The sequence below is a fragment of the Xenopus laevis genome, chromosome 3S (assembly GCF_017654675.1).
Source record: "Xenopus laevis strain J_2021 chromosome 3S, Xenopus_laevis_v10.1, whole genome shotgun sequence".
NCBI classification, from domain to species: domain Eukaryota; kingdom Metazoa; phylum Chordata; class Amphibia; order Anura; family Pipidae; genus Xenopus; species Xenopus laevis.
The window spans coordinates 3,885,043-3,957,131 of record NC_054376.1 but is presented as its reverse complement, the minus strand read 5'-3'; the positions used below and the strand labels follow the sequence as shown (position 1 = coordinate 3,957,131).

General features: G+C 42.6%; 2 protein-coding genes across 3 annotated transcripts in view; both read left to right on the top strand.

Moving 5' to 3' along the window:
• The window catches only part of LOC121402297 (intestine-specific homeobox-like), a 12,531-nt gene extending 11,091 nt beyond the window's left edge, over positions 1 to 1,440 (top strand). Inside the window, exon 5 of the mRNA XM_041589018.1 lies at positions 1,231 to 1,440. Within this exon, the coding sequence (XP_041444952.1) occupies positions 1,231 to 1,440 (210 nt within the window). The remainder of the gene's footprint in view (positions 1 to 1,230) is intronic.
• A 30,756-nt stretch (positions 1,441 to 32,196) lies between these two features.
• Positions 32,197 to 67,355, top strand: agbl3.S (AGBL carboxypeptidase 3 S homeolog). Of its 2 annotated transcripts, XM_041587892.1 has the most exons (22): positions 32,198 to 32,353; positions 36,374 to 36,474; positions 39,594 to 39,651; positions 45,480 to 45,665; positions 46,332 to 46,439; positions 48,842 to 48,992; positions 51,160 to 51,942; positions 54,892 to 55,063; positions 56,408 to 56,534; positions 56,700 to 56,800; positions 56,962 to 57,077; positions 58,081 to 58,147; positions 58,378 to 58,464; positions 58,895 to 58,945; positions 61,989 to 62,105; positions 62,334 to 62,387; positions 62,603 to 62,657; positions 62,880 to 63,053; positions 63,679 to 63,727; positions 64,789 to 64,958; positions 65,123 to 65,342; positions 66,921 to 67,355. In XM_041587892.1, exons 2-22 carry the CDS (start codon positions 36,409 to 36,411, stop codon positions 67,195 to 67,197), a joined length of 3,189 nt encoding a protein of 1,062 aa, XP_041443826.1. In that variant the 5' UTR covers positions 32,198 to 32,353; positions 36,374 to 36,408; the 3' UTR covers positions 67,198 to 67,355. The 2 variants fall into 2 exon arrangements, with proteins under 2 accessions (XP_041443827.1, XP_041443826.1); XM_041587893.1 differs by lacking the exon at positions 62,880 to 63,053 and having other exon boundaries at positions 32,197 to 32,353.
• The last annotated feature ends 4,734 nt before the right edge of the window (positions 67,356 to 72,089 follow it).

The window sequence follows — 72,089 nt, the reverse complement described above, 5'->3', positions numbered from 1 at the left end:
TATTCTTCTCTTTATATAAGATCCAAGTCCTTCATTGAAAACCCAGGCCAAACATAGATACCCAAGGACAAGGGAGGCTCATCGATAATAACCATACGTTGACTTGTTTAGTCATAGGTTGGGCTAATTGGCCTTTATCTGGCATACAATTCTATGTTTTTATGATTGATAAGACAGGGCAAGGGGTGCTTAGATAAAGTTATACAGATATCACCATATGACTCCGCAGCATTAACTCCTTCGCCAGACTTTTTTCAGCAAGCTGGCAGCTCTATTAAGTTTATAAACTGCCACCTTAGGTTCTAATTTCCTAATTGGCTCCTGGCTGGACTAACCCTGTGCTTCAATACAGGTTGGTGTAGTCATGTAAATATACTCCATCTCATTGGCTACAGGCTATTCTATCTCTGTGAATATTCCAGCTCTGATTGGGTATAATTTGGTTCTGCTCCTTCCAAATTTAAAATATGGACTGGCAGCACAAAACAAAATTACTTTAAGTGCAAACACCCTATAAAAAAAAGTCTAAAGGAAATGGACTTGGTTTCTAAGTTCCTACAGATCAACGGTTCCCAAACCGGGTGGCTCAGAGCAATGTCATGAGGGGCTTAGCCTAAAGGCCAGTTTAGGGTAAGATGAGGTTATTCTCCTAGGAACACCTACAAGCCTAGCTTAAAGGCCAATTAGGGTGGAAATTGGGGAGAAGGGTCACTTGCTCTTCTAAATACACCAGAACACCCAGCTTGAAGGTCAGTTTGGGTGTGTTTTGGAGGGGGTGGGCAATTGCTCTCCTAGATACACCAGAACACCAGCATGAAGATCAGTTAGGGTGAGATTTTGGGGGATTGATAAATTGCTCTCCTAGATACCAGAGAAAACAAAGCTTGAAGGTCAATTAGGATGAGATTTGGGGAGAACGGTCTACTGCTCTCCTAGATACACCTGAAAGCCCAACTTGAAGGTCAGATAAGGTGAGATTTGAGCTGAGCTAAATATTCTTGGCTGAATGACTGATTATACCCATTTCGCAACCAAAAGTTGGACCTCTGGGTGTGAGGAGGCGGACTGGTCCAAAGTCTTCAACAGAAATGGTTTGGCAACCACTGCCTTTATAGACATTGATAAAAAAAACTTAATCGATCCATTTATTCTGCCCCGTCAGGTTCTGAAGAGTTTCCTCCTATCTTTTATTCCGTGATTTCTCAATGGTGTTTTCTTCTGAATTCACAGGACTTTAGTCTACAGCCAAGCAAGTTACAGGACGTGGACCTGCCCCATTTATATTACTCTTTCCAAGGGCATCTCCCGTTAGCATATGGACCAAGTATGACACCTCTAAATACAACAGCTCCAATGCCTTTTCCTGTATGGATGTCCCCATATTACATTCCACTCCCACAAAGAAGCCTCCCCAGCAGCGCCCTCACCTCCCCGACTTAATATCTGATCGGTGTCCAAGTCCACAAGTCTACCTTGTGCCCCCAGGGTCTGCTTTGCACTTCCCATATTAATAGAGTAGAGTTTTCTACCACTGGTGAAGAAAAATATGTTGGAAAGCCATCGAGATTCTCCTTTCCACCAAAGTGATGATAGAACCAAAGTTGGCAGAGAACCATAAAACAATTTTGCCAAAATGAATGGTAACATTTCCTGATCACTTCTTTATAACCCACTGCACAAAACAACGTTGAAGTAAATGAAGTGAAAAATATAAAAAGAGATAGGCCAACCTTCCACTGGCATTTAGAGGGCAATATAGAAGATAAGTGGTGCCACAGACCATATTTATTTCCCTCAAAAGACTCACAGCAAAGGGTTCGTTCTACGGTGAGAGAAATAATGGAGAACGCGCAAGGAGCTCCCGAAGGAAAAGAAATTCAAGATGTAATGAAGACAAGCAGGATCCCATCTGTTGCCGGATTTATTTGGTTCCGTTTCACAGCTGGAAGACTTTCCACTAGATCTATTTATTTCAGATCTGCTGTAGGAATGTATAATCCTTATACTTTAAATAAAAGCAATAACAATGATGAATCTATTCTACATCTACTGATGGGGGAACATCAAAGTAAACTGTATAATTCATTTTTCCTTTTAAAGGGGCATGATACCTTTATGTTCTAGGTTCCCTTTGTATGGATCTATTGACAGTATTAGGACATGAAAGTATATTGTCCTTTGTTTTCCCTGTAGCTTCTATGAAGTTGATACTAATCCAGCTTCAGTTTCCCCACAAATTTCCTAATTTATATATTCCTTTTACAAAAAGCCATGTGGGCACTTGAGAGGTTCCCAACCAAATGGAACATTCCATAGCAAGGGCAGCTCATTAGATTTTATCAGGAAGAGCCTGAGCTATTTCCTCTTTAACTAAACATGAGAAATTGACCCTGAAGAGGGAATCACCTGTAAGGGGAGTGGTCATTTTACAAAGACAGCTATTGGCTGCTGACCAAACTGGCACCAGGTCAATCCAATCGTTAAATTATTTGACTAGGACTAGACAACAGCCCAACACCAATGTCAGGATCAGACCAATGCAGACCATGGTAGGTGATCACTACCTAACATCACTCTCTGTAGAACCTTACTCACAGGTATCCTTTCCACTCTCAATGTTTACTACAGGGATTCTTAACCTATAGGCTGGGAGGAAAAAATGGATCTCCATGCCATGTTTAACCGGATGGATCCCCTTTAATAATGTGAAGTTTCTTCCTACTTTAGAACATTATAATAAAGGACATGTCTGGTTCTTAAACACATTTTTGGGTAACCAAACTCATTCGTTGACTTGATTTAGGTTCCCCAAGAGTACAATTAAGAAACATTGGGCTAATATCTGATCCCAGACTCTTCACATATTGAGTTTGAGCGTGTACTGCCCAGGTTTTTATATTTTGGGGTCACCTGCTGAGGTTAATCTAAATCCACTCACCCAAAGTATTCCTCTAGTAGAAGTCTACATTGTAGTGAAAATGTGTTTCATTGCCTGGTCCTATCCCTCTTGGCTCTTGCCTTCTCTTCCACCCCTGACCCCGCGCATGAAATTTCTAGATAAACACAATAGCTCTGGTGCTATTTGGGATAGTTCCTCTCCGAATGTAGACCTTGCTGAGCGGCAGAGAGCAGAAGGTGCAAACACCAGCGCTCTCGTTAATCTCACAGAGCCACCTGGAGAAGGTATAGTGCAATCGACAGTAACTTCCCCCGGGGAGTTGGGGATTTCATTCCTTTGCCCTTGTGCTGCTTACAAGGTAGGATTTCTCCTTTACTTACCAGAGTATAAAGAACCCGCATAATATTTCTTTGTATTTTTCAACCACAAAAATGTAGAATTCATTGAAATGCTCTCTCTGGGGACTTGTGTGGTTTATGTACATGGTGCATTAACACTAAATATATATCCAATGCATAGAAACAAAGTTATTAATTGCTCCTTGAACACACAGCCAGCCATTTGGTACAGATTACTGAGGGCAGGGTCCATCTGTGGTTGCTCATTCTGTATTTATCACTCACCTTCCCCTCTGTCTGGGCAGGCTCCATCTGTGGTTGCTCATTCTGTATGTACCACTCAACTTCCCCTCTGTCTGGGCAGGGTCCATCTGTGGTTGCTCATTCTGTATGTGCCCCTCACCTCCCCTCTGTCAGGGGCAGGATCCATCTGTGGTTCCTCATTCTGTATGTGCCCTTTACCTTCCCCTCTGTCTAGGCAGGGTCCATCTGTGGTTCCTGATTTTGTATGTACCCCTTACCTCCCCTCTGTTTGGCCAGGATCCATCTGTGGTTGCTCATTCTGTATATGCCACTCGACTTCCCCTCTGTCTGGGAAGGGTCCATCTGTTTTTTATTCAGTATGTACCACTCACTTTTCTTTCTTCATAGGGTCCATCTGTGGTTCCTCATTCTGTATGTACCCTTCACGTCCCCCCTCTGTCAGGTCAGGGTCCATCTGTGGTTCCTCATTCTGTATGTACCCCTCACCTTCCTATCTGTCTGGGCAGGGTCCATCTGTGGTCCCTCATTCTGTATTTACCCCTCACCTTCTACTCTATCTGGGCAGGCTTCATCTTTAGTTCCTCATTCTGTATGTACCCCTCACCTTCTACTCTGTTTGGCCAGGATCCATCTGTGGTTGCTCATTCTGTATATGCCACTCGACTTCCCCTCTGTCTGGGAAGGGTCCATCTGTTTTTTATTCAGTATGTACCACTCACTTTTCTTTCTTCATAGGGTCCATCTGTGGTTCCTCATTCTGTATGTACCCTTCACGTCCCCCCTCTGTCAGGTCAGGGTCCATCTGTGGTTCCTCATTCTGTATGTACCCCTCACCTTCCTATCTGTCTGGGCAGGGTCCATCTGTGGTCCCTCATTCTGTATTTACCCCTCACCTTCTACTCTATCTGGGCAGGCTTCATCTTTAGTTCCTCATTCTGTATGTACCCCTCACCTTCTACTCTGTTTGGGCAGGGTCCATCTGTGGTTCCTCATTCTGTATGTAACACTCACCTTCCCCTCTGTCTGGGCAGGGTCCATCTGTGGTTCTTCATTCTGTATTTACCCCTCACCTTCTACTCTATCTGGGCAGGCTTCATCTTTAGTTCCTCATTCTGTATGTACCCCTCACCTTCTACTCTGTTTGGGCAGGGTCCATCTGTGGTTCCTCATTCTGTATGTAACACTCACCTTCCCCTCTGTCTGGGCAGGGTCCATCTGTGGTTCTTCATTCTGTATGTAACACTCACCTTCCCCTCTGTCTGGGCAGGGTCCATCTGTGGTTCTTCATTCTGTATGTACCCCTCACCTCCCCTCTGTCTGGCCAGGATCCATCTGTGGTTGCTCATTCTGTATATGCCACTTGACTTCCCCTCTGTCTGGGAAGGGTCCATCTGTTGTTTATTCAGTATGTACCACTCACTTTTCCTTTTTCATGAGCAGGGTCCATCTGTGGTTCCTCACTCTGTATGTACCCTTCACGTTCCCCTCTGTCAGGGCAGGGTCCATCTGTGGTTCCTCGTTCTGTATTTACCCCTCACCTTCCCCTCTGTCTGGGCAGGGTCCATCTTAATTCCTCATTCTGTATGTACCCCTCCCCTTCTACTCTGTTTGGGCAGGCTTCATCTTAATTCCTCATTCTGTATGTACCCCTCACCTTCTACTCTGTTTGGGCAGGGTCCATCTGTGGTTCCTCATTCTGTATGTACCCCTCACCTTCCCCTCTGTCTGGGCAGAGTCCATTTGTGGTTCCTCATTCTTTATGTACCCCTCACCTTCTACTCTGTCTGGGAAGGGTCCATCTGTGGTTCTTCATTCTGTATGTGCCCCTCACCTTTCCCTCTGTCTGGACAGGATCCATCTGTGATTACTGGGCTTCCTTGTACAGTATTTGGGTTATTGCTTGTGTATCGCTTATGACAGGATCTTGCATTTATCCACGTGTTTCAATCCTCCCCTCCTACGCTCCCCATCACTGGCAAGATAAAATTAGGTGATAGAAAGCGCCTTTGTACCACTGCTGTCAGGAAAAACTCAACTAAAAATCAAATTAGCAGTGAGTGGCCGCACAAATGCAATCTGCAGCAATGAAAGGAGATGGGATAAAAGCTCCCAGACAAACAAGTATTGGCCTCCTCAGCTTCTATCTTTTAATTAAACAATTATTTGAGGTTGGGAGACCGGCAGCTTCTGTGTCTGCAACAAACCCGCGGGGGCAATGTCATTCTGCTAATGTGACCCGGCTCTGGCAAACTTTTATTTTCTAAAAATTAGAGCAGGGTTCAAAGATTCTAACCCCCAGGCTCACCTCGCTGAATTTCCTTGTGTCCGTCAATAGATATGCCCTATGTTTCACAGTAAATTTCATTCAATGGATGAAATTCTTCTGATTATTTAGGTGCAAGGTTAATGTTTTGCGGGGACCCTGGAACATGGAAAAAAAATGTCCAAGTTCAAATGTTCAATTGCTGAACCAGAGGAAAGTCGAAAATCCCTTGTTGCTCATGCCAGTTACACCATGGGGTAATAAAATGTTTCCTTCCCGATGAACGACAATCAACTTGCTTTTAAAGGAACATTATCATAAACACTAGCTCTGTGCCAGAAACAATGGTGAAATATATTATTCTGTCCCAGTGGCACAAATTCAATCTGATCCCCATTGTAAGCAGCAGTCCTGTCCTGCTTTATGGCAGCTGAGATTCTAGCTATCTGTATAACAGAGCATTCTGTCCCAGTGGCTGCACAGATCCTATCTGATCCCCATTGTAAGCAGCAGTCCTGTCCTGCTTTATGGCAGCTAAGATTCTAGCTATCTGTATAACAGAACATTCTGTCCCAGTGGCTGCACAGATCCTATCTGATCCCCATTGTAAGCAGCAGTCCTGTCCTGCTTTATGGCAGCTGAGATTCTAGCTATCTGTATAACAGAACATTCTGTCCCAGTGGCTGCACAGATCCTATCTGATCCCCATTGTAAGCAGCAGTCCTGTCCTGCTTTATGGCAGCTGAGATTCTAGCTATCTGTATAACAGAACATTCTGTCCCAGTGGCTGCACAGATCCTATCTGATCCCCATTGTAAGCAGCAGTCCTGTCCTGCTTTATGGCAGCTGAGATTCTAGCTATCTGTATAACAGAGCATTCTGTCCCAGTGACTGCACAGATCCTATCTGATCCCCATTGGAAGCAGCAGTCCTGTCCTGCTTTATGGCAGCTGAGATTCTAGCTATCTGTATAACAGAACATTCTGTCCCAGTGGCTGCACAGATCCTATCTGATCCCCATTGGAAGCAGCAGCCCTGCCCTGCTTTATGGCTGAGCATCTAAAAGCATTATAAAGCTCAGATTGTTATGACACATTACTTGACACGATACAACAATGTTTGTGGAAATCCCGGCTCTTTAACAACTTGATGGGCTCAAAACGTTGCTGTGAATGTTGCCCTGCTATTGAAAACAAAGGCCTTTTATTTAACTCTGGCGTGCTGCCCATTTTCGGATTTCCACAAGTATTCCTAAGTGTGGAGGGACACCAGGGAGGTGCATCCAAATAACTGAAGATTGAACAAGGTGTGTGCTGCCTGAATTTGTCTAAGACGATACAACAATGTTTGCAGGTACTTTACTGATGACACTTACATTACATAAACACTGGTAGCAAAGAGCAAGGACAGTTATTCCTTGGGACTGCACCTTACAAATTCCATCTTATCCAGCTGGCCATTAATAGACTGGATATTTACTCCATAAGACGAGGGCTGTAACCGATTGAACCCGCGTTATCACCATGTTGGTCCTCGACCGCTGGGCGACCTCAGCTGCTGTATGAACGGGAGGGTGGGGAATGATCCTGGTTATCTCACGAACGCCATAAAGTCATCTCGCAGTAATTAGAAACCCAACAAATTCAAAGCCATTTACAGCCGGCCCTGGCAGTTTCACCTGCTTTATCTCCTACGCAATTGCCTGTGTTTTTTTCAACTACAATAAATGGGTCAATGTGAAACCAGTCACGTCCCAGCCTGAGCAAGAAACAGGACTGGTCATGATAGCGCTTTAATTCTGAGATCCATGAATGATTTGATTTGTTTTGTTCTTTTATTAATCAATATTCAAGGAACTCTGCAAAGCAGTTAGACTTACCCTTTAATAACGGAAATGTATGCAAAATTAAAAAGGCAGAATGTAAAGGTTTCTTCTGTAAACGTTCTTCTGGTGAACTGGATACTAATTAATGTCACTCTTGAGAAATTATATTATTTTGATTGGCTATAGGTTGGTTAAAGTTCCAATGCTCTGATTGACCATTATTTGGTTAAGCCTTGCCGAGTTTCATGGTGGAACTTACTATAGGTTGGTCTAGTTTTGTAAATGTTGCCTACAGTTTCATATAGTTTTTTTAACTTCTAATCTAGTTTGGCTGCAGGTACTGGCTACATTTTTGTTTGTGACTTGTCAAACAACCTGGTGGGACTAGACCAGTTTAGGTTCAAATGCTCTGTTCTCTGTAGCTTGGTCTAGCTCAGAGAATGGACTAATGGTCTGGTTGGATACAGGTTGGTCTAACCATGCCAAAGTTTCATGGTCAGGCTGGCTCTAGGTTGGTCTATCTCTGAGAATGTTCTAATGGTCTAATTGGATACAGGTTGGTCTAGCTTATTTAGGGTTCTAATGCTCCAACTGGCTCCAGGTTGGTCTACCTCTGAGAATGTTCTAATGGTCTGGTTGGATACATGATGGTCTAGCTTATTTAAGGTTCTAATTCTCTCACTGGCTCCAGTTTCGTCTAGCTCTGAGAATGTTCTAACGGTCTGGTTGGATACAGACTGGTCTAGCTTATTTAAAATTCTAATCGTTTCACTGGCTCCAGGTTGGTCTAGCTCTGAGAATGTTCTAATGGTGTGGTTGGATACAGACTGGTCTACCTTATTTAAGATTCTAATACTCTCACTGGCTCCAGTTTGGTCTAGCTCTCAGAATGTTCTAATGGTTTGGTTGGATACAGACTGGTCTAGCTTATTTAAGATTCTTTTCATCTCACTGGCTCCAGGTTGGTCTAGCTCTGAAAATGTGCTAATGGTTTGGTTGGATACAAGCTTGTCTAGCTTATTTAAAATTCTAATGCTCTAGCTGGCTCCAGTTTGGTCTAGCTCTGAGAATGTTCTAATTGTCTGGTTGGAGACAGGTTAGTCTAACAATGCCAATGTTTTATGGTCAGACTGGATCCAGGTTGGGCTAGTTCTCTAAATGTTTTAATGCTGTGCCTGGCTAAAATTTGGTTAGTTCTTGTGAATCATCTAATAGTCAGGTTGAAAATTGGTCTAGCCCATTTAAGGTTCTAATGCTCTGATCTCCTAGACGTTGCTCCAGCTCTGAAATTGTGTTCAAATTGGTCTAGCTCTACAAATATTTTAAAGGTCTGATTGGATAAAGGCTGGTCTAGGCTTGTAAATCTTCTAATAGTCTGGCTGCAGGTTGGTCCAGCTTAATTTAGGCTCTAATGCTCTGATTTTCTGAAGGTTGGTCTAGCTCAGAGAATGTTCTAATTCAATACAGGCTGGTCTAACTCTGGCAATGTTCGAAAAGGTCTTTTTGGAAAGAGGTTTGTCTAGCATTGGGAATCATCTCATTCAATCTGATGAAGGCCGATCTAGCCTTGTGAATCTTCTGAGATTTTAGATGTAGGTTGGTCCAGGCCGTTTTCGTTTCTAATGCTCTGATTTGCTACACATTTTTATAGCTCTGAGTTTTTTTCATGCTCTCTATTAGCTACAGGTCTAGCCCTGTGAATGTACTTATGCTCTGACTGGTTCCTGGTTGGTCTAGTTCTAAGAATATTCTAATGGCCTGTTTGGATATAGGTTAGTCTAGCCCTTGCCGATATTTTATGGTCAGATTGGCTACAGGTTGGTCAAGTTCTGTGAACTATTTAATGCCTTGATTGGCTATAATTTGCTCTAGCTTTGTCAATCATATTAATAGTCTGGTTGCAGGTTGGTCTAGCGCATTTAAAGTTCTAATTCTCTGATTGGCTACAGGTTGGTCTAGCGCTGAGAATGTTTTCTGGTCTGATAGGCTATAGGCGTAGTTGGTGTAGCTCAGCAAAATTTTTAATGGTCTCATTGGATAAAAGTTGTTCAAAACATTATGAGCAGCATCCCTGCTTTATTATAACAGAACTGGTACAAAGTTCAAGGGACTTACACTAATCATCATGCCTGCCATTCCTCAATTTCATTCCACAAGTTCATTTCATTTGCCCTGCTAATGAGAAGTAACAGACAGTTGGGAGAATCAGTGGGTATGACGCAGTGTCCCAGGCCATGAGATTTCCATGAATGTGTCTTTCCTTTGGTCCTGGTGGCATGACTCCTGGTCTGTATAATCTTGTAAGTGATAAGATAAGGAGCGAGCACAACCTATAGACATAGAGTGTCAGTGCGTAAACAGTAACCTACACATCAGGGAGTCAAACTTCTGCCCCTGAATTGCTGTTTGGTGGATCTATGAGTTGAGGTTCACACACATTTATCCAGGAAGAAAAGGCAATAGAGGTATTATCAGAATTAAAGAATGCTTTGCTTAAGGAGCATAAACATCTAGTAAATAAAATGGTTTTGCCACCCCAGCTTTTTAAAGTAGGCACTGCAATGAAAGAAGGTCGTGATGCCCCCTGTTTTGGAGATTGAAGGCCTGACTGAGACCCCCAGATGGCATAACTTTATAACAGTGAAGATGCTCCTTTCAGCAGACTAATGTCAGGGTACCTGTGGTGCGGAGGGGTCGTCCACCGGCGAGGACGCCCGCCACACATCCTTCTCTCTAGCCGCACCAGCGTGTCTTCGCTGGCGCCGGCTCCTCTCTAGGGCGCGCGCAGCTCCTGGAAATGTAAAGGCGCAGGCGCGCTGACGTCATACGTCAGCGCGCAAAGGCGCGAAATTCAAATAGTATTTAAAGCCCAGGGTGGCTACTTGTAATTGCCCGTGATAGGATTGTATTCCTGGTGCTCCTGAGCTTTGTGCTATTATCTGATTCTGTCTGATTCCTGTTTTGACCCCTGCCTGGCTATTTTGACTATTCTGAATTCTGGATCCTGACCTTGCCTGCTTACGACTACTCTACAGTTTAACCCTTCGATTGATTACCCGGTTTTGACCCTTTTGCCTGTTTGACGATTCTTGTTATCTGCCTGCCTCGACCCAGCCTGTCTGACGATTCTGTTGCCTGTTCCATTTGTACCGTGACCTTCGGCCCAAAAGACTCTGCTAACAGCCGTGCCCCTCTGCCAACCAGAACATCTTGCCTTGTACCCCTCGTTAAGTCCAGGTGGCACCCAAGTAAGCTGAGGGCTCCTCCCGAAGCCCAACGGTGGTCACACTACTGGTGAAGCCGAGCCGAGACCAGGGTACTTGGCACCTGTTCTGGTATTGGGTGCCGGCCGTGACAACTGGAGGGTGAAGCTAAGTTGCTTATTGTAGTGTCTGTACTTATGGTTTCTTTGGTTTGCCTTGAGGTCTTCAACATAGGCAGACTATAGTATGAGGGTCCCCTTTATTTTGAGTTATGCATTTAGAGATCTAGAGGGTGGAAGTGGGACATTTCTAGGAAAGGTTTATGGCAAGATGGTCCTGCTATCTGCACACTCAACTCTTCATTGTTCATGGGATTATGCTTGTTGTTCATGCTTATTGTAGTGTCTGTACTTACGGTTTCTTAGGTGTGTTGCCTTTCCTTTGAGGTCCTCAACATAGGCAGACTATAGGAAGAGGTTCCCCTTTATTTTGGGTTATGTATTTGGAGATCAAGATGGTGGAACTGTGACATTTCTAGGAAAGGTCTATGGCAAGATGGTCCTGCTATCTGCACACTCAACTCTTCATTGTTCATGGGATTATGCTTGTTGTTCATGCTTATTGTAGTGTCTGTATTTATGGTTTCTTAGGTGTGTTGCCTTTCCTTTGGGGTCTTCAACATAGGCAGACTATAGGAAGAGGTTCCCCTTTATTTTGGGTTATGTATTTGGAGATCTAGATGGTGGAACTGGGACATTTCTAGGAAAGGTCTATGGCAAGATGGTTCTTCTATCTGCACACCCAACTCTCCTTTGTTCATGGAATCAGCACTTGAGACCTTAAAGGAATCCTGTCGTCGGAAAACATGTTGTTTTTTTTTAAATGCATCAGTTAATAGTGCTGCTCCAGCAGAATTCTGCACTGAAATCCATTTCTCAAAAGAGCAAACAGATTTTTTTATATTCAATTTTGAATTCTGACATGGGGCTAGACATTTTGTCAATTTCCCAGCTGCCTCTGGTCATGTGACTTTTGCCTGCACTTTAGGAGAGAAATGCTTTCTGGCAGGCTGCTGTTTTTCCTTCTCAATGTAACTGAATGTGTCTCAGTGGGACCTGGATTTTACTATTGAGTGTTGTTCTTAGATCTACCAGGGAGCTGTTATCTTGTGTTAGGGAGCTGCTATCTGGTTACCTTCCCATTGTTCTTTTGTTTGGCTGCTGGGGGGAAAAAGGGAGGGGGTGATATCACTCCAACTTGCAGTACAGCAGTAAAGAGTGATTGAAGTTTACCAGAGCACCAGTCACATGACTTGGGGCAGCTGGGAAATTGACAATATGTCTAGCCCCATGTCAGATTTCAAAATTGAATGTAACAAAATTTTGCTCTTTTGAAAAATGGATTTCAGTGCAGAATTCTGCTGGAGCAGCACTATTAACTGGTTCATTTGGAACAAAAAAAATTTTCCCATGAAAGTATCCCTTTAAATATGCTTCTAGCACTGGCTACCTAAACAGCACTATATTCTCCCTTCTAATGCCAAAAGTGCCCAGTGATCTAATCTATGTTAGATCAGATCAAGATGGCTGATGTAGCGCTGGTAAGGGTGATTCTCATTGGATAACTATCCTGCATTTATAATTACATTGAGCCTACTGTGGAAACCTGGGTGCACAGAGGCAATGTTTTATGCAGGGATTATATAGCCTATTATATAAGCAATATTACAATATTGAAATCCTATAAATGACCATAACAATAGAATAAATAGAAAGAAATAGTCATTTCTACCCACTGTAACAGAACCTTCAGCCATGAAGATCCCGGCCTTCTTAGTACTACTAATGTGTTCAAATGTTAATTCTTTTATTAGCTTTTATTTTAATTTTGAAATGATCCCTTCTCACAGGACGGAGCTGATAACATCGCTCATAAAGTCATTTAGTCGGGTTCAGCTACAGGTGACGGCAGTGAAGTTCAGCCCTTTGCTCTGTCCTCTGACGGCTGGAAGCCGACCACTTGTACTATCCCAGATCCACGCAGCTTTGTATTTTCCAAAAGGATTCAATTTGTAGTTTATCCCTTTCTGTTCTCTGGTTCTAACTCCAAATACAAATACGTTGTATTTTGGAAAGTTGTTTGGAATGACATTTATTTCATTATCATTATTAATATTCTCTCTAAGGCCACTGTCAAGAATCCACCCAAGGCGGGTAAAAATTTTAAACCCATTAGAATGGGGCCCAATGAATGAAAAAATCTGTGGACATATGTCCATGCCCCTGATCCACCTCTTTCACGTGCTTTATACCAAAACCCTGCCCATGATCCACCCAAACTTCATTCCTGCAAACCCGTTCTTCTTGGTGACACCAGACACCCCTTCCACATAAACCCACCTTTTTATATTATGGACTGTCCAATCAAAATACAAGGACAACAGGAGGATTCTCCAATGAGAATTCTGAATCAGCCATCTTGCTGTTATATAAAATGTCATTGATTCTCCTTGGAGAAACCAGACATTCCTACTTCCAAGTAAGCCCTACGTTTTTAAATTATGGAATGTCCCATCAAAATAGCAGCAGAGGGGACAGATATTTGCATAGAGTAATAAATCTATAAAACTCTAACATTGCACTTCCCAGCTCTCCAAAGTAAGTGGGCCAAACTTAATTCAGAGACAAGAGGATTCTCCATTTAGGATTCTGAATCTCGCTGATATGTAACCTAGGCTCATATCATGGATTCCTCTTGGAGACACCACCAAACCCCAGAAGCACTGCATGTTATGTTTATGTGCTTGTCCTCTGTGGAACCCCTTTATTGTGATAAGAAAAGCCGGACCGCCATGAGCACGTGGAAGAGTCTGATCTATCTCCCGCCATCCTCCATGTTACACGGGACAGAGCTGAACGTCTGTACTTTATTCACCTTCAGTTGAACCTGGCTTAATGACTTTACAGCTATTATGTATTTTTACACCCATGTTATAAATTCTTCCCATGTTCTATTTTATGGCAGATTGCAAGGAAGAAAAGTTCATCGTTAGGCGGGATGTAAACACTCGTTTCACTCTCACACAACACCTTATCTGCGTTGGCTGATACGGTGGTGGTGGTGGTGGTGGAGGTCGTTTTCTGATGGAACAAGGATTATAGTATATGGTATATTTAATGCTAATGTTGTTTCTACCTTTACTAGAGTAGGATAAAGTGCAAAAAATATGCAGTTTGCTTTCTTTATTTACTAATATTGCCACAATCCTTTTAAGAATTCTAGTTTGTATCTGCCACAAAACCGAGTCCTTGAGTACTTGCATATACATGGGACATTCAGTCATCATTAGTAAGATTTTTACTGTAAGGTTATGGAGCTTCCTACCAAGAGTAGGAATATTGAATGGTATGCTGCAATCATTTTTGGCAGCCAGTACTTATTCAATTGCCATTGTAGAGCTGAAGGGGCTTCATCTGCATTTTAAAGCTGGGAAGGTGGTTTTGCTTTATCTGCATCAAGCGGAGTTGCGAATTGGATCAGCTTTACAGATCTCTTTTCCAGTTCTAGTAAGTTGTCCATATAACAGAAGATCCATTATTGTGGTTGCATGACTTGGGCAAGTTGGACAAGGACAATAGATGTGGTCCAATGGAATTTTGTCTCCTTTCTGAACATTATCCAGCTGAGCCCTAATCAGGCAGTGATTGGAAAGACCAAACATGGGCTGACATGAGCCACTTTGTTAGGTGACCACCAAAATTTTATGTTGTGCATATAATAATAAAAAATAATTTGGAATCAAAACAATGGGAACCTCATAACTATAGTCGTTTCTTATGAAGGTTACTACAAAACCCATGGTGTCTGATGATGTGCCAGAATAACACTGTGCCATTTTGGTGCTCTTCTCCCTATTGAGTTTTAATAGACTCGGCAGAACTCAAAGTTTTAATACCGGCCATTGAAACAGCTCTGATCCTTTTAGGAACCTACATTTGTCTTTGTCTCCCCAAAACAATGAGCTGACGTTTGATCAAAGTCAAGCTGGACAACCATAATAATACAAACAAAATAAGGTAACGTTATTTCCCACTGAATAAGGGCAAAATATAAGATAATTGCTTCTTGTACCTTGCCAGAAAGGCCACATGCCTCCTTCAAGCAGAAACTCTTCCTATTGTTCCAAAATGAGAATCAAAGAGCCCCCCAATGGCTTGAAGTTTTATTGTTCAATGCACTGAACCTCTCCAACACCTGCCACATTCTCTGCCAATGTCCAGGGCTGATGCTTACTAAACGCAACTTACTAAACAATATATATAAATATATTGGTAAATACGGTATAAATATGGTATACAGCAACTAGTAGACTGTGTACACACAGGGCAGATTACCAAAAAAATCAGATATAGTCATTCAGGATTAGGAAACTCCCAACATTCTCACGGATAGCTCAACCTATAGCCAATCAACATTAGGGGGCACATTTACTATGGGTCGAATTTCGAAGTTAAAAAACGTAGAAATTCTTCCATCGAATTTGATACTTCGATGGTCAAAGTATTTTTTCGATCAAAGTAAAAATCGTTCGTTCGATCGATTAAATCGCACGATTTGAACGATTTTTATAAAAAACACTTTGACTTCTAAAAACGTAGTCAAATACTGGCTATAGGTTCTAGGAGGTCTCCATAGGCTAACATAGCAATTCGGCAGGTTTAAGGTGGCGAAATGTCGAAGTTTTTTAAAGAGACAGTACTTCGATTTTCGAATGGAAGAATATTCTACGTTTTTTCAATTCAAATCGAATTTTGGCCTATTCGATTTTCCCCTAGAAAATTCTCAGGGATAAACCAACCTATGGCCAATCAACATTAGAACATCCTCAGGGATAAACCAACCTATGGCCAATCAACATTAGAACATTCTCAGGGATAAACCAACCTATGGCCAATCAACATTAGAACATTCTCAGGGATAAACCAACCTATGGCCAATCAACATTAGAACATCCTCAGGGATAAACCAACCTATGGCCAATCAACATTAGAACATTCTCAGGGATAGATCAACCTACAGCCAATAAACATTAGAAAATTCTCACGGATAGGCCAATCTTTAGTCAATCAACATTAGAATATTCTCACAGATAGGCCAACCTTAAGTTTATCAAAATTGGAAAATTCTCAGGGATAGAACAACCAATAGTCAATCAAGATTAGAAAATTCTAACGGATAGACCACCCTATAGCCAATCAACATTAGAAAATTCTCACGGTTAGGCCAACCTTTAGTCAATCAACATTAGAACATTCTCAGGGATGGACCAACCTATGGCCAATCAACATAAGAAAATTCTCACGGATAGATCAACCTATAGTCAATCAACATTAGAAAATTCTCATGGATAGGCCAACCTTTAGCGAATCAAAATTGGAAAATTCTCACGGATAGGCCCACCCAGTGTCGGACTGGGACATCAGGGGCCCACCCAAAAACCTTAGACCAGGGGCCCACTCTCAGTATCAATATTCTTCATCTCCTCACTCAACCTCTGTTTTCTTTATACTATAATCAATTATTCCATCTATTTAGCCTCTTTGTTCTCATAGAAATAGGGATTGGCCATGAAATAGACCAAAAGTTTAGCAGCATGAGGGGCCACTGACACCTGGGCCCACCGGGAGTTTTCCTGGTATCCCAGTGGGCCAGTCCGACACTGGGCCAACCTATAGCCAATCAACATTAGAACCTTCTCATGGATAGGCCAACCTATAACCAATAAACATCAGAAACTTCCCAGGCCAAACTGCAGCCAATCGGAACTAATGATTTTCATGATTTTACATGATTAGACCAATCTGTAGCTAATTAGATCACAAAAGAAAGGTGCCAGCGTAGCCAAATAAATAATTTACCAGCAATTCCGTGCGGTGTAACGGCGACTGTCCTTCCTATATTTGATTCTATAATAAGCTTTACAGCCAGTCTGGGGGATTTATGACCATCATTAAGTCCCTGATCTGAGCAGACTAATAAGGTTATCACCTGAACAAGCCGATATGGCAACTGATTTTCCACTGGGTGCAACTTGCTGAGTCTCACGCTATTGCCGATCTATTCACCGCCAGTGATTCGTTTTTTTTTTTTCTCTCCTAACGAGTAAACTTTTCACCTCTTTGCCTTTTCACCCTGCTGAATCTTTTCTTTTTCTCGCACTATCTGTGAATTTATTGCACCCGAGATAAAGCTGGTGATTAGTTTCAGCTTGTTACTCTACTGCCCACGTGCGCCAAGGTCCATATTGGCCTGCGGGTTTAAAGGGAAACAAAAAGATAAGTATTGAATGGACACGCAAAATTCAGATCTCCATGAGCGGTTCCAGTATCTGCAGCCACCTCTTCTTATGTCGGATGCAGCACGAGTACTGTCCTACCAGTTGCGAACCCCACGATAAATAGTCACGACTCGTTGTCTTTCCATCCATTAAATTCTAATTTTAGAAATAACTAAAGAGAAAATAAATGGAATGGATTTTAGATCAGAGGAGGGAACAGAGCTGTAAATTATGTCAGTGAGTTCCCGGAGCGATGTCGGAACTATGGGGAAATTAGGGATGCACTAAATCCAGGATTCGGTTCGGAATTCGGCCTTTTTCAGCAGGATTCGGATTCGGCCGAATCCTTCTTGCCAGCCGAACCGAATTTGCATATGCAGATTAGGGGTGGGGAGGGAAATCGTGTGACTTTTTGTCACAAAACTAGGAAGTAAAAGATTTTTCCCCTTCCCACCCTAATTTTCATATGCAAATTAGGGTTCGGATTCGGTTCGGTATTCGTCCGAATCTTTCACAAAGGATTCGGGGGTTCGGCCAAATCCAAAATAGTGGATTCGGTGCATCCCTAGGGGAAATCACTGTGTGCGTGGGACTAGGGACACCATCAGGGGGGGACAGGGGGGACAAGTGTCCCAGGCCCGGGCATGAAGGGGGGCCGGGCAGTGCTGCAGTTTAGAAAGAGCCCGGCCCCCCTTACCAGAACCGAAGATTTGTGGCCATCCAGAACAGCCTAAAATGCGGAAGTGGCGAAAAGCCGAACTCCCGAAGGATCAAAAAGACCCGAATCGACGAAAATAGCTGAAGCCGAAGTCCCGAAGCCCCGAAAAGACCCAAAGTCACGAAAATAGCCAAAGCTGAAGTCCCGAAGCGGCGAAAAGACCCAAAGTCACGAAAACAGCCGGAATTGAAGTCCTGAAGCGGCGAAAAGACCCAAAGTCACGAAAGGAGGCGAAGTTGAAGTCCTGAAGCCACGAGTTCAATTCCACTGACCACCATTGTATTATTTTAATATTCTATTCTATTTTCTTTTAACTTGTAAGGCGGGCCCTAGCGCCAATGTTTTTTTTTTAAACTTCTAAGGGGGCCCTGACCATCAATAGCTTTTTATAACTTGTGTGTGTGGGGGGTTACTTTTCTAGCACTGATATCTGTGTGGTCTTTTAACTGTGATTTGGAGTGGGCGGGGTCTGGGGCGGGGCTTGGGCACCCGAAAATCTTGTTGTATGGGGCCCCGTGATTTCTAATGGCGGCCCTGCGTGGGACGGTAGCCTAATTGGGGTTTCTGGGGTCGGAAAAGTAATTTCCGTGTGAATAAAGCACCTGCTTCTCCTTTAATTTCATCTGCAGTGATAAATGATCAAAGATATAAAGGATCTGCTCGTTAACGCACATCGTGATTAATGGGGTGGTTCACTTTTAAGTGACAGAATCGCTCATTCTAAACAAATTTTCCATTGGTCTTCACTATTTACTTTTTACTATTTTTTTATTTACTACTACTATTTTTTATAGTTTTTAAATGTTTTGCCTTCTTCTTCTGAATTTTTCCAGCTGTCAAATGGGAAGTAGGGGGTCACTGACCCCCATCTAAAAAAACAAAATGAATGCTCTTTTTAGTAGGGATGCACGGAATCCACTATTTTGGATTCAGCCGAACTTCCGAATCCTTCGCGAAAGATTCGGCTGAATACTGAATCGAATCCGAATCCTAATTTGCATATGCAAATTAGTGGTGGGAAGGGAAAATGTTTTTTACTTCCTTGTTTTGTGACAAAAAGTCACACGATTTCCCTTCCGCCCCTAATTTGCATATGCAAATTAGGATTTCGATTCAGCTCGGCTGGGCAGAAGGATTCGGCCAAATCTGAATCCTGCTGAAAAAGGCAGAATCCTGACCGAACCTGGAATCCTGGATTCGGTGCATCCCTACTTTTTCGCCTTCCTCTGGATCAACTGACAGTTAGGCAGGTTATATATAGACTTAAAGGGATACTGTCATGGGAAAAAAAATTATTTTCAAAATGAATCAGTTAATAGTGCTGCTCCAGCAGAATTCTACATTGAAATTCATTTCTCAAAAGAGCAAAAATATGTTTTTTTATTCAATTTTGAAATCTGACATGGGGCTAGACATATTGTCAATTTCCCAGCTGCCCCAAGTCATGTGACTTGTGCTCTGATAAACTTCAATCACTCTTTACTGCTGTACTGCAAGTTGGAGTGATATCACCCCCTCCCTTTTCCCCCCAGCAGCCAAACAAAAGAACAATGGGAAGGTAACCAGATAGCAGCTCCCTAACACAAGATAACAGCTGCCTGGTAGATCTAAGAACAACACTCAATAGTAAAATCCAGTTCCCACTGAGACATATTCAGTTACATTGAGAAGGAAAAACAGCAGCCTGCCAGAAAGCATTTCTCTCCTAAAGTGCAGGCACAAGTCACATGACCAGGGGCAGCTGGGAAATTGACAATATGTCTAGCCCCATGTCAGATTTCAAAATTAAATATAAAAAAAATCTGTTTGCTCTTTTGAGAAATGGATTTCAGTGCAGAATTCTGCTGGAGTAGCACTATTAACTGATGCGTTTTGAAAAAAATATATTTTCCCATGACAGTATCCCTTTAAGGTTGAACTTGATGGACGTGTGTCTTTTTTTTCAACCTAACTTACTATGTAAAATGTATTGTTATTTCTACATTTTATTACTCATCTTTCTACTCCTGTCTCTAATTAATATCAGCGCATGGTTGCTAGGGGAATTTGGAGCCTAGCAACCAGACTGCTGAAATTCCAATCTGGAGAGCTGCTGAATAAAAAATCTCAAAAACCACAAATAATAAATAATTAAAACCAATTGCAAATTGTCTCAGCATGTCCTTCTCTACGTCCTAATCAAAAGTCATTAGTGTTATAGAGCTGCTGAACCTCTGGGCTGGGTTAATATTATAAAATACATAATTTCTACCCGTTTTTTTAGGCTTTAGTTCCCCTTTAAATACTGCAAATGCCGCCGACAATGTAAACATTTAACCGATTATTATCACAAGCCGAGTGTTTAACAAGCAGTAAAGCCAACACTTAAACCAAACTGCTTTACTAGTTGTTAAAAGCTCCGACTCGCTTTCAACTCTCCCGAAACGCTGACGTACTAGAAACGCCAACCCTATTTTAAGTGGAGTTTATATCCCATTAAACAGGCACAAGGGTGAAGCTTATTATTACGCACGCAGAACAATCAGGTCTGTTTTGTTGTGCCGCTGTACAATACTGAGAGACTTAGTTCAGCAATACTCTGGTTTATATTCCTTTTAAAGGGCTGGTTTCACCTTTAAGTTAACTTTCAGTAGGTAATAGAATGGCTCATTCTGAGCAATTTTTTCTTTTTTATATAGTTTTTTGAATTAGTTGTCCTTTTCTTCTGACTTTTTTCAGCTTTCAAATGGGGGTCACTGACCCCATTCAAAAACCTAATACTCCGTAAAAAGTTTATAGTTATTGCTATTTTTTCTTATCTTTCTAACCAGGCCCTCTGCTATTCATTATTAAAATCAATGCAGGGTTGCTGGGGTAATTTGGACCCTAGCAACCAGATGGCTGAAATGGCAAACTGGAGAGCTGCTGAATAAAAAGCTAAATAAATCAAAAACCACAAATAATAAAAAATTAAAACCAATTGCAAATTGTCTCGGAATATCCCTCTCTGCATCATACTAAGGGGCCCATTTACTTAGCTCGACTGAAGGAATAGAGGAAAAAAAACTTTGAATTTCAAATGTTTTTTTGGCTACTTCTACCTTCGACTACGACTTCGAACCATTCGATAGTCGCAGTACTGTCTCTTTAAAAAAAAACTTCGACCCCGTAGTTCGCCACCTAAAACCTACCGAAGTCAATGTTAGCCTATGGGGAAGGTCCCCATAGGCTTTGCTATATTTTTTAGCTCGAAGAAAAATAGCTAGATCGATGAATTAAATCCTTCGAATCAAACGATTTAAAGGATTTACTCTTTCGATGGAACGATTTTTCGTTTGATCGTTCAATCGAACGAATTGCGGTAAATCCTTCGACTTCAATATTCGAAGGATTTCAATTCGGCAGTCGAATATCGAGGGCTAATTAACCCTCGATATTCGATCTTAAGTAAATTTGCGCCTTAAGAGTTAATTTCAAGGTGAACAACCCCTTTAACTGGGCCCTAAGTGGTACTGCTGCTGTTTCGCTCCTCTGCGCCGCTTTATGTTCCAGAAGCAGAAAAGAAAACAAACTTGTTTAGGTTTCCAGCAGGCAATTATTTCTGTAGGACGCGGCACGGGCGAGATTAATTGAAAATGATGGTTACGGCTTCACAAAGGATCACCTGCCATCTGTTCCGCCGCTCGTTCCGTCTTTCCCGGGTAATTTACCTGGTTTTATTGCTGTTAAAAAAAACAACAAATCAGCGCAGCTGTTTCTTCTGAATGGATATGAAGGGTCCCCAGCAATTCCCATAATGCATCTGGCCTCAGAACAGAATTCTTTGCACTGGTGGTTCTGACTCATGAAACAGTGACAAGCAACTGGAAAACCACTGAAACTAGGTAATGAAAGTAACATGGAGAATTACTTACAATGAGATGATATTTCGGTGTTCAGTTTGTTTTTTTTTACTTTCCCTTTAATCCAAAGACAAACAGAAGACTGGGACGAATTAATTCTTTGCCTTGAGCTGACCCTTTAACTGGAGAAATAAGGAGACCATGGATCAATAAGAAGGAAAAAGTAACCGTTTTTTGTACAGAATGAATAGCGACGACGTATGAAATCCAGAGAAGGAATGTTCTGGGCACACAATAAGCTATACCCTCATACTGTACTGTCTAAGGGAATCAATATGGCACCTCCTCCTCCCATATGTATAAATACAAATATACAGAGAAGGAATGTTCTGGGCACACAATAAGCTATACCCTCATACTGTACTGTCTAAGGGAATCAATATGGCACCTCCTCCTCCCATATGTATAAATACAAATATACAGAGAAGGAATGTTCTGGGCACACAATAAGCTATACCCTCATACTGTACTGTCTAAGGGAATCAATATGGCACCTCCTCCTCCCATATGTATAAATACAAATATACAGAGAAGGAATGTTCTGGGCACACAATAAGCTATACCCTCATACTGTACTGTCTAAGGGAATCAATATGGCACCTCCTCCTCCCATATGTATAAATACAAATATACAGAGAAGGAATGTTCTGGGCACACAATAAGCTATATCCTCATACTGTACTGTCTAAGGGAATCAATATGGCACCTCCTCCTCCCATATGTATAAATACAAATATACAGAGAAGGAATGTTCTGGGCACACAATAAGCTATACCCTCATACTGTACTGTCTAAGGGAATCAATATGGCACCTCCCTCCTCCCATATGTATAAATACAAATATACAGAGAAGGAATGTTCTGGGCACACAATAAGCTATACCCTTATACTGTACTGTCTAAGGGAATCAATATGGCACCTCCCTCCTCCCATATGTATAAATACAAATATACAGAGAAGGAATGTTCTGGGCACACAATAAGCTATACCCTCATACTGTACTGTCTAAGGGAAACAATATGGCACCTCCTCCCATATGTATAAATACAAATATACAGAGAAGGAATGTTCTGGGCACACAATAAGCTATACCCTCATACTGTACTGTCTAAGGGAATCAATATGGCACCTCCTCCTCCCATATGTATAAATACAAATATACAGAGAAGGAATGTAATTTCCTATATAAACTACTCCGTAAATGGACTCTCAGAATTTCCTTCAGGGATTCCTTAGCACCAGCGCCACCTAGAGTCTTTCCCCCCCCCCCGTATTTGCACTTGTGTATTTTCTTATCTATACTTTTCTGAGAAATGAAGGTCCCATACCTGTACCATCTGCGCCTGCAAACTTACAACAGGTACGGACGGTATCTGTTATCTAGAATACTCGGCCCCTAGGGTTTTCCAGATAATGGATCTTTCTGTAATTTTGGCTCTTTTTGATGCCGGTATCAACATTTTTTGGACATAGGCGATTTGAGGCGCATTAAAGTCAATGGGAGCCTTTAATTTTGCGAATTTATTGGCCGGAGGCGAAACGCGGAAATTCACGCCTGGCGAATAAATTTGCCCATCACTACTGACAACGAATCATGAAGAGGTTTAAAAAGCTGTAAAGTCTCGTTTTCTTGAAAGCGGCTCATTTCAAACAGCTTCGGCCGGCGCTTTCATATTCGCCTTTAAAAGGCACTTTTCAAACAACATAAAACTTACTAGAACTGCAGGTTGATCGGTAACTTATTGACGCTCAGAGCCATGGCTTTAATGTTTAAATGATTTTCTAGTAGACTTAAGCTATAAAGATCCAAATTACAGAAACATCCGTTATCAGGAAAACCCCAGGTCACGGGCATTCTGGATAACAGGTCCCATACCTGTACCATCTGAGCCTGCAAACTTACAACAGGTACGGTATCTGTTATCTAGAATACTTGGGACCTGGGGTTTTCCAGATAAAAGGTCTTTCTGTAATTTGGATCCTCACACCTTAAGTCTACTAAAATGTAAACATTATGGGGCATATTTATCAAAGGTCGAGGTGAATTTTCGAATGAAAAATCGAATTTCGAGCAATTTTTTTGTGTACTCCGACTAGGGAATAGTCCAAATTTGATTCGAATATGTTAAAAAAATCGAATATAGAAATTTATCATGTACTGTCTCTTTAAAAATTCGACTTCGACCATTTGCCATCTAAAACCTGCCGAATTGCTGTTTTAGCCTATGGGGGACCTCCTAGAGCCTATTTGGAGTCAATTGGTGTTTTGTTTTGTTGTTGGGGGAAAAACTTCGAAATCGAATTCGATCAAACGCGCTATTCCTTCGATTCGAACGATTCAAATTCAGCCAAATACGGACCTATTTGATCATAAATGGACATATTCGACCAAAAAAAATTTTAACTTAATTTCGGTTGGTCTTTTTCAATTCGAAATTCGACCCTTGATAAATATGCCCCTAAATAATCCCGATCGGATTGTTTTGCCTCTAAAAAGGATTTGATTTTGCTCAACTGTAAGGTACGGTTTTATTATTACAGAGAAGAAGGAAAACATTTTTTAAAATTTCAATGATGGGATCATGGGAGATGGCCTTTCTGTACTTCGGATAATGGGTTTCCTGGATAACTGATCCCATACCTGTAGTACTATGATTACTAACTGTCACCCTGCTAGTCCTCTCATAGAGTTTAGTAGTCAGTTCCATCACAGATTCCAAACTGTCCTTGTTCTGTACTCCAGTAAAGGAACGGGCCCACCGGGGAACTTCCCAGTAGCCCAACAGTCCAGTCTGACCCTGGCCAGGCTTCAGCCAATCAACTGACTGTGACACAACTAGGGATGCACTGAATCCATTATTTTGGATTCGGCCAAATCCATGAATTCGGCCAAATACTGGACCTTGATTCCCAGGGCTGGAACTAGGGGTAGACCGAGTAGGCACGTGCCTAGGGCGCAAAGTTGGGGGGGCGCCAGGCACGTACCTCCTGTGTCGCCTACCCCATGTCCGGTCCCGTCTCTCCGACTGCGGCTGGATTTTTTTGCGCAAATGCATGCACACCGTTTTGCGCATGCACGCTCAATCGCAGTTTCGCGCATGCGCACTTGAGAGCATTTCGCACATCAAGAGCGCACTTGGCCGGTGCCGTGGCTGGTCAGGGCGCCTGGCCGGCTTGCCCCGGCTCTGTCGATTTCTAATTAGCATATGCAAATTAGGGGTGGGAAGGGTTCGGCCGAGCAGAAGGAACCAAATCCTGTATTCGGTGCATCCCTAGACACAACGACCCTCAATGACTCACAACGAATCATGAAGAGGTTTAAAAAGCTTTAAAGTCTCGTTTTCTTGAAAGCGGCTCATTTCAAACAGCTTTGGCCGGCGCTTTCATATTCGCCTTTAAAAGGCACTTTTCAAACAACATAAAACTTACTTGAACTGCAAGTTGATCGGTAACTTATTGACGCTCGTAGCCATGACAGAAACAAAGGGGGGAAACGAGGCTTCCAACGGGCCATTCGGTTCTGCGTTACTGCCCTCCGTGGAGGTTAATAGCAAATCCGACTGCTTAGCAACAAGATCAGCAGCGACATCGGGTTATTGATTGCCAGGGGGAAATTTTCTTTTATTCTGTGCAAAAAAAAAGATTTTGGTTAGACTTCCCCTTTAAAAGTCAAATAGCTAATACAGGAAAGAGAATAGTCCCAGGGTTTTGTTTGCTCTTAACGCTTGGGAGAGACAAAGGGCAGTGATGCAGATGATTGGATTCCAGTTATGTGAAGTACCGGGAGCATCAAAACAACACCCCCCCACCCAAAAAAACCAACCTGCTGTTTCCATGGAAGCACAACACAAATACAGAAGGAAAGTGCCTCTTAGGTGATGATCTCTTGCTGGGCTGATATTGAGTGTTTGCGCTCCGGGAGGGGTAGGACAAACACTGCAACTAACACTCATTCCCCCATACAGAGCTGGCGGATTGGGCTTTATACAGAGCATCAAACGTGACATTATTTACTTCAAAGGGGCGGTTCACCTTATGTATGTTATAGAATGGCCAATTTTAAGCAACTTTTCAATTGGTCTTCATTATTTATCTTGAATAGTTTTTGAACGATTTGCCTTCTTCTTCTGATTCTTTCCGGCTTTCAGATGGGGGGGGGGGGTCACTGACCCCGTCTAAAAACGAATGCGCTGTAAAGCTACACATTTAGGGTCGAATTTTCGAATTGAAAAAACTTTCGAAATTCGAATTCAAAAAGATCAACTTCCTTGACTACTCGGCTGTCAGACTGGTCAGAAACTGACCAGCAGGTGGCGCTGTTGGGACAAAATTCATTCATATTAACGGCACATGTATCCCTTAATATCTTGGAATAAAAAGAAGATAAATAATGAATGTTAATGACTTAAGGGCACCCAAGGCAGGGGCAGGTCTTGGTCGGTGGGGCCCACTGGAGTCCGACCCGTGACTGTAGTATCCTGTGTGGTCCCGGAATCAGGAATTTGACTAAAACCCAACTGCTTTGAGTGTATTTAGTGGGTACCTGATGTTGGGTGGCACCTAGAATAACGAAGATCCCTGGCACATTTCAGGAACATACATCATCAAGCCAACCAATCAGGAAACACGAGGGTCTGGGACCTACGAATATGGTAATGGTAAATGAGGGTATAGGGTGATGTGCCAATGAGTCTCCTCATCCAGCTCATCCTAACCAATCCCTGATTAGAATAATAATCCATATCACAGTCACCTTCCTCCCGTCAGCGCTTTGACATCACTTATCCGATCTGATGATCCCCTTATCTCACTGAGTCACCTTCCATCATCATCATCTGATTGTGCCATGTTGCTTACTAATAATGCCTTTAGATTGCAACCCATTGGATCCATTTTTTTTCCTTCTCCTCTACATCAATTGGCTCGGACCCCCCCGGCTTAAATGATCTGTGCCCCAGATGGCAGGTTAAGTTAAATAAATGGATTTATATAAGGATTTCATTATGCGGTGACATTAAAACTGTCAGCTGCGCTCAATGTCACCTGGAAATCAGAGCGCGTCAGAGTGCAGCCGAAAGTGACAGATAGAGACGGCACTGAGTTGGCAGCAGCACAGGGTGATCATTCTGGTGTAACCTAATTAATTGCGTCCCTCAAGATCAGACGTCGGCATTTTGCTCGAGGAATGTCAAAGAACTGGCAGAGATTCTTAGAAATGTTAATGGATCTCAGCCAAACGCATGGGGGGCCCCACCTGTCCCAGAATGCCCCCCACTTATGTTCGGTGCATTTAACAAGCGCCAGATTTTGAGATTAGCAATTATACAATGCATTACGTTCTATCTGACTCAAGATCAAAATTAGTGCTTATGAAGCATAGGAAGCACTTTGCTCTTCTGCCCTGTGCTCTGGATAAACAGACCCCTTCCCTGATAAGCCGATGTTCATTAAAGCATAAGTAAACCTATAAAATAAGTGAATGGAAAATTGATGAGAGGGCTATTCTAAGCACTTTTGTCTTTACTTTCATTGTTTATTTTCTTTTTATTCCAAGATATTAAGGGATACATGTACTGTTAATATAAATGAATTTTGTTCCAACAGCGCCACCTGCTGGTCAGTTTCTGACCAGTCTGACCACCAAGTAGTCAAGGAAGTTGTCAGGAGAAAGAAAGAGGCTGCTCTGATGTTCTTCTGCTTAGGAAAGATTTGAGAAAGGTTTCTAATTGTTTTCCTAAGCAGAAGAACATCAGAGCAGCCTCTTTCTTTCTCCTGACAACTTCCTTGACTACTTGGTGGTCAGAAACTGACCAGCAGGTGGTGCTGTTGGAACAAAATTCATTCATATTAACAGCACATGTATCCCTTAATATCTTGGAATAAAAAGAAAATAGATAATGAATGTAAATGACAAAAGTGCTTAGAATAACACTCTCATCAATCTTACATTTACTTATTTTAAAGGTTTACTTATCCTTTAATATCTTGGAATAAAAAGAAAATAAATAATGAATGTAAATGACAAAAGAGCTTAGAATAGTGCCCTCATCAATTTTAAAGGTTTACGTATCCTTTAAGCAGGGGATACTCTATTCACTGGGAATCCGATTACCTACCTCGCAAGGACCATATATGGAGTATCTTAAATTTCCCGGATTAGCCCAAGAAATAACGGAAATCATAGTATTTTCGGGCCCAAGCTCAAATGGGGGATGGGAGTATAGGCCCTTTAATAGTATTAGGATAGTTTTTAATGCTTTAAAAAAAAGCACAAGTAATTTTCTGCCTACTGTAACTGTTATTGTAAGAATGATCAGCAGGGGGCCCTGGGATGATTTAACGACGACATTCATCAGCAAAATGAGGGATTTGAATAAAGCTAATTACACCACTAAGAGCATTACTGGCAGCGTCAAGCTGCCATACCAATTATCCTATTACCCTGGCAGGGGGCAACACTGAAGCACTAATCAGCACGAAAAGAGAGTTTTAAAGGGAAAAAAAATCATATTTCAGTAAACAGCAAAGGGGCGGAGCGCAGAAGGAAAAATGGACTTTCGCCCGTGCGTTTGGATCTAGACATTGGGGATAAAGGGGATTAGTCCCCGGGAGACTCTGCCGAGTTGTCATCAATGGGGGATTTTTTCTTATCTTTTAACAAGGGGATCTAATCTCCATGAATAAATTATTGATCGGCTCGGAGTCAGGCGCTTGCAATTGACTGCCAGTTTAACCCTTATGTGGGGGATGAGCAGTTACTCTACTGCTACTTGTATTGATTTAAACAGAAGCTATATCTTATATTATATATTCAAAGGATAAGTAAACCTTTAAAATAAGTGAATGGAAAATTGATGAGAGTGTTATTCTAAGTAGGGATGCACCGAATCCACGATTCATTTCGGGATTCGGCCAGGATTCGGCCTTTTTCAGCAGGATTCGGATTCAGCCGAATCCTTCTGCTCGGCCGAACCTAATTTGCATATGCAAATTAGGGGTGGGGAGGGTAATCGCATGACTTTTTGTCCCAAAACAAGGAAGTAAAAAATGTTTCCCCTTCCCACCCCTAATTTGCATATGCATATTAGGGATTCAGATCGGTATTCAGCCGAATCTTTCACAAAGGATTCAGGGGTTCAAAATAGTGGATTTGGTGTATCCCTAATTCTAAGCATTGTTGTAATTTATATTCTTTTTTTATTTTCTTTTTATTCCAAGATATTAAGGCAGGGGTCCCCAACCGCCGTTCCGCGGCCCAGTACCGGTCTTCAACTGGGCGCCGACTTGAGGCTGCTCTGATGTTCTGCTTAGGAATAAAATTAGAAACCTTTCTCAAATATTTCCTAAGCAGAAGAACATCAGAGCAGCCTCTTTCTTTCTCCTGACAACTTCCTTGACTACTTGGTGGTCAGACTGGTCAGAAACTGACCAGCAGGTGGCGCTGTTGGAACAAAATTCATTCATATTAACAGCACATGTATCCCTTAAAGGGATCCTGTCATCGGAAAACATGTTTTTTTTCAAAACGCATCAGTTAATAGTGCTACTCCAGCAGAATTCTGCACTGAAACCCATTTCTCAAAAGAGCAAACAGATTTTTTTATATTCAATTTTGAAATCTGACATGGGGCGAGACATTTTGTCAATTTCCCAGCTGTCCCTGGTCATGTGACTTGTGCTGGCACTTTAGGAGAGAAATGCTTTCTGGCAGACTGCTGTTTTTCCTTCTCAATGTAACTGAATGTGTCTCAGTGAGACATGGGATTTTACTATTGAGTGTTGTTCTTAGATCTACCAGGCAGCTGTTATCTTGTGTTAGGGAGCTGCTATCTGGTTACCTTCCCATTGTTCTTTTGTTTGGCTGCTGGGGGGGGGGGAAGGGAGGGGGTGATATCAGTCCAACTTGCAGTACAGTAGTAAAGAGTGATTGAAGTTTATCAGAGCACAAGTCACATGACTGGGGACAGCTGGGAAATTGACAATATGTCTAGCCCCATGTCAGATTTCAAAATTGAATATAAAAAATCTGTTTGCTCTTTTGAGAAATGGATTTCAGTGCAGAATTCTGCTGGAGCAGCACTATTAACTGATTCATTTTGGAAAAAAAAATTTTCCCATGACAGTATCCCTTTAATATCTTGGAATAAAAAGAAAATAAATAATGAATGTAAATGACAAAAGTGTTTAGAATAACACTCTCATCAATTTTACATTCACCTATTTAAAAGGTTTACTTATCCTTGAATGGACAAGGAATGTGAAAATAATGGGTAGGGGCAGTGACATACTAGATGTTTCTGGGCCCCAAAGCAAATTAATTTTAGGACCCCCCAAAATATCCAGAGGTTGTCCTGTTTTACCAATATATATGGAAATTGCTCAATAAATAGGGCCTCTGCTTCCTCTTTAGTTAAACCCCTGGTAGAGGGATCCAGTGTCGGACCAGGGGCCCACCAAAAATACTATACTCTATTATTCCATCTATTAAGCCTCTTTGTTCTCATAGGGAATGGCCATGAAATAGGTCAAAAGCAGGAGGGACCACTGACACCTGGACCCACTGGGAGTTTTCCTGGTATCCTCGTGGATACTGGGGGGGGGGCTGGGTGCAAATTCTTTCCCCTACAGAAAACCCTCATCCAAAAACATCTAAAATTGATCTGCGGTGAACACGTCACAAAGATATAACAATGCTGGATTTAAAGGGTTGGTCCGCCTTTAAATGAACTGTCAGTATGATGTACAGAGGGATATTCTGAGACCAATTGCAATTGGATTTCATTTTTTATTATTTGTGGATTTTGAGTTATTTAGCTTTTTATTCAGCAGCTCTCCAGTTGTGCTTAGTACAGGGAATACCTATGCTGCCATAGTTTTATGGGATCTCTCTGTACAGACTATGAGCAAACTTAGGGGACTGTTCCTGCTGAATTGTGCTTAGTACAGGGGAATACCTATACTGCCATAGTTTTATGGGATCTCTCTGTACAGACTATGAGCAAACTTAGGGACTGTTCCTGCTGAATTGTGCTTAGTACAGGGAATACCTATGTTGCCATAGTTTTATGGGATCTCTCTGTACAGACTATGAGCAAACTTAGGGACTGTTCCTGCTGAATTGTGCTTAGTACAGGGAATACCTATACTGTCATAGTTTTATGGGATCTCTCTGTACAGACTATGAGCAAACTTAGGGACTGTTCCTGCTGAATTGTGCTTAGTACAGGGGAATACCTATACTGCCATAGTTTTATGGGATCTCTCTGTACAGACTATGAGCAAACTTAGGGACTGTTCCTGCTGAATTGTGCTTAGTACAGGGAATACCTATGCTGCCATAGTTTTATAGGATCTCTCTGTACAGACTATGAGCAAACTTAGGGACTGTTCCTGTTGAATTGTGCTTAGTACAGGGGATACCTATGCTGCCATAGTTTTATGGGATCTCTCTGTACAGACTATGAGCAGACTTAGGGGACTGTTCCTGCTGAATTGTGCTTAGTACAGGGGAATACCTATGCTGCCATAGTTTTATGGGATCTCTCTGTACAGACTATGAGCAAACTTAGGGACTGTTCCTGCTGAATTGTGCTTAGTACAGGGAATACCTATGTTGCCATAGTTTTATGGGATCTCTCTGTACAGACTATGAGCAAACTTAGGGACTGTTCCTGCTGAATTGTGCTTAGTACAGGGAATACCTATGTTGCCATAGTTTTATGGGATCTCTCTGTACAGACTATGAGCAAACTTAGGGACTGTTCCTGCTGAATTGTGCTTAGTACAGGGAATACCTATACTGTCATAGTTTTATGGGATCTCTCTGTACAGACTATGAGCAAACTTAGGGACTGTTCCTGCTGAATTGTGCTTAGTACAGGGGAATACCTATGCTGCCATAGTTTTATGGGATCTCTCTGTACAGACTATGAGCAAACTTAGGGGACGGTTCCTGCTGAATTGTGCTTAGTATAGGGAATACCTATGGTTTGTGTGAGTGGGACCCCAGTTCCATTGTATTTTCCCAGTTGCTCCACCAACTCCAAATTGTCTGAATAAATAAGGGAGAGAAGAAGCTGTTGGTTGGTTGTTATGGGACATTAGACCCTAGCAACCACATAGCTAAGCTGCTGAACTTCCAGATTGCCAGGCAAAAATGTAAACAATTCAAAAACTCCAAAATGGCAAAAATAAAAAGCGATTGTTTCAAAAGAACACTGTGTAGAGTTAAAGCACAAGTGCCCCTATAATGCAGTACAGGGATATTTCATGTATACAAATAGCAGGTCAGTATGTGGGAGGTCTGGAGTTACCTGTTCCCACTAAGCGCCTCCTCCTCACCTGTTCCACTTGCTACTGTTACTCCTCACGAGAGGCAGGAATAAGGTTATCAACCAATCCGCTTCCAGCGCCAAAGAGAGGCTTGGCACGCAGTGTGGGAATTCCAGCGTTGCTAGGCAGCCGTGTATACAAAAGTTACCCGGGAGACTTGAGCTGGCCGGTAGCCCGGAGAAGTGGGAGGAGGAGGAGAAGAAGAATCAGAGGGAGGGGAGGATCTCGGGAAAGGCAGCGGGGAGTGAGCAGTGAGAGGATGGGAATCCGTGCCCGGGGGAGAGAGAGTGCAGGTGAGAGATCATGGGGGAGGCAGGAAAAAGCGGAACATTGGCTTAATGGGATTCTGTCATGACTTTTATTTCTAAATGACACTGTTTCACTGCAAATAATTCACTGTACAATATAAAATGTCATTCCTGAAGCAGCAAGTGTATTTAGTTGTAATATTGGTGTGTAGGTGCATCTCAGGTCATTTTGCCTGGTCATGTGATTTCAGAAAGAGCCAGCACTTTAGGATGGAACTGCTTTCTGGCAGCCTGTTGTTTTTCCTTCTCAATGTAACTGAATGTGTCTCAGTGGGACCTGGATTTTACTATTGAGTGTTATTCTTAGATCTACCAGGCAGCTGTTATCTTGTGTTAGGGAGCTGCTATCTGGTTACCTTCCCATTGTTCTGTTGTTTGGCTGCTGGGGGGGGGGTGATATCACCCCAACTTGCAGTACAGCAGTAAAGAGTGACTGAAGTTTATCAGAGCACAAGTCACATGACTGGGGGCAGCTGGGAAACGAACAATATGTCTAGCCCCATGTCAGATTTCAAAATTAAATATAAAAAAAAAATCTGTTTGCTCCTTTGAGAAACGGATTTCAGTGCAGAATTGTGCTGGAGCAGCATTATTAACGGGTGCATTTTGAAAAAAAACATTTCCCCATGACCTTTTAAGGACTGTGTATTTTGGTTTTAGAGGATGCTGGGAGTTGTAGAACATTAACTGCTAAGGGAGAGGGCACAATATTCATATCTTTGTTAGACCCTGACTTCCAGCAATTTTTACCCCACGTTTCAGTGCTACTTCCAGCCCCAGTGGGGTCCCTAGGGAGTCAGAACTATTATCCAACTCTTACTATAGACACCATCTCTCCCTACTATACCTGCTATCCCACAGTCACACTCCCTTCCCAGAGACTATTATCCACTGTTACTATAGGCACCATCTCTCCCTACTATACCTGCTATCCCACAGTCACACTCCCTTCCCAGAGACTATTATCCACTGTTACTATAGGCACCATCTCTCCCTACTATACCTGCTATCCCACAGTCACACTCCCTTCCCAGAGACTATTATCCACTGTTACTATAGACACCATCTCTCCCTACTATACCTGCTATCCCACAGTTACACTCCCTTCCCAGAGACTATTATCCCACTGTTACTATAGGCACCATCTCTCCCTACTATACCTGCTATCCCACAGTCACACTCCCTTCCCAGAGACTATTATCCCACTGTTACTATAGGCACCATCTCTCCCTACTATACCTGCTATCCCACAGTCACACTCCCTTCCCAGAGACTATTATCCCACTGTTACTATAGACACCATCTCTCCCTACTATACCTGCTATCCCACAGTCACACTCCCTTCCCAGAGACTATTATCCCACTGTTACTATAGACACCATCTCTCCCTACTATACCTGCTATCCCACAGTCACACTCCCTTCCCAGAGACTATTATCCACTGTTACTATAGGCACCATCTCTCCCTACTATACCTGCTATCCCACAGTCACACTCCCTTCCCAGAGACTATTATCCACTGTTACTATAGGCACCATCTCTCCCTACTATACCTGCTATCCCACAGTCACACTCCCTTCCCAGAGACTATTATCCACTGTTACTATAGACAACATCTCTCCCTACTATACCTGCTATCCCACAGTCACACTCCCTTCCCAGAGACTATTATCCACTGTTACTATAGACACCATCTCTCCCTACTATACCTGCTATCCCACAGTCACACTCCCTTCCCAGAGACTATTATCCACTGTTACTATAGGCACCATCTCTCCCTACTATACCTGCTATCCCACAGTCACACTCCCTTCCCAGAGACTATTATCCACTGTTACTATAGGCACCATCTCTCCCTACTATACCTGCTATCCCACAGTCACACTCCCTTCCCAGAGACTATTATCCACTGTTACTATAGGCACCATCTCTCCCTACTATACCTGCTATCCCACAGTCACACTCCCTTCCCAGAGACTATTATCCACTGTTACTATAGGCACCATCTCTCCCTACTATACCTGCTATCCCACAGTCACACTCCCTTCCCAGAGACTATTATCCCACTGTTACTATAGGCACCATCTCTCCCTACTATACCTGCTATCCCACAGTCACACTCCCTTCCCAGAGACTATTATCCACTGTTACTATAGACACATCTCTCCCTACTATACCTGCTATCCCACAGTCACACTCCCTTCCCAGAGACTATTATCCACTGTTACTATAGGCACCATCTCTCCCTACTATACCTGCTATCCCACAGTCACACTCACTTCCCAGAGATTATTATCCACTGTTACTATAGGCACCATCTCTCCCTACTATACCTGCTATCCCACAGTCACACTCCCTTCCCAGAGACTATTATCCACTGTTACTATAGACACATCTCTCCCTACTATACCTGCTATCCCACAGTCACACTCCCTTCCCAGAGACTATTATCCCACTGTTACTATAGGCACCATCTCTCCCTACTATACCTGGTATCCCACAGTCACACTCCCTTCCCAGAGACTATTATCCCACTGTTACTGTAGACACCATCTCTCCCTACTATACCTGCTATCCCACAGTCACACTCCCTTCCCAGAGACTATTATCCACTGTTACTATAGGCACCATCTCTCCCTACTATACCTGCTATCCCACAGTCACACTCCCTTCCCAGAGACTATTATCCACTGTTACTATAGGCACCATCTCTCCCTACTATACCTGCTATCCCACAGTCACACTCCCTTCCCAGAGACTATTATCCACTGGTACTATAGACACATCTCTCCCTACTATACCTGCTATCCCACAGTCACACTCCCTTCCCAGAGACTATTATCCACTGTTACTATAGACACATCTCTCCCTACTATACCTGCTATCCCACAGTCACACTCCCTTCACAGAGACTATTTTCCACTGTTACTATAGACACATCTCTCCCTACTATACCTGCTATCCCACAGTCACACTCCCTTCCCAGAGACTATTATCCACTGTTACTATAGGCACCATCTCTCCCTACTATACCTGCTATCCCACAGTCACACTCCCTTCCCAGAGACTATTATCCACTATTACTATAGGCACCATCTCTCCCTACTATACCTGCACAGTCACACTCCCTTCCCAGAGACTATTATCCACTGTTACTATAGGCATCATCTCTCCCTACTATACCTGCTATCCCACAGTCACACTCCCTTCCCAGAGACTATTATCCACTGTTACTATAGGCATCATCTCTCCCTACTATACCTGCTATCCCACAGTCACACTCCCTTCCCAGAGACTATTATCCACTGTTACTATAGGCACCATCTCTCCCTACTATACCTGCCATCCCACAGCTACTATAGAGAGCCTATTGTGCATGGAGTGTTGGGTGTCCAGCTGTTACAATGACTGGATCATTCAAGCTATAAAATATATAATTACACTTAAATTAAAGAGAACAAATGTAAATCAGATTGTTGTCTCTAACAAACTTTCCCCTATACTGAGATTGTAATTGCACTAATTGCTTCATTACTTTCACCCGGAATGGGAGATACTGGAAGTAGAAATCTATATTGGATGTCTCTTCCCAGCAAATCCGCCTTCTTGCATTTAATTGTTTGGTGATTACACTGATTGATTAATTGTGCTGATTTATAAAATGATGGGGTTCCACAATCCTGGTTAAAGGAGAAATAAAGCTTAACTAAAGAAGTAGCTAGAAATGCTGTACATTAGGTTCTGTACCAGCCCAAGGAACCAAAGCTCTTTAGCAGGGAAGATCTGGTCCCTTGAAGAAGCCCACTGAGCATGTGCAGTGCCGCTGACTCATAAAAGAGCCTAACAAGATCCAAGATGGGGAGCTGCTGGGGGCAACTGGATCATTGCTGTTCTAGGGCTGCTGCACCTTTGGGCTGGTACAGTAAATAAAATACACAATTTCTTCACTCAGAAATCACATCTGTGAGGATTTTAACTCCGTTTAATACTATTTTCTTTCTTTAGTTGGAGGGATGAGATAGAGATTTTTCTTAAATGCCATGTCAGCTGATATGAAAAAGGAAGAAGTTCTGTCTGATGGCAGCAGCGTCAGTGATTCTGAGACGGTAAGTTTTGTCATGTAACAAACAAAATAAGTAAGTCCTTGATTCTTTGTACTTATTGTGTTGTCTTAGAAAAGCAATATGGCACCTCCCTCCCATATGTATAAATAGAAATATACAGAGAAGGAATGTTCTGGGCCCACAATAAGCTATACCCTCATACTGTACTGTCTAAGGGAATCAATATGGCACCTCCTCCCATATGTATAAATACAAATATACAGAGAAGGAATGTTCTGGGCACACAATAAGCTATACCCTCATACTGTACTGTCTAAGGGAATCAATATGGCACCTCCTCCTCCCATATGTATAAATACAAATATACAGAGAAGGAATGTTCTGGGCACACAATAAGCTATACCCTCATACTGTACTGTCTAAGGGAATCAATATGGCACCTCCTCCTCCCATATGTATAAATACAAATATACAGAGAAGGAATGTTCTGGGCACAGATCAGTAGGTTGTACAGACAAGTCTTTGCTTTGTTCTACCTGCACATTCACTTGGCACAGATACCCGCAGTGAGTACACACAGATCGCTCTCAGATTCTGCGCTGTGAGCCAAGGAAATCTGAACTGTACGGATCCTGCTCACAAACCGGCCGCCAGCCACTGAAGTGTGAAACTGAGAGTTTGTCCACATGCCATTGTGTGCGGGTGTTGTACAACACACACAGTGGATCCGGTGTCAGGAATGAGGCAACACACTGCACAATCAATGTGATATTCCATTTCTCTCTGGATGAAACATTATGCAAAGCCATGTCATCCCCGCTGCCGAGCAACTGCAATCAAGAGTTCATAAGCGTTTATTGTCTTAATTGTTTCTTCTGGTTGCTGTGGCAGGTGACTTCTCCGGTGGTCTATTCAGTGCCATTCAAGGGCCGGCAATGGGCTCTGGGGGGCCCTGGCCCTTAAAGGATAAGCAAACCTATAAGATAAGTGAATGTAAAATTGATGAAAGTGTTATTCTAAGCACTTTTGTCATGTACATTCATTATTTATTTTCTTTTTATTCCAAGATATTATAGGAGAAGTAAACCCCTTATTAAAAAAAACACTACCCCACAACGAGCCCAGGGGCGTAACTATAGAGGAAGCAGACCCTGCGGCTGCAGGGGGGCCCAGGAGGTATAGGGGCCCCACGAGGCCCTAATTTATATACAATTTCAATAAATATTGGAGAAACAAGTCAACCTCTAAACATTTTGGGGGCCTGAAAAATAATTTGCTGTGGGGCCCAGTAATATCTAGTTACGCCACTGAACGAGCCTCCACCCCCCCCCCCCACCACCAGCCTAGCTGCTACCGCAGGCAAATGCCCCTAACTATATACTTACCCCTCGGTGCAGAGTCACAGCATCGGAGTTCACGGACGCCATCTTCTTCTTCACTCTTCATCGGGTCTTCTTCTGGCACTTCAGCAATTTTCATGACTTTTGGTGCATGTACAGTTGACAAAAACCCGAAGACTGCTGCAACTGTGCATGCGCCGATACAGAACTTACTTCCCGATGAAGACAGAAGAGAAGAAGATGGCTGCCGCGAACTCCGATGCTGTGAATCTAAAGTAAAGAGTTAGGGGCATTTGACCGGGGGCAGCGAGGCTGGGGGGAGGGAGGTCTATGTAAGGAGGAGGAGTAGGGTTTTTTTTAATAAGGGGTTTACTTCTCCTTTAAGGTATACATGTGCTGTTAATATGAATGAATTTTGTTCCAACAGCGCCACCTGCTGGTCAGTTTCTGACCAGTCTGACCAGCAAGTAGTCAAGGAAGTTGTCAGGAGAAAGAAAGAGGCTGATGTTCTTCTGCTTAGGAAAGATTTGAGAAAGGTTTCTAATTGTTTTGCTAAGTAGAAGGTTTTAAAGGTTTACGTTTCCTTTAATACATTGCTTTCCCCTGCTCAAATAAAGGACTATTTAACTAAAGGCTGGAACTGTTATATTTCCCTTGAAGTACCATTATGTAAAACAGACATGTGATCAAGACTCCTCCAGGTAGAGTCCTGCGCGGGTCCATTTTTTGGGACCCGTACCCGCAACCTGCAATCCGCAACCCGCATTCTTACCCGCTTGGACCCCCGACCCGCAAGTACCTTCTCTGCAACCCGGACCCGCGACCCGCTGACCATCAAGAATCAGGAAGTGCTGTCATAAACCGGAAGTGACATCATCGAAGTAGATATGATCAGAAAAAGGGAGTAAAGCCGGAAGTGCTGTCATTGTGTACAGGAAATGACATCATCGGAAGTGGACGTGACCAGAAAAAAGGAGCAAATATTGATATGGAGACCCGCCCCGACCCGCTGCAGGACTCTACCTCCAGGGCTGATTTTGGGGTCCCCTAGATGGGTCAACTAGTTTAAACTCTTATGTCCTGTCAGACTAACCTGTGTCTAATCGCCTGCAACAAGCCCGACTGTTCATGTGGATATTTGCAGAGAAGCAGTTAAACTTTACAATAAATGTAACGAGGGATCTCCACCGAAGCCAATGAGGGATCTTCACCTACCCAAGAAAGCTATTTCATGGGAGAACTCTGAGATTACATAGTTCTCTGTATACGGTAGGCTACTTATAGTGACCCATTTCATTCCGCCCCATTGTTTCTCACTGCAGAAATGAGTTTCCCTGACAGAGAGGATTAATGACTGTGAAAATGTATCCGGGAAGCAGCGGTATAATCTCTATAAACAAACGGACGGCATCACCTCTTCCTTTCATTAATTTATAATGGGGTCAGTAAGGGTCGAGAGATTCTCTTTAATTCCACCCCTGGTCTGTTATAAATATCAGTGGGGGGGAAAGGTGCTGGCAGTTTAGAGGTGTATGAAAGTATTTGTCATTCTGTCCTGGGTTCTCCCATTCCTCACACCTCCCTCTGTGTTATTGCATAACCTATTGACAAGTGTGTTTTTGTCTTTTTTTTCTTGGCCTCGGCCCTGGACTTTTTAAGTCCCCCAGTAAGCAGCCATCACTTTGTTCTAGCCCCACCCATTCCCTTGAGTTACAGCTCCCGTGCCCCTCCTCTGTGAACCCAACTTTGCTAGTAAATTTGTTTTATCCATTTTTATATTGTAATAATAATAATAATAATAATAATGTCTGTTTAAAACAGGAAGAAGATCCCTATACTTCATATGACTCCCCAGAATTACGTGCCTATAATTACCCAGGTAAGTGCTCATGTATTGTTCAGAACCAGGGGAGTATTTTTGGGGTTCAGTCACTGAATGAAGGGGAGGGGGAGTAGCTGTTGTCATCCTATTCTTGGGATACTGTAAAGGTGTGGTTCCCCCTTAAGTTAACATTTTTATGTAGGAAATTTTCACTTGGTTTTCACTAGTAATTTTTTTTTTTTATAGTTTTTAAATGATTTGCCTTCATCTTTCCAACATGGGGGTCACTGGCAGCGAAACAAACGATTGCTCTTTGAGGCTACAATTTTATTGCTATTGTAACTTTTTATTGCTTATCTTTCTATACATGCCCTCTCCTATTCATGCTCCAGTCTTTCATTCAACCTCTGTCTGGTTGCTAGGGCAGATAAGACCCTAGCATCCAGACCATAAAAAAATTAGAATATTATTAGAATATCAACATCTGCATCATACTAAAAGTTCATTTAAAAGTGAACAATGCCTTTAAAGGGAAACTCCACCTATTCCTTATCCTTCCTTATCTTTCTATACATGCCCTCTCCTATTCATACTCCAATGTTTCTTTCAAACCTCTGCCTGGTTGCTAGGGCAAATAAGACCCCAGCAACAGGATAGCTGCTATAATACCATACTTGAGAGCTGCTGAAAAAAACAACTAAATAACTGAATACAATTACAATACAGATATTGTAATTGCAACTTCTGTTAGAGAGCTGTTAGGCCAGGGCCAGACGATTGTGGATGATTTTGGAGCTGAAATGCAACAAATTTGCATTTTGCGCTGGTATTCAGAAGACAAGGGGAGCAGCAGGGCAGTGGTGATTCAGTTGTACCCCATTATACCGGGCACAGCCGCACACACTCATGGGGAAAGCCGCAGTCCCAGCACACGTCATTCCTGGGTGCCGGGAGTATTTTGTAACCACCATGAATATTTATGGGAAAGTTTAGCAAGCCTTCGCAGAACGCACGATATCTGACACCCGGTTTGAAGTGGCTCGGGGTAACTGCAGTAATGTTATACTGATGTCATGTCCCCCCAGACTGTGTTTTCTCTAAGTGCTCGTATAGAGCTCCTTTTGCCTGAGCTCTGCTGCGTCCAGTTTTAAAAGGGCCTGTACACAGACGCATGTAAGTGCGGACGCAGGTGGAACGTAAGATGCTGCTGGAGGTATACATGCATCCGTGTGAGTACAGCCCAGTTCGTCTGCAGGAGCCCTTAGTCACGTGTTGGCTCCGTATAAAACGCACAAGTGCACAATTTATTGCAGGACCCTCTGACAGTTTCGCACTATTTATACCCAAAACCACCCAGTTGGTAGGGTATTTACAGTCGCAACACTGACCCTAAATGCATTAGTGCGAGGGAACCCTGGAATAAGAATCTGCCTGGACCTTCCCTTTGCTACTAAAGCTCTTACCTTTCCTGGCCCTTTAAATAAGCCTCCCTCCGTCACGGAGCTGCGGGTGGGTGCACCTGTGCGTCGGGAGATTGATGGGTGCACTTCTCTTATTTATTGTTTATATCAGGGTGATGAATGGTCTTTTCTAGTTGCTAATGTAGCGCTTATTTGCCCCCCCCTGCTAAAGGGGCGGGTGATTTATCCTGCGCGGTGTTGATGTTGCATTTCAATCGTCTGACAGTGATAACATTATATATATATATAGTGAATAAAGTACCCCCTCTTGTAAAATAGAAGGATATTATAAGTTACCGAGGAGTTTCATGACCATATAAAAGTACGAGGCCGAAGGCCGAGTGTTTTTATACAGGTCATGGAACTCCGAGGTAACTTCTAATATCCTTATATTTTGCAACTGGGGGTACTTTATTTATTATAATACACAAGTTTTAGTTAGTCATGTGACAGAAATGACATCAGAACTCACCGTTTATAAGGATATAATTTACAGGATATTCATGGCTTTTGTGTATTATATATATATATATATATATATATATATATATATATATATATATATATATATATATATATATATATATATATATATATATATATATATAATACACAAAGCCATGAATATCTTGTAAATTATATCCTTATAAACTTGAGTTTCTGTCACATGACTCGCTGAAATTTGTGTATTATAATAAATAAAGTATCCCCAGTTGCAAAATATAAGGATATTAGAAGTTACCTCGGAGTTCCATGACCTGTATAAAAACACTTTATTCACTATATATATTATACATTATATCCGCACGTTCTATAGTGAATAAAGTTCCATGACCACGTCACATAGGGGAGTAAAGCTCTTTCCATTTCTTAGGCCCCCTTTTAAGAGGGAGGTATTTTGGCCCTTTAAATTAACTGTTTCATTATCAGGCATGTACATTTTATTTGTATTTCACCTGACAGTTGCTCCTTACGTGGGAGCGTATTGCTCCGCGAGCTTCGTTAGCAGTGAGCGGTAATTAAATGCAGCAGATGAATGAATCATAAAGGGGAATGGGTGGTACTGATCCGTATGGGCCACGTTTCCCTTATGTTCCCTCAGTGCTCGGGATACAGAAACCGCATAGAAACGGCTCCTAATGAACAAAAAGCACCAGATTCAACAAAATAAAAAACACTCCTGTAATTACGGAGACGAGCGTCTGCGCCTGGTTAATTACAAACGCCTTTATCTGCTTATCATACAGCTTTAAAGGGGAACTTTCCTTCATCTGTGACTGCAGCCCAGAGCATCTGCACAAGATAATATGCGGGGGGGGGGTATTCTTCCCTGCTGTTGGGGCTGATACAGAAGCCCAAACAAATAAGGTGCAGCATTTGTAGCCTTCTTCTCTGCACTGCTGGTTCTGACTCTTGAATCAATGGAACAGAAGGTAAACAAACTTGGATAACTGACTTCTGCTACATTATTACAAGGCTGCTGCCATAATTGTACCCCTGTGTCTCCCTCCTATCTAATCACCCCCCACGCCCACTATAGGCAAGCATTACTCCTCCTTAAAGGAGAACTAAACCCTAAAAATGAATGTAGCTAAAAATGACATATTTTATATAGTGAACTTGTTGCACGAGGCTAAAATTTGAGCTTGTCAATAGCAGCAATGATCCAGGACTTCAAACTTGTCACAGGGGGTCACCATCTTGGAAAGTGTCTGTGACACTCACATGCTCAGTGGGCTCTGATTGGCTGTTGAGAAGCTAAGCTTAGGGCTCGTCACTAATTATCCAGCAGAAAATGACCTTCCCTGGCTGTAATATAAGCTGATGCTACAGGTTTGCTGATTATTAAATTCTGATGCTAATTGCACTGGTTTCTGTGCTGCCATGCAGTAATTATGTGTATTAATTACTAATCAGCCTTATATTGTGACATTTCTATTCTATGTGTACTGTATATTGTGAGTGGCTCCCTAAGCTCAGTAAGTGACAGCAGCACAGAGCATGTGAATCAGTGAATCAGCAGAAAAGAAGATGGGGAGCTACTGGGGCATCTTTGGAGACACAGATCTTTACTGCTTAAGGGCTGTGGTTGTCTTGGGCTGGTACAGAAGCACAAAAAATAATCTACAACATTTCTACCTACTTCTAGTCTTTTCTTGTCCTTTAAACCCCTTTTTTATATTGCAACTCTCTCCATACAAGCAGCTACACTAATCCTAAAGCAAAGGCTTTTCACTAAAATCCCACGATTACTGAATCATTTGAAAACAGTAATTACCCAACGCCCCCACATGCGAGGCTGGAACGTGAGAATTTAAAAAATGGCCATGCAGATGTTCTGCCGAATGCGACTGCTGAATATTAAAAAGTACAACACGAATGAGAAATAAGGCACCCAGCGCTGGGGCCACATCAAAAGCAGATTAAGAAGTCAGGCCTTGTCTATCTATTGGGAAAAGCCTCATTATTGCTGATACTGCTGTTTATTCTCCCTTTGTGTATGGCACGCTCTGATAGGCTGAGCAAACAGCGAGATTGCAATATCAATATTTAGCAAGCAAACTGGCAGTGAGAAAGCCGATTTTACACCTCCGTCCCCTGCATTGATCACCATTGGAGTAAACAAAAAAGCAAAGAAGAGAAAGAAGGATGGGCTGCACTACAGAGTCCGTAATGGAGGATCCTGTATTGTTATTAAAGGGGTTGTTCACCTTTAAATTAACTGTTAGTAGGATGCAGAGAGGGATATTCTGAGACAATTTGCAATTGGCCATCATTACTTATTATTTAAGTTATTTACTGTAGCTTTTTATTCAGCAGCTCTCCAGTTTGCAATTTCAGCCATCTGGTTGCTAGGGTCCAAATTACCCTAGCAACCATGCAGACAATGGAATATGAATAGGAGAGGCCTGAATAGAAAGAGGAGCAATAGACTTAGCAGTAACATGTGTAGCCTTTTTTTTTTTTTTTGATGGGGTCAGTGACCCCTGTTTGAAAGCAGGGAAGAGTCAGAAGAAGAAGGCAAATAATTAGGGATGCACCGAATCCAGGATTCAGTTCGGGATTCGGGCAGGATTCGGCCTTTAGTGCATGGCCGAAACCAAATCCTAATTTGCATATGTAAATTAAGTGTGGGAAGGGAAATCACGTGACTTTTTGTCACAAAACAAGGAAGCAAAAAACATTTTTCCCATCTTTTCCTTTCCCGCCCCTAATTGCATATGCAAATTCGGTTCGGTATTCAGCCGATTCTCTCACGAAGGATTCAGGGATTTGGCTGAATCCCAAAAAGTGGGTTCGGTACATTCCTACAAATAATAATAAAGAAATTAAAAAAAAACAATAGAAATTAAACAATAAAGACCATTTGAAAAGTTGCTTAGAACTGGACATTCTGTGACATGCTAACAGTTAATTTAAAGGGGAACTAACTTTTTTTTTTATAGACCCATGGGGTCTATACAGTAATGGTCAGTAAGGAATAGGTTTCTTTACTAAGTAGATATACATAATCTGCATTCAGTGTATGGCCTGTATTAAAGGGGCACATCAAGCTGATTTTGTTGCCCTGAGGCTGGAGTCAAATTATTACCGTCCATCAGCAAGTGTTGGACTGGGGGGCCGACCGGGAAAAAAAGTGCCTGTTTCACTTTAAACAGCAGCCACAAAAGGATAAAATCAATGTATTTGCCCTTTAGCCCCTGAGCTTGTAATGCAGGCGATACTGTGCCTTAGTAAATCAGATACCGCCCTGTAATGAGAATTTGCTGATGGCGTAAAGATTTCGAGGCCTGTAAATAATGAATGTGCTTTATGATGAGGGGGGCTCATCTGTAATTCATGGGGGAGCAGCAGGGGGTTACTTGTTCTCTTTGCTATAGGGTGGGGCTTCCTATTATGCACCGCCTAGGGGAGGAGATTTTCGAGAAGAAGCCCCACCTCCTCGCCCTGCACAGGAAACATGTTTTGTTGCTGCAAAATAATCGATTTTTCAGCCAGAACCTGCCAAACCCACAGCCAAACCGCACACCCCTCTCCTTTCCCATCCATATATATATATATATATATATATATATATATATATATATATATCGGAAGAGCGAGCACACACAGGTCTTAGCAGAAAAACAAAAAGTGTTTATTGAACAAAAAAACTAACGTTTCGGCTAGCACTCTAGCCTTTCTCAAAGTGAGAAAGGCTAGAGTGCTAGCCGAAACGTTAGTTTTTTTGTTCAATAAACACTTTTTGTTTTTCTGCTAAGACCTGTGTGTGCTCGCCTCTCTTCCGATATCCACTATTGTCTTGCTGTTAGCACCCAGGCAACAAACACCTTTATACGAGTTGTGCTGGCTTTTTCTTCCTTTATATATATATATATATATATATATATATATATATAAACAATTCCTGTTCTTCATTCCCAGGTAACTCCTTCCATGATGTCTACTCACAGCGCACCACCCAGATTGTGTTCCAATACCATTCGGGAAGGAAGATCGCCAGGCTGAGAGCCCCCCGAGATCTCTATGGAGTATCGTCTGCCAGTTTCCTTCATCTGCCCCGTTGGCCTTACGAATGTGAAGTGCTGAAGGAGAAGGTGGAGCACATTGGTGAGTGACATGTGTATTTATTTTCCCTTTGATTTAGTTATAAATTCAGCAGAAATGTATCCCCTAAGTTTGCTCATAGTCTGTACAAAGAGATCCCATAAAACTATGGCAGCATAGGTATTCCCTGTACTAAGCACAATTCAGCAGGAACAGTCCCCTAAGTTTACTCATAGTCTGTACAGAGAGATCCCATAAAACTATGGCAGCATAGGTATTCCCTGTACTAAGCACAATTCAGCAGGAACAGTCCCTAAGTTTGCTCATAGTCTGTACAGAGAGATCCCATAAAACTATGGCAGCATAGGTATTCCCCTGTACTAAGCACAATTCAGCAGGAACAGTCCCTAAGTTTGCTCATAGTCTGTACAGAGAGATCCCATAAAACAATGGCAGCATAGGTATTCCCTGTACTAAGCACAATTCAGCAGGAACAGTCCCTAAGTTTGCTCATAGTCTGTACAGAGAGATCCCATAAAACAATGGCAGCATAGGTATTCCCTGTACTAAGCACAATTCAGCAGGAACAGTCCCCTAAGTTTGCTCATAGTCTGTACAGAGAGATCCCATAAAACTATGGCAGCATAGGTATCCCCTGTACTAAGCACAATTCAGCAGGAACCAAAGAATTTGGTATACTTTAATGTGTAACCCTTCCTTTATCTCCAGAATGGAATCCCCCCACCCCAGAGCTGATGTACCGTCCGACAGCTTTAGAGAAAGAGGCAGAGTGTGTGGGACCCTCAGAAGGAAAGGTGGTCTATGAGACCAGTGAAGGTGGGTGCTAGTGCTATTAATAATATTATCGGCAGCAATGTACAGAGTCGCTTTGCACCAGTCGCTTTGTACACAGTGTTCCCCAATAAATTCATGCATGTGTTACACGGGGTCCCCCAGGACACAGAACCCCACCCCCATGCCAGCAGAGAGCTAATATAGAAGCCCCCTGCTTGAACCTGTGTATAGATCCCTCATACAGTGATTAAATGCTCAGCGGCGGTTATTATTATTATTATTGTTGCCAAAGCCGCTGGTGAGTCACACAGTAAAAGTGCGCTGCCTTCTGAGCCAATCATTCGCCTTCCTGCCCACTTCTATTTTTAATACAACAACTTTTTATATTTTTGGCAAAATAATTGCCTTATAAACAGCCGGTTGAAAATGTCAGATCCCCTCCCCCATGATCTTTCCGTGTCCCTAATTGCTCATATTGTAAGAATGTCGCCGAGCTCTCTAGTTAGACACTGAGCCAAACGCCCGACTTCTGCCCCCCCGATTCTCATACGTTCATCTTTGTACTCGGGAATGTTCTAAAGGTGTTTAACCCCTTATGTCTCCTTCTGGTTTGGATTTAAAGGAACAGTGTAAAAATAAAAACTGGGTAAATAGATAGGCTGTAGAAAATAAAAAAATATACCTAATATAGTTCGTTATCCAAAAATGTAAAGTATAAAGGCTGGAGTGACTGGATGTGTAATAGTGATGTGTGGGCAGGCCCAATACCCGCGGGTCGGGCAGGTTCAGGCCGACCCACGCACGATCCTTTCCGGGTCGCGGGCGACCTTCCAAATGCCGGCTTCCGAGTTGAATTATTAAACACTTGCGCCTCTTGCTCCGCCCCTTTTGTGATGTCATCAGCGGGGCAGGTCGGCACAGGTCTATAAGGAGCTTTAAAGTTGGGCTCGGGCGGGAAAAGCCTGACCCGCACATCACTAATGTGTAAAATAATAGCCAGAACACTACTTCCTGCTTTGCAGCTCTCTTACTTTGTACTGATTGGTTACCAGGCAGTAACCAATCGGAGACTTGAAGAGGGTCACATGGGACATAACTGTTGCTTTTGATTCTGAGCTGAATGCTGAGGATCAATTGCAAACTCACTGAACAGTTATGTCCCATGTGGCCCCCCTTAAAGGATCAGTAACATCAAATATTTTTTAAAAAAAAAATAAGTTGGTATACTACGGAAAAAAAAACACCAACACATATTAATCATTTAAAGTCTTTATTTAGAAATAACTTACCGAATCTCCGCTTGCGCTCCTCTTCAGAAAAGGCGATCCATCCTTTGGCACTCGATTTCTCCTCCCTGCCTTCCTTATAGGAGATAGCCAGGGAGGAGAAATTGAGCGCCGCACAATGGATCGCCTTTTCTGAAGAGGAGCGCAAGTGGAGTTTCGGTCAGTTATTTCTAAATAAAGACTTTTCAATTTTAAATGTTTTAATATGTGTTGGTGTTTTTTTTTGTAGTATACAAACTAATTTTTTTGTAAAAAAAAAATTGATATTTCTGATCCTTTAAAGTCACTGACTAACTCAGCGTTAGAGAGCTGAAAAGCAGGAAGTAGTGTTCTGGCTATTATGTTACACATCCACTCACTCCAGCCTTTATATATTACATTTTTGGCTAACTAACTATATTAGATACATTATTTATTTTGCACAGCCTGTCTATTTACCCAGTTTTTATTTTTATACTGAACAATTCTTTTAGAAGGAATGGCAGCTCCATTTATGACCCTGTTTTTTATGCCAATGGATGATGCATGGGATATGGGCAGGGTTGCCATCAGAAATAACGGGGGCCCCATATGCACAACAGGCAACACCCCCATCCAGCCCAACTCCTGACCCTTCTAAACCTACAGTTCAACAACACCACACCCCTTTTACCAGATCCCTACACAATGGGTTTGCTGAGATGAGCCCTCAACCTAACTGAACCCCTGTGGGATGTACTGGAACCCCAGCTGTGAGCCCCAACATCACTAATGATCTTGTGACTGAATGGAGGCAACTCCCAGCAACAATGTTCCAACATCTAGTGGAACCTTCCCAGAAGCACCGGGAGAGTTATAGCCCCAAAAGAAGGGGTAACCCAACAGAACCCCTGTAGGATGGAACCCCGACTGTGAGCCTGATCCCCAACATCAGTGGCCAACCTGACTAATGCTCTTGTGGCTGAATGGAAGCAACTCCCAGCAACAACAACAACTAGTGGTAACCTTCCCAGAAGCACCGGGACAGTTATAGGGGCAACTTCATATTCGTCCCCTTGATTTGGGAATGAGATTTTTGGGTGGGGGGCTCATGTGCCCTGTAGTTCTACTTTAATAGTAATGATTGGCCGGCTCTAGGGCTGTTGATTTTATTGTGATCTTACTCTTTCTTTTTATCAGGTAACAAAGGGCCGTACTTCATGTACTCCCAGGTGGGCGGACACTGCACCCCACTCAAGCAGACGCACTCACGCAGCCGGGAGAAGGCCGACAATACGCTTGAGTTTGAGGCTCGCTTCGAAAGCGGAAATCTGCAGAAAGTAGTCCAGGTGTAGGTGCAGTGTATCGGGGTGCATTAGTAGTGGCAGCTTGAGCAGAGGGCTGAGGTTGTATTGATGGGTTCTATTCTCCTTTAACAGGAGCTCTGTCTGTTAAATAAAAGAAAAAGGTTTCATTCCATGTGCACCAGCTCCTCCTGGAGGCCAGATAGCTCCTCCTGGAGGCCAAATAGAAACTCATGGAGGCCGAATGGCTCCTCCTTGAGACCAAATAGAAACTCATGGAGGCCGAATGGCTCCTCCTTGAGGCCTAATAGAAACTCATGGAGGCTGAATGGCTCCTCCTTGAGACCAAATAGAAACTCATGGAGGCCAAATAGCTTCTCCTGGAGGCCAAATAGAAACTCATGGAGGCCGAATGGCTCCTCCTTGAGACCAAATAGAAACTCATGGAGGCCGAATGGCTCCTCCTTGAGGCCTAATAGAAACTCATGGAGGCTGAATGGCTCCTCCTTGAGACCAAATAGAAACTCATGGAGGCCAAATAGCTCCTCCTGGAGGCTAAATAGAAACTCATGGAGGCCGAATGGCTCCTCCTTGAGACCAAATAGAAACTCATGGAGGCCGAATGGCTCCTCCTTGAGACCAAATAGAAACTCATGGAGGCCAAATAGCTCCTCCTGGAGGCCAAATACAAACTCATGAAGGCCGAATGGCTCCACCTTGAGGCCAAATACAAACTCATGGAGGCCGAATGGCTCCTCCTTGAGACCAAATAGAAACTCATGGAGGCCAAATAGCTCCTCCTGGAGGCTAAATAGAAACTCATGGAGGCCGAATGGCTCCTCCTTGAGGCCAAATAGAAACTCATGGAGGCCAAATAGCTCCTCCTGGAGGCCAAATAGAAACTCATGAAGGCCAAATAGCTCCCCCTGGAGGCCGAGTAGCTCCTCCTGGAGGCCAAATAGAACCTTCTGAAAATTCTGCAAACTTTTTACCTTTCCGGACTGGAACTGGCTTCCTGGGGTGCAGCGCTGAGTCCAGCCAATGGCAGGCACCCGTTAATCTGGTACAAACCAGGTCCATTTCAGAAATCTATTACCTGGATTTTCATTTTCTCAGCGTGAAAGCTTCCCCCCCCCCCCAGTTGCTCCTGCCACTTTCTGCCTTTGTCATGGAATAAATTGCCATAAATTCACTTAGTAACTGTGCATAATAATGAGATAAATCACTATCTCTCGTCTGGCACCTGACAGGCCATAGTCGTATTATACCGGCTGCTTGAGCCATGTGCCCGCTGTCATTACTTGGATACAGAATATCATTTCTTATCTAGATTAAAGGGGTGGTTCACTGTCAGTTAACTTTTTTTTCCCGTATGTTGAAGAATGGACCATTTTAAACAACTTTTAAATTGGCCTTCATTATTTATTTGTTATAGTTTTTTTAATTATTTTCCTTTTTATTCTAACTCTTTCCAGGTTTCAAATGGGGGGGGTCACTGACCCCATCTAAAAAACAAATACTCTAAGGCTACACATTTATTGTTATTGATGCTTTTTATTCCTCCTCTTTCTATTCAGTCCCTCCTATTCATATTCCAGTCTCTTGTTCAAATCAGTGCATGGTTGCTATAGCCTACAGTATAACTAACTTTTAGTATGTTGTAGAATGGCTAATTGTAAGCAACTTTTCAATTGGCCTTCATTTTTTCTTTTATAGTGTTTCTAAATTATGTGATTTCTTCAGACACTTTTCCAGCTTTCAAGTGGGGGGTCACTGACCCCATCTAAAAATCAAATGCTCTGTAAGGCTTCAAATGTAGTTATTGCTGTTTTTTATTCCTCATTTTTTTTTATATTCAGGCCTCTCCTATTCATAGTCCAGTCTCTTATTCAAATCATTGCATGGTTACTAGGGTATTTGGGACCCTAGCAAGCAGACGGCTGAAATTGCAAACTGCTGAATAAAAAGCTAAATAACTCAAAAACTGCAAATAATAAAAAATGAAAACCAATTGCAAATGGTCTCAGAATATCCCTCTCTACATCATACTAACAGTTAATTTAAAGGTGAACAGCCCCTTTAAAGTAAGATCAGGAAGGGTGTAGACTTTCTATTATATAGGAATACACTGACCTTATTGGTAATACCTAATAGGCAGTAGTGTTGGTTCCTATCAGATCCAGTTGACTTATCTCTTACCTTCTGGTCTCCTAGAGGTGAATACGACTACCACTTAACCCTTCGCACAGACCTGTACACTGACCGCCACACGCAGTGGTTCTACTTCCGAGTCCGAAACACCCGAGCCGGCGTCCATTACCGATTCACCATCGTCAACCTCAGGAAGCCGTCCAGCCTTTACAGCCGTGGCATGCGGCCGCTCGTATATTCTGAGGCAGAGGCAAAAAAACTCGGCGTTGGCTGGCACAGAACCGGAGAGAATATAAAGTATTACAGGAACAACCTGAGCCAAAATGGCCAGCCGTTCTTCTCTCTGTCTTGGACCTTCCGCTTCCCGCACAATATGGACACCTGCTACTTTGCACATTGTTATCCTTATACCTACTCCAACCTGCAGGATTACTTGGCCAGTATCACCCGTGATCCGGAACGTTCCAAGTACTGTAAGATCAGAGTCCTGTGCCGTTCCTTAGCTGGGAACATGGTGTATGTACTGACCATCACCAACCCGTCTCCTGCTACCGACCGACCAATGAAGAAGAAAGCAGTGATAGTAACAGCCAGGGTCCACCCGGGGGAAACCAACAGCTCATGGGTGATGAAGGGTTTCCTGGATTATATTCTAAGCTCCAGTAATGATGCCCAGGTCTTACGCGATTCCTTCGTCTTCAAAGTGGTACCGATGCTGAACCTGGACGGGGTGATTGTGGGCAATTACCGCTGCTCTCTGACTGGCCGCGACCTGAACCGCAACTACAAGTCCAGGCTGAAAGATTCCTTTCCGTCTATCTGGTTCACCCGCAACATGATCAGGCGGTGAGTTATGGGGCTTCCATTGTAGGTGGTCGTTGACTATTGGAATCTTCCATCAGACCCAGTTGATATCTGAAAGTGCCTCAGCCAGGTTCTCATTTGGGTAGTAAGCTGTAAATTCACTCAGTGTCCCCCAGTATTGGGGTTTCAGTCTATCTGGTTCACCCACAACATGATCAGGCGGTGAGTTATGGGGCTTCCATTGTAGGCGGCCGTTGACTATTGGAATTTTCCACCAGGCGCAGTTGGCCTCTGAATGTGCCTCAGCCAGGTTCTCATTTGGGTAGTAAGCTGTAAATTCACTCAGGGCCCCCCAGTATTTTGGTTTCAGTCTATCTGGTTCACCCACAACATGATCAGGTGGTGAGTTATGGGGCTTCCATTGTAGGCGGCCGTTGACTATTGCAATCTTCCACCAGGCCCAGTTGATATCTGAATGAGCCTCAATAAGGTTCTCAGAGAAGTAGGCTGCAAATTCACTCAGGGCCCCCAATAATTATGGGACCCCATGCTACAAGGGTCTGCTCCTCAGTTATGAGTCCCCTGGGTGGTGGGTCCTGCCAATAAGGAAAAAAAGGGCCCCAGTGGAAAAAAAAGGCCCTTTGATTCGCAGCCTGCAAACTGCACTTATCCAACTGAGAGACCCTCCGCCATGGGGCCCCTGACTACAGTATCCCCTGATTTGAGTCAAGAGAAACAAAGGTTAAAGAATAAGTAAACCTTTAAATTAAATGAATGAAAAATTGATGAGAGTGTTATTCTAAGCACTTTTGTGATTTACATTCATCATTTATTTTCTTTTTATTCCAAGATATTAAGGGATACATGTGCTGTTAATATGAATGAATTTGGTTCCAACAGCGCCACCTGCTGGTCAGTTTCCCACCAGTCTGACCACCAAGTAGTCAAGGAAGTTGTCAGGAGAAAGAAAGAGGCTGATGTTCTTCTGCTTAGGAAAGATTTGAGAAAGGTTTCTAATTGTTTTCCTAAGCAGAAGAACATCAGAGCAGCCTCTTTCTTTCTCCTGACAACTTCCTTGACTACTTGGTGGTCAGACTGGTCAGAAACTGACCAGCAGGTGGTGCTGTTGGAACAAAATTCATTCATATTAACAGCACATGTATCCCTTAATATCTTACAATAAAAAGAAAATAAATGTAAATGACAAAAGTGCTTAGAATAACACTCTCATCAATTCTACATTCATTTCTTTTATAGGTTTACTTATCCTTTAAACCTTTTCCTCCTCCACTTGTGGGGTTGAAGCTTATAACAGTGAGATATGACCAGGGAGGCAATAAACACGTCCCATGTTTACATAACATTATATATATGTGCTAATAATGTCAGTGGCAGGAGTATTAGTGTAATAATTAGTGCCCACACACCAGCAATATAACGATGAAAGGAGCCCGGCCCATATATCACACCCCATGTTGCCTCGCCTCCTCTTGTTTTTAATGAAGTTTGATAAATCTCAGACTATAATTTACTTATTTATCTCCTTTAATTCATTCTACCCAAGGGACCTGCAAACTGATATCAGAGTTTAATTGGTGCTACTAATATGGAGCTGCCAACGCTTCAGTAATAATAAGCCCGTGGATAAATATTGCCCCCTGCTGGTGGAGCTGAGAATCCTGGGAAATGGAGAGAATAAGCCCCACGCTGCTTGATCCTGAAATGCAAAATCCTGAAATGCAAATAAAATAAACTGTTTTCTGACTTGCATTCAGTTTAAAGGCACAGGCGCATGGTATGCATTCTCCAGGGAATTAGCCAGCAAGTCAGTGGCACAGTATAAATAAGAGAGAGATAATAGTCACTATAATAATAACCACAGGGGCTACAATCAGCGCTGTCCATCTCACTTCCACACGGACGCCTTAAATCTGTTGACGTGGGGCTGATTACCTTAAATGATCTGCCTGCTGCTGTCACTCAGTTTGGTGTCTGATCACAGGGAGCTGATTTCACTCACAAATGTTCAGCAACAAGAAGCTCTCAATTCTGGCATTTTTTCTTAATAAAATTCAGAGAGCGGTCTGCTGTGAGTGGAGGAAGAGCTCCCTCTAGTGCTCAGAGTTCCCTGTATAACTCAGCCTGCAGCCTTGTGCCTTTATATGGTCACAGAACAACCCCTCAGTGACTTCTAATATCCTTATCATTTACAGTAGGGGTACATTATCCCTTATAATACATGAGTGATACTCAGAGATCCCTGTATAACTCAGCCTGTAGCCTTGTGCCTTTATATGGTCACAGAACAACCCCTCAGTGACTTCTAATATCCTTATCATTTACAGTAGGGGGTACATTATCCCTTATAATACATGAGTGATACTCAGAGTTCCCTGTATAACTCAGCCTGCAGCCTTGTGCCTTTATATGGTCACAGAACAACCCCTCAGTGACGTCTAATATCCTTATCATTTACAGTAGGGGGTACATTATCCTTTATAATACATGAGTGATACTCAGAGTTCCCTGTATAACTCAGCCTGCAGCCTTGTGCCTTTATATGGTCACAGAACAACCCCTCAGTGACTTCTAATATCCTTATCATTTACAGTAGGGGGTACATTATCCCTTATAATACATGAGTGATACTCAGAGTTCCCTGTATAACTCAGCCTGCAGCCTTGTGCCTTTATATGGTCACAGAACAACCCCTCAGTGACTTCTAATATCCTTATCATTTACAGTAGGAGGTACATTATCCCTTATAATACACGAGTGATACTCAGAGTTCCCTGTATAATTCAGCCTGCAGCCTTGTGCCTTTATATGGTCACAGAACAACCCCTCAGTGACTTCTAATATCCTTATCATTTACAGTAGGGGGTACATTATCCCTTATAATACATGAGTGATGCTCAGAGTTCAGCCTGCAGACTTGTGCAGTACAGAAATAAAATAACTATAAAATGACTTCATTTCTTGTGCACTCAGTGTGATGCAGGAGAGGGAGATATTACTGTATTGCGACTTACATGGACACAGCAGGAAGCAGAACGTATTTATGTATGGGTGCAAAAAGGCTTCCAAAGAGTTCCCAGATAAACAGCTCTACTTGTACGAGCGAATATTCCCACTCATGCTCAGCAAGAATGATCCTGAAAAGGTATTTGAAATTTGAATTGTCTTGAAGAATTTATTTACAGCTTTTTACTGTGTGTGATTTGTAATGAAAACTGTCTCTGTGCTGCCTACACTGGCTTCTGTGTAAGCACCACAGTAGAACTATTAGTAACAGTGGATAATAGTCTCTGGGAAGGGAGTGTGACTGTGGGATAGCAGGTATAGTAGGGAGAGATGGTGCCTATAGTAACAGTGGATAATAGTCTCTGGGAAAGGAGTGTGACTGTGGGATAGCAGGTATAGTAGGGAGAGATGGTGCCTATAGTAACAGTGGATAATAGTCTCTGGGAAAGGAGTGTGACTGTGGGATAGCAGGTATAGTAGGGAGAGATGGTGTCTATAGTAACAGTGGATAATAGTCTCTGGGAAGGGAGTGTGACTGTGGGATAGCAGGTATAGTAGGGAGAGATGGTGTCTATAGTAACAGTGGATAATAGTCTCTGGAAGGGAGTGTGACTGTGGGATAGCAGGTATAGTAGGGAGAGATGTGTCTATAGTAACAGTGGATAATAGTCTCTGGGAAGGGAGTGTGACTGTGGGATAGCAGGTATAGTAGGGAGAGATGGTGCCTATAGTAACAGTGGATAATAGTCTCTGGGAAGGGAGTGTGACTGTGGGATAGCAGGTATAGTAGGGAGAGATGGTGTCTATAGTAACAGTGGATAATAGTCTCTGGGAAGGGAGTGTGACTGTGGGATAGCAGGTATAGTAGGGAGAGATGGTGCCTATAGTAACAGTGGATAATAGTCTCTGGGAAGGGAGTGTGACTGTGGGATAGCAGGTATAGTAGGGAGAGATGGTGCCTATAGTAACAGTGGATAATAGTCTCTGGGAAGGGAGTGTGACTGTGGGATAGCAGGTATAGTAGGGAGAGATGGTGCCTATAGTAACAGTGGTTAATAGTCTCTGGGAAGGGAGTGTGACTGTGGGATAGCAGGTATAGTAGGGAGAGATGGTGCCTATAGTAACAGTGGATAATAGTCTCTGGGAAGGGAGTGTGACTGTGGGATAGCAGGTATAGTAGGGAGAGATGGTGTCTATAGTAACAGTGGATAATAGTCTCTGGGAAGGGAGTGTGACTGTGGGATAGCAGGTATAGTAGGGAGAGATGGTGCCTATAGTAACAGTGGATAATAGTCTCTGGGAAGTGAGTGTGACTGTGGGATAGCAGGTATAGTAGGGAGAGATGGTGCCTATAGTAACAGTGGGATCGTTTGTAGGAAGCTTCAGTGTTAGTAAGGGTGAGCTATGGGGTACAAGAGAGTAAAATGCTTGTTGTGCTCATAACAACCCTCACCAGTGAGACCACTTATTGTTGCCCTATCAGTTTTCTTTCTCAAGCTGTAAATTCAAGGTGCAGAAGAGTAAGGAGGGAACAGGACGAGTAGTGATGTGGAAAATGGGAATCCAGAACAGTTACACCTTAGAGGCGACATACTGTGGTTCAACCCTAGGTAAGAGGACTCTCCGTGTTACACTGTACCTAAATCTTACTCCTACGTTTATACTGTATAAGGGGCGTGGCTCATTGATTTCATTAAACAAGCTCCACCCACTTACCCATCATCCTTAATGTGTGTGAATCTTTTCGAATGATAAATGTTATTTCCTCTTTAAAGGTGGGCGCTGCGGAACCCATTTCAGTACAAAAGATCTGGAGTCCGTGGGGTATCATTTCTGCGATACTCTGTTGGATAACTGCGACCCCGATCAGAGCAAGGTAAGACTCCTGAACCTACTTACTAACAACATAAATGTCATGTCAGACCTGGAGAAGAGATGACTTCTGCTACATTGATTCAAGAGTCAGAACCCGAAGGGTCAGACAAGCACTGCTTTACACTTAGGTTTGTACTGACAGTCTCTCTGGTGTATTTCTAGCACTTTGTCTTCCTAAAAGAACTGGAGGAAATGATGAGGCTGCAAATAAAAGCCAGGAGTGGCCAACTTCACCCCCAATCCTTGCTGGATGATATCCTCACGGATCTGGATTCCAGGTGAGTCGAATCGGGCTTATTGTAAGGACACGACTACAGGTTGACTAGTCACTATCCCTTTAAACTGCACCCACCTATGTGTAAATCAGACGTTTAGTTATACAGGGAAATCTGAGTATCACTCACAGGCCCGGACTGGCAATCTGTGGGTTCTGGCAAATGCCAGAGGGGCTGCTATAAGGTGCCATAGAAAGCCAGAATTTAGTGGGCTGGTGGGGGCTGTTTGAGCCTCTCTGTGGGCTGATTGGGCCTCTATGTACCTGAAATGCCAGGGCCTATTTTATTTCTCAGTCCGGACCTGATCACTCATGTATTATAAGGGATAATGTACCCCCTACTGTAAATGATAAGGATATTAGAAGTCACTGAGGGGTTGTTCTGTGACCATATAAAGGCACAAGGCTGCAGGCTGAGTTATACAGGGAACTCTGAGTATGACTCATGTATTATAAGGGATAATGTACCCCCTACTGTAAATGATAAGGATATTAGAAGTCACTGAGGGGTTGTTCTGTGACCATATAAAGACACAAGGCTGCAGGCTGAGTTATACAGGGAACTCTGAGTATCACTCATGTATTATAAGGGATAATGTACCCCCTACTGTAAATGATAAGGATATTAGAAGTCACTGAGGGGTTGTTCTGTGACTATATAAAGGCGCAAGGCTGCAGGTTGAGTTATGCAGGGAACTTTGAATATAATTTTTGTATTATAAAGGATAATGTGCCCCCTACTATAAATGATAAGGATATTAGGAGTCATTGAGGGGTTGTTCTGTGACCATATAAAGGCACAAGGCTGCAGGCTGAGTTATACAGGGAACTCTGAGTATCACTCATGTATTATAAGGGATAATGTACCCCCTACTGTAAATGATAAGGATATTAGAAGTCACTGAGAGCATGTATGACTGCATGACTAACCAATGAGCTGGTGTATATCTAGTCTATGTTGGGCCTGTGAGCTGTTGGTAGTTGATGGAAATCTCATTGTTTTTCAGTACTGATGGTTCTGACAGCTCTGACTCCAATGCACCCCCCGCTCACCTCATGGAAATGGCTTTAAAGGTGAAACTTCAGCCAAAAAAATCACGTTAAATCAGTGAACGGAGGAGCTTTGATCAAGGAAGTCTTTGTCCTCATCTGTTTGACCTTTATTCTTGGGGATTAAATTCTAATGGGATTAAACAGCAATTCCAGCTGTGATACAAGTTTTAGTGATGTGCCCCCCGCATGGAGCTGCTGGGCACTGTACCCCGTTATACAGAAGGGTTAACTCTTTATTCTCTGTGTTTTAGATGAAACCCATGAAGAAGCTTCTGAAGACAAAAAAGGAGAGAAACTTACAAAGGAGTCGTCAGTTAAACCTAAAGCAAGAAAAACAGGTGTGAAGGATTCTGTCTCTTTCCAGCTTGGGGGGGTCACTGACCCCGGCAGCCAAAAACCTATTGCTATAAATAATTTTATTGTTATTTTTACTTTTTATTCCTTCGATTTCTATTGAGCCCCTCTCCTATTCATCTCCCAGTCTCTCATTCACACCACTGCCTGGTTGTCAGGGTAAACTGGACCATAGCAACCACATAGCTGCTGCAGTTCTGAGCAAAGAAATAAATGAATACAAAGCGATTGGGCAGTGTTAGTGTAGCAGCTGAGGATTTCACATTATTAGCAGCCATATTGACTAGTAACACTAATCAATACATAACTGCAACAATCCGCCCAGGATAATTGGCCCCAAAGTATTCAGTTATTCTGCACCAATCAGAAACAGAATGTTAATAGTGAATTGACTGTGCTATTTATCTTACCCAGGATGCCAAGCGAGAAACGAGGAGAGCTGAGCGCCGGATAAGCGAAATTGCCGTAAGGATCGATTTCTTCTTGTTCTGCTGATTGAAATCTCACATGGAATCCCCCTGCAATGACCATATTTTATACTGTTTGTTCCATATATATCATTTGTTACGGACCCTAATGGGTGAAGTAATGCGTCAGCTCTTGTGGTGTCTCTTCATTTGCAGCCAATTATCTGACCATCTGGTACTTAAAGGCAATTCCTACTGATATATATATATATATATATATATATTCCTAATGCAGGATAGTCATTAAAGGGGTTGTTCACCTTTAAATTAACTGTTAGCATGATGTAGAGAGGGATATTCTGGTTTTCATTTTTATTATTTGTGGTTTTTAAGTTACTTAGCTTTTTATCCAGTAGCTCTCCAGTTTGCTATTTCAGCAATCTGGTTGCTAGGGTCCAAATTCCCCTAGCAACCATGCACTGATTTGAATAAGAGACTGGAATATGAATAGGGATAAAAAGTAGCAATAACAATACATTAATAGCCTTACAGAGCATTTGTTTTTTAGATGGGGTCAGTGACCCCCATTTGAAAGCTGGTAAGAGTCAGAAGAAAAAGTAAATAATGATAGAAAAATAAATAATGAAGACCAATTGAAAAGTTGCTTAGAATTGGCCATTCTATAACATAATAAAAGTTAACTCAAAGGTAAACCATCCCTTTATGGTAATATCAGATTTTAAGCTTTCCTGATCCTCCCCCTGTAAACTGCCATCAAAATGTTCAAGCCCCACCTTCGGCTTGAGTCACAGACTTCTTGCTCCACCCCCTGTAAGCTATCTTTCTTAGATAAATGTCCAACCCTTTAAGCTAAGATCTGATTTTAAGCATTCCTGATCCTCCCCCTGTAAGCTGCCATCAAAATGTTCAAGCCCCACCTTCTGCTTGAGTCACAGACTTCTTGCTCCACCCCCTGTAAGTTGATATCTTTCCAGGGGTGCTTTGCCAATGAGGCGAGTTGAGGCTGTCGCCTCAGGCGGCAGCACCCCACTAGGTACCAGGGGCGGCAAAAATGCTGCACCTGGTACTTTAAGAGCGAATTTCCGGGGCAGGGGGGGCAGCAGCAACTGCTGCTGCCTCAGGCAGCGGAGGGGCCAGGATCGCCCCTGTATCTTTCTTAGATAAATGTCCAACCCTTTAAGGTAATATCTGATTTTAAGCTTTGCTGACCCTTCCCCGTAAGCTGCCATCAAAATGTTCTAGCCCCACCCTCTACTTGAGTCACAGACTTCCTGCTCCTCCTGTTGTAAGCTTCAATTTCTTAGATAAATGTCCCATAGCTCCACCTGTTCATAACAAAACCAGACGGAGTGTCTGTCTGTGCAGGTGGTGCCTGGGAAATTTAGGTGCCCCACCCCCAAGCAGAGTTTATTACTTATAATGAAGCTGCTGAAATATTCTTGATGCTGTTTTTGCTGATCTTAAAGGCAAAGATTCTCACCCAACAAAGAGCACCAAGGGAACGGGACACAGGAGCAGCCACATCGCAACTTTGGGCGCATTCAGATTTACACCGAGTAACGTTACAGAATGCGGTGCTGCCTGACAGTAGCGTGTGTCTCTAGGCTTTATAGCTTTCCATTGGTTGATGGGAAAGATGCAGCTTGTGTGCCCTCCAGCCAACATCCCAATATGCGGCCCCCTTTTCTACCGGCTTGTGTGCTTTATGTAGTAGCTACTACTTGTAACTGCCACGAGTAAAGGCTTTATTGTTTGTATGGGGCCAAGTAGTGTGTTCTGTCCCATAGGCAACAATGATCTCTTTCTTTGTAGCTACAGTAACTTTACTCTCGTGTTCTAGGATTTAAAGGGAAACTGTCATGGGAAAACATGTTATTTTCAAAATGCATCAGTTAATAGCAATGATGCACCGAATCTACTATTTGGGATTCAGCCGAATCCCCAAATCCTTTGTGAAAGATTTGTCTGAAAACTGAATCTGAATCCTAATTTGCATATGCAAATTAGGGGCAGGAAGGAGAAAAAGTGGGACATTTTTGTTTTACATCCTTATTTTGTGTGAAAAGTCGTGACTTCCCTTCCCGCCCCTAATTTGCATATGTGAATTCGGTTTCGGTTTGGCTAGACACAAGGATTTGGCCGAATCTTGCTGAAAATGGCCGAATCCTGAACTGAATGCTGGATCCGGTGCATCCCTAGTTAATAGTGCTGCTCCAGCAGAATTCTGCACTGAAATCCATTTCTCAAAAGAGCAAACAGATTTTTATATATTCAATTTTGAAATCTGACATGGGGCTAGACATATTGTCAGTTTCCCAGCTGCCCCCAGTCATGTGACTTGTGCTCTGATAAACTTCAATCACTCTTTACTGCTGTACTGCAAGTTGGACTGATATCACGCCCTCCCTTCCCCCCCCCCAGCGGAACAATGGGAAGGTAACCAGATAGCAGCTCCCTAACATAAGCCCTAACACAAGATAACAGCTGCCTGGTAGATCTAAGAACAACACTCAATGGTAAAATCCAGGTCCCACTGAGACACATTTAGTAACATTGAGTAGGGGAAACAACAGCCTGCCAGAAAGCAGTTCCATCCTAAAGTGCAGGCACAAGTCACATGACTGGGGCAGCTGGGAAACTGAAAATATATCTAGCCCCATGTTAGATTTCAAAATTAAATCTCAAAAGATCAGTTTTCTCTTTTGAGAAATGGATTTCAGTGCAGAATTCTGCTGGAGCAGCACTATTAACTGATGTGTTTTGAAAAAAACATGTTTTCCCATGACAGTATCCCTTCAAATACATATAACCCTTGCTCTATCACACTGCATTACTGCCTATAGCAGATTAATTACTAGTAAAACTAGTTCAGCTCTTTCAGAAAGAAGAATCCTGTCGCTATGCAGGAAAATGCAGGGCTCAGCCCACAAGTAGGAAGCCATACATGGGAAATGATACCCATTAAATATGTTTGATGCTGTGAGTTTGTTCTGCAGTCTGTATAGATAGATAGATATATATATATATATATACTTGCTGGATCATGTCCGGGAGTTAATGAAATACCTGCGTCTCCTTAGATGCGATTGGCTGAGCTGCAGACGGCGACTGAGTTACAGAAAACGCCCGCGAAGATCAGGACTTCTGCTCCCAAGATTCCCAGAGAAGATTTCTTCCAGATTCCGGATAACAAAAAGGTTTGGCCCAAGGTTTCAGCTGTGGGTTTTTTGGGATTAAAGGATAAGTAAACCTATAAAACAAGTGAATGTAAAATTGATGATAACTTTTGTAATTAACATTGATTATTTATTTTATTTTTTATTCCAAGATATTAAGGGATATGTGTGCTGTTAATATGAATGAAGTAAGAGTCGGAACTGGGTTCATTTCTTCTAATTCTTCCATTTATTTCTCTCTCTGAAAAGCTGTCGGTGGTGTATCTGGTCTTCAGTCCTGACGGGCAAGTCATTTCCACGAAGGTGAGAGACTGATTCATTTCTCTCCTCCCGATTCCCGGCAAGGGAAATCACATCACCGTCTATGTCTTTGTATATGTATCCTTCTATTGAAAGCATTGTCTGTTTGTTTCTCTTCTCTGCACTGCTGGTTCTGACTCCACAAACAATATAGCAGAAGCTGAATGATTAACAGAACTGGAGTGGGCGCATAACGATAGTTTTCCTCTCTCTTTCAGTCCCACGCGTGTCTCAGGGACGAAGGCATAAAGGACATTTCCAACACTATGAGTGGTGAGTACCGTGGGACTGTTATCGAGTAGCCATAGATATTGATACACTTGAACTACAACTCCCAGCACCTTGTGGAAAGAATCCTATACAGATCTCCCAGGGTAATATGACAGTTCTGAACATGACCAGTAGGTGGCAGAGCAGAGCTCAGAAGTTCAACTGTGCAGCAGGGGGCAAATACTTTTGCATCTGTGATAAACTGTGAGTACATTGTGCCCCCAGGATTTGGCTGGAGCAGACCCCCGCCATTGTTGAAGCGCCTCTTGTCCCAGAAGCCCCCGCACCCCAACAGCCTTCAGCAGATTTGTTACCCCAATGGCTCAGCTGCTCTATCCAACATCCCCAACTCCGGGATCGATCAGGATTCAGGAGTGGGAGGAGCTGTGAATCAGTCGGGTGAGACACCACATGGGCGGGGCAACAGGGTAGAGCACTGTGCGGAACCAATTTCGAAGACCCGAACCGCAACCCTCATATTTACCAACTTTGATCCGCTACCCGACCCGCAACTGCCTTATCTGCAACCCGCTGACCACCATCAAACAGGAAGTGATGTTGCTGCAAACCGGAAGTGACTTCATCAAAAGTGGGCGGGGCAGAAATACGTTTTGTAAAAAAAATTAAAAGGACTAAAATATAGACAGACCCGAATCTATAGCCCACCTGAAAATCCTACCCTCATTTAGGGTTGCCAGAGAGGGGTGGGGTTGTGTCGGTCCAGGGGCGGGATGATGACATTTTCAGGGCGGAGTCACAGAGTTTCAGCAGGAAGGACTGCGCCTCAATAGCGATTTTTACTCCTTTTTTTCTGATCACGCCTACTTCCAATGATGTCACTTCCAGTTTACGTCAATTTCCTGATGGTCGGGGGTCCGGGTTGCGGATAAGGTACCTGCGGTTCAGGTTGTGGGTCCAAACGGGTAAGAATGCGAGTCCCGGTTGCGGGTATGTGTTCCAAAAAATGGACCCACGCAGGACTCTTATCACCCAGTGATATAACTGAGATTTTATTTTTATTTAGGGAACGATCCTGCTCCTGATTCCATATACAGCAGAGAAAAGCAGTCAAGGTAAGTCCACGCCCAGATTTGGGGATAGAGAAACAGGGGTCTCTATCTGAAGAGCGGGCAGTGACTTCGATTAGGAAAGTCCAACCTGCAACCCTCACCTGTTCTTACTAGGGATGCACCGAATGCTTCGGGATTCTGATTCAGCCAAATCCTTCTGCCCAGCCAAACCAAATCCTAATATGCATACGCAAAATAGGGACAGGGAGGGAAATCGCGGGACTTTTTGTCACAAAACAAGGAAGTTAAAAAACTTTTCCCTTTCCTATCCCTCATTTGCATATGCAAATAAGGATTCAGTTCGGTACTCAACCAAAAATTTTGCAAAGGATTCGTGGGGTTCGGCCCTGGGACACCACAAACTTATATTTAATCGGCACTTTATTAACTGATAATTAATTATCTAGAATTTATTGGATTCGTGTATAAAATGACTACCCTTTTAGCAGAATCTATCAATTTATTTATTGGCAACTGATTTAAAAAAGATATTTGATGAATTGCTAGTGATTCATATCAGCACATTTATATGGTTATTAATTGATTCCATATAAATATTACTTTAAAAGGCATTAATTAATTGAGCCTTAAGTAGAATGAATTGATTTAATAGCACAGGCACTTTAATGGAATTCATTGAAGGTTGAATATAGATTGGTGGTATTTTATAGTTGGTTATTTATTCATCTTTTAACTCCGGTGGTTGTTGTTTTTGGAAGAATAAATAGAATTGATTCTACCATTTTTAGATAAAAGAACCTACGTTCTAATCAAGTCGATAAATTGGAAGTTGTGAGTTAAGAGTATCATCCATTACCTAAATATATTTACAACTACAAGTTGTAGTTGCACTACAGTTTTATTTTTCTGCCAATGCTTTAACTTCCCCTTTAAATTGAGGATTCTTTCTGGGAAACATGGTAAATTGATAAATAATTTCAGTCTCTGCACTGAGCACCGTTGTGATGTCTTCTCTGTGCCACTGGGGGGAGTAAGAGAGCGAGGAAGGTTTATGTTCCCTTTAAACATCTGGCTCATAGAAATAAACAACGTGTCTCTATCAGGATCAGCAGCCTTTGGATTGGAGACATGGCTCCAGATTTGGACCGTACTACTACTTTTCTGCTCTATGATCCCGTTAGCTGCGACTTGGTGCTGCCCCAAAAAGCAAATGGTTTGGCCTTTTCCGCTCCAGAGAAGCCCATGGAGACCTTCAAGGTTCCTGATTTCCCGAGTAAGTAGGAGGAGCTGCTGTTTATTTACTACAAGTGACAGAAAATGACTTGTACCTCTGTTTGCCCCATATTATAATTAATTTATGGTTAATTTCCCCTTTAACTTGTAGAAAGATTTTTAATCTACATTCAGTTGGTCAGGCTCCATTTGTTTTTGTTACAGGTTCCCCGGGGCATCAAGGGGTCGATTCCCTCCTTAGCGCTAAAGAGAAACTGGTGTGTAGTTCAGCCCCACCGAGCAGCATGGAGCGGGGGGGGAGAGGAAGCCATGTGGGGGCAATGGAAGCCCTGTCCCTCCCTCTCATACCCACCAACAGGGGAACAGTATTCAGTGGCATATGTGAGCCAAACCTGCTGCAGCCCAAAGCCAACGCTGAGCAAAGGTATTTCCCTATAGCCCCTCATTCATATCACAGGCTAACTGGCACTTAGATTGAGAGTTGGCAGTTGGTTGGAGAGGCGATTGGATAAAGGGATGGATAGATGGGTGCATGGATGATGAACAAGTGCATGGAAGATTAGATGCATGGTTGGGTGGGTGCATGGATGATTAGTTGGTAGGAAGGGTGCACGGGTGATCGGATAACTGGTTAGTTGGACAAGGGTTTATAGATGAATCTATTGATAGTTGGTTAGACACTATGGCCCAGATTCAATTCAGAGAGAAAAAGGTTCATCACGTGAAAACTCATGGACGAGATAAAATTCCATTTAGAAAAACTTATCAAACTGTTTATCACGTGAAAACTCAAGTCTATGGGGAAAAAACTGGGACTGAATTTAGAGAAAAGTTGTTTTTTTTTCTCCTCAAATTGAATCTCAGCCATGAGTTTTCACGTGATAAACCAGGAGATAACTTTTTCTCACTCAATTGAATCTGCCCATTTGTCATGTAGACATGCATCAGATGAGGAATAGTTGGATGGACGAGTGCTTGGGTGGCCTCGTGAACGATTTCTTGGATATTTGGTTAGGCAGGTGCATGGATAAAGGTTGAACTGATGAAGGAGTGGATAGTTGGTTTGATGGGTGCATGGATGAGGGTGGATAGTAGAGTGGGAGATGATTGGATGATGGAGTGGATAGTCTGATGGGTGCATGGATGAAGGGTGGATAGTAGAGTGGGAGATGATTGGATGATGGAGTGGATAGTTGGTTTGATGGGTGCATTGGTGAAGGGTGGATAGTAGAGTGGGAGATGATTGGATGATGGAGTGGATAGTCGGTTTGATGGGTGCATGGATGAGGAGTGGATAGTAGAGTGGGAGATGATTGGATGATGGAGTGGATAGTCGGTTTGATGGGTGCATGGATGAGGAGTGGATAGTAGAGCGGGAGATGATTGGATGATAGAGTGGGTAGTCAGTTTGATGGGTGCATGGATGAAGGGTGGATAGTAGAGTGGGAGATGATTGGATGAAGGAGAGGATAGTTGGTTTGATAGGTGCATGGATGAGGGGTGGATTGTAGAATGGGAGATGATTGGATGATGGAGTGGATAGTCGGTTTGATGGGTGCATGGATGAGGGGTGGATAGTAGGACGGAGAAATTATTGGCTGGAAGGATGGATATCTTGTATTGTAAGTGCATTGATGATTCATTGGATAGTTGTTTGGATGCATGAGAAAGGATGACTAGTTGGTTAGATGGGTGCATACTAGGATGGGGAGATGATTGGATGAAGGGATGGGTAAAAGGGGTTTGAGGGTTGCATGCACAAAAGGGCAATTTGTTGGTTGTTATGAATGGGCAGCTGGATGAATGAATTGGTATTTTGCAGAATGGACTGCTGATTGGTTGGATAATTTACTAAATGGTCAGGTTTCCAAAGAAACAACAGATACAATGTTATTATTACATGAATACTGACGAGGTAAGTTCTGTAGGTTAACATAAAGGCTCATATATGGCTCCACACACCGGCCCATTCACCAGCACTGACTCCTCCTCTTCCTCACAGACAAAAACGGACCATTTTGCCCAAAATGATGTTTCGCTCTGACACGTTGAAGTCTTCCAGTAGCCCCGCCCTCCCTGCCCCCTGCCAGCCTAAAGGTGGAGCTAAGCGGGTGCCAGTTCAGAGGGGAACCCTGGGGAATGTTCTGTGCCCCAGTACCAACTGCCAGGAGGCAGTTAAAGAGAACCAAAGGGGCGGAGCAGTTCGGAGCACGTGGAAAAACATTCTGATTGGCCTGGAGTCAGGTGACGCAGCGGGACCATTGTACTCTCAGCAATAACCAGAAAACCCCCTGTTACATTTTTTTTTTTTTTATCCCGTTCAACACTTTTCACTTTAATGATTGATTTTGTTATTTTTAAGTTGGTTCTGAAATCTCTATATTGTTTATTTAAAGGCAAACCAAACCTATAATGACAATAAAAGGTTCACATCTGCCTTTAATGCAGTTTTTTGTAATGTCTCCCTTGGAAAACACTTCTTTTGTTCTTAAAGGGACCTCCAACCTAGAACTAACAATAGAATAATCATCTTTTCCAACATTATCAGCAGGAGCATCAATTTTAATCTTGGTAACTTACAAAATCATTGAGAAAAGAACATGAGATGAAACGTATTGCATAGAAAGGCTGAGTAAATAAAATGAAATACCATATATACTCGAGTATAAGCCGAGTTTTTCAGCTCCTAAAATATGCTGAAAAACTCTACCTCGGCTTATACTCGGGTCAAGTGCAAAAACGGTCGCCCGGCGGCTAAGAATAGTCGCTGGCGTCCAAGAATGGTCGCCAGCATCCAAAAACGAGACGCCGGCACCTCCAATGGGAGCAGAAACCCTCAATTTTTTAATTGAAACTTACCAGAAGCTTCTGCATTTCTCACCCTAGGCTTATACTCGAGTCAATAAGCTTTCCCAGTTTTTGGAGGTAAAATTAGGTACCTCAGCTTATACTCGACGGCTTATACTCAAGTATATACGGTATACAGTCGGAGGAGGAAACAGAAATGATAAAGGAGCGGATGAACCAATAAAGAGGTGCAAATCCAAAAGAAGGCTCCCCGTGTGAGTCTCCAGAACTGGCACATTGAGTTTTTTAAATTCAAATGGAATTCGATTCGAGTTTTAGAAATTAAATTTTTTAAATAAATTTCAATTGGTTGAATTTCGAGTTCATGGGAGTTTTAGGAGGCACGTTAATCAAAGGTCAAATTTCAAATTTATGTGAATTTTTTTTTTACTTAAATTCAAATTTACTTGAAATTCTATTGGGGGGGGTTATTTGTTAAAAACGAATATCTAAAACTCGAAGGAATATTACCAACCCGTAAACTCGAATCAAATTAGACTAAACTCGAATCGAGTTTTTTCTCCGAAGAAGGCTAGTGACATCTTCAAATTGGTCAGTGGGCTTCTCCCATTGACTTATACATGAACTCGACAGGTTTTAGGTGGCAAATAGTATAATTCTTTAAAGGGGCAAGGTTTGATACATCTCAAAATTCGAATTTAAATTAAAAATCTAATTGAATTAATTTTGTTCCAACAGTGCCACCTGCTGGTCAGTTTCTGACCAGTCTGACCAGCAAGTAGTCAAGGAAGTTGTCAGGAGAAAGAAAGAGGCTGCTCTGATGTTCTTCTGCTTAGGAAAGATTTGAGAAAGGTTTCTAATTGTTTTCCTAAGCAGAAGAACATCAGAGCAGCCTCTTTCTTTCTCCTGACAACTTCCTTGACTACTTGCTGGTCAGACTGGTCAGAAACTGACCAGCAGGTGGCGCTGTTGGAACAAAATTCATTCATATTAACAGCACATGTATCCCTTAATATCTTGGAATAAAAAGAAAATAAATAATGAATGTAAATGACAAAAGTGCTGAGAATAGGCCCCTCATCAATTTTACATTCACCTATTTTAAAGGTTTACTTATAGGTTATACTTATACTTTGACCACCAAGTAGTCAAGGAAGTTGTCAGGAGAAAGAAAGAGAGCTATTTTCATGCACAGACGATACCCTTGAAATTGCCCCACGTCCCATAGAACTGAACTGTGGTGATTTGAAGAGATTGTTTATCCATACACAGGTATATATGTTTTTGCAGTAGAGGCTTTAGTTGGCCTTTACTCTAAACCTCAGTGACTTACCTAGGGAGGTACACTACTCACCTGTATGGTGTAGACAAGGGAATTGCGGAAAAGGCTGGTTTTCAGTTTGTTGATAGTTGGCCAGTAGACATCTTCCAGTCGGCTAAAGAGCCGACGCTCCAGATAAGCCCAGTACTCTACTAACCCATTCAGGTCATAGCTCTGAACAAACTGCAGTAGCTGCTCTACAATCCTGAAAGCGATACAAAAATGCAAGAAGTGACAATGAATCAAAGAACACAGAGGAAAGTCCTGCACCAGGTTGGGTAGCTGCAAAGTGGTCGGATTTGGGGCAAAAAGTCCCCCTATTCCCTGGGTGTGTGGACAGTCCGTGGGTACCCAACAAAGGTGCGGGCTTGATCCCTTCCCTGTGGTTCTGGTAGTTTTTTCTACTTAGTGCAGATTCGACACTGGAGTGACGTCACTTCTGGTCCAAAGTAGTGATGATGAGCAAATTTATTCTCCAGCCATGGATTTGCAGCGAAATTCTGAATTTCAGCATGTGCAAATTGTTTCGCAAAACTGCAGCGAAAATTTGCAGAGGGAAAAGTCGCCATAAGAAAAAAAAGCCCATTGACTTTAATGCATTTGGAGAAAAAAAGTCGCCATAAGAAATAAACGCCCATTGACTAATGCATTAGGACAAAAAAAGTCGCCATAAGAAAAAACAACCATTGAATTTAATTCATTAGGACACAAAAAGTCGTCATAAGAAAAAACGCCCATTGACTTTGATGCATTTGGAGAAAAAAAGTCGTCATAAGAAAAAATGCCCATTGAATTTAATTCATTAGGACAAAAAAAGTCGCCATAAGAAAAAACAACCATTGAATTTAATTCATAAGGATTTTCATACATTTGGAAAGAAAAAAAATAGTTGTTTGCATTAAAATTGTGGCTTGTAAAAACGCCCATTGACTTCAATGCGTTTCGCAACATTTTGGAGCTTTTTTTTGCGGATTTTTCCGAAGTTTTGCTTATTTTTCGGTGAGACGGGACAGATTTGCTCATCGCTATTCCAAAGTGAAGTCAAATGGCCATTGACTTTAATGCATTCGGAGAAAAAAAGTCGCCATAAGAAAAAAAACGCCCATTGACTTTAATTCATTGACTTTAATGCATTAGGACAAAAAAAGTCGCCATAAGAAAAACGCCCATTGACTTTCATGCATTTGGAAAGAAAAAAAATTGTTGTGTGCATTAAAATTGTGGCTTGTAAAAACGCCCATTGACTTCAATGTGTTTCGCTAAATTTTGGAGCTTTTTTTTGCGGATTTTTCGGTGAAACGGGACAGATTTGCTCATCGCTATTCCAAAGTGATGTCACTTCCTGTTTCGAGAAGGTTAGTTGGCCTATTGCGGGTCAGCTCGGGTAATGGATCAGTAGGGGAAATTTGAAGGTTGTGGGTATGGGTTGGGTACAGGGATAAGAAAACAGACCCGTGCAGAACTCTTAATACAGAGACAGAACCCCTGCATTCGAGTAATAAATTGATACTGGATCCGGAGTGGAGGAACCTGTATGCACATGAAACAGCCACGCCCACTGATCAAGATGAATTTCTCCTGGACTACAATCCGCTCCCTATATAAACCTAATCACTTGTCGCTTTTCTTTTTCTTATGGGCAGCTATTTTTTTAAGAAACTCCTGTCTCTGAAAAGAAAAGAAAAAAACAGACCCGGGAGTGGCTATTAAAAGTGTGGCGTGTCACGTGTCTACAAGCCAGTGGCTTCGAATTATAATTTCTAGCATTGCAAAAAGTCTGTTTTTTGGGATGAGTTACCCTTTAGAAAAATAAAAAGGAAGACAATACAAATTGCAGCAAAACATGGGTGTTAATTATCTTTGTCTGCTTTCATGTCGGCCTCAAAGTACTTTAAAGTGTTGGTGAATCCCCTAAAGGTGAGATATTCTTTCACCAGGTCGTCATCACAAGGTTTTCCGATTATTGGACCTTCCGGTAGAGGGGGAAAAAAAAAAAGAATCACATTTATCATCTCATTATCAGGATACTGTTCAATGGCAGCGTCGTTATATCTTAACGAGACAGTTGGGAGGTATACACCGGCATACGCCAGTTTTTTTTTTTTTCATTTTAGCCGGCGCAGAGTCAGGGAAGGCGTTTGGGGCGATTGGTCCCCGCAAAGACGAGGCGATTAGATCTCCCCAAAACGCCCAGTGTGGCCTAACCCTAAGGTTTGTTTGGGTCTCAACTCTCTGTTAAGTTTTCGGCCTTGTTAAACCTGAACAATAATATGGCCAATATATAAAAACATTTAAAGGGCACCTGTTGGGCAAAACTATTCCCCAACCAAAGGTGCGGGAAAAAAGAACCTTAGTATTTTTTTAAAAAATATAGTATTTTTTTTTTTTTAAAAAAAAAAAAAGCCTCCCGCCAGCGCTAGGTCACCTGCACCAGGAGGGAGCTTCCAGTGCAAGCAGCCATGTTATGCATATCTTATAGTGCGCTTGCCATACCTCCCAAATGTCCCGTTTTCAGAGAGACCGTCCCTCTTTTGATAGCTCAACCCACAGTCCCTCCTTTGTACTGGAAAGTCCCGATTTTCTCTGCACTGAACAGCCAGAAAAAGAAACAATGTTTCTAACTTAATTGGCTTTTGGCAGAGAGCCCAGAACAGCCACAGCTGCAGATAAAATACTTTTGTAACAATTTTGAGATCAGCAAATAAGTAATTGTAACAAAATAAGATAACAGGTCCCTTGGGAGAAATTAGGCTCACAGCTTAAAGGGCAATTCACCTTCATTAGCAAAACTGTAATAACTGGAAGAAAAAAAACACAGAAATATGTTCAAACTTTCATAACCTGCCACATTTTTTAAAATCAACATGGTAATTACGGGTGTGGCCATAAAAGTGAGCGTGGTCAAAAAAATTCGTCCCATCCCTCTTTTTATTTCCAAAATGTTGGGAGGTATGCATTTCTGACATCACGCACATGCGCATAATGAGATTGTCATGGCATTGGCCCATTATTTATATGTGTGTGCCCCAACATCAGGGTCAG

Excerpts from the sequence above, each read along its gene's own strand:
- agbl3.S (XM_041587892.1), top strand. The coding sequence starts at position 36,409 with ATGTCAGCTGATATGAAAAAGGAAGAAGTTCTGTCTGATGGCAGCAGC. Across the intron at positions 57,078-58,080 it reads CTCACGGATCTGGATTCCAG|TACTGATGGTTCTGACAGCT; the intron begins GTGAGTCGAATC and ends ATTGTTTTTCAG. Across the intron at positions 62,658-62,879 it reads CATTTCCAACACTATGAGTG|GATTTGGCTGGAGCAGACCC; the intron begins GTGAGTACCGTG and ends TTGTGCCCCCAG.